This window comes from Arvicanthis niloticus, chromosome 5, assembly GCF_011762505.2.
Source record: "Arvicanthis niloticus isolate mArvNil1 chromosome 5, mArvNil1.pat.X, whole genome shotgun sequence".
Lineage (NCBI taxonomy): Eukaryota > Metazoa > Chordata > Mammalia > Rodentia > Muridae > Arvicanthis > Arvicanthis niloticus.
In genome coordinates this window covers 11,248,303-11,320,391 of record NC_047662.1, presented here as the reverse complement: position 1 = coordinate 11,320,391, position 72,089 = coordinate 11,248,303, and the positions used below count along the sequence as shown (strand labels likewise).

The window sequence follows — 72,089 nt, the reverse complement described above, 5'->3', positions numbered from 1 at the left end:
AGAAATCTCAATGGGTTTGACACCAGTCTGTATAAGATATTTTTCATTACCTAGATTGAAAGAGTTTATTTTGGAAAAGCCAAAAATCTGAGACTGGCTTGATAGCCAAGAGTTCATTATCTAAACCAGTGTGATTTGCTTAGTTTTATTTGTTCCTTAATTTAGTAGTTCTTTATATGCTGCTTTTTAAATTAATTCTTGAGGAAGAGACTTTCACTCTAGCTGGAGTGATCTGAAACTCCAATTAGCAAAAAATCCTCCTGCCTCCACATTCTACTCAGTGAGTTAGCTGTTGTGAGCCAACACACCTGGTTGAGTTTTCTTCACATGTGATGTGCATGGTTCCAAGTGTGTACCACATTGGCTTTACTCTGTTCCTGACATTAGACATGCACACAAAACCTCCTAAAATATGCTCTGAAAATTTGTGACAACCAGATTGTCACAAATGCACATTATCTTCTAGTATATATAGGTGAGTTGGATGCTCCGTCTGCTCAGCTTCTTATCTACTTAGAGGACTGAGGAAGGAGGGTGGCTTGCATCTTTTTTCACTAGGCAGTACTTCTCCAGATGCAATCAATTGGAAATTATTACTTAAAATCAGGACACCTTAATTTCGCTCTACAGCTCTTTGGTTTCTGTTTTCTCAAAAGCATTTAATGAAAGACATGCTGGATTCTCTCTCTCTCTCTCTCCCCCCCTCTCTCTGCATATTTGTGTGTATGCGAATGTATGTGCACGTGTGTGAGACTGAGTGTTTTTGTATCATTCTGTGTGTTTAGACAGTGCCACTAGGAATTTCTGGAAAACCTTTAGCTGGTGGCAATTCTGGCTGGAATGACAGGTATTGAACTTTAATTTTTCAAAAGCTGACATTTAATGATGGTTCTTGAATACTTTAACCTCTATTTTATACCACCACCTACCAGAGATAGTAACAAAGAAACGGTAAGAGGGAAAGTGGACCTGTTTAGAAAGGCTTTCTGGAACAACTCCAGTCTCTGTTCACAGGTAAAAAGTGTCAAGTGAATCTACTCACAAACACTCCATGGATACACCAACAGTCCAGTTCAGTAGAGTCTGGTTAGCAAACATGAAACAGCAGTGATGATACTACCTAGCAGAAACAGCCAGGCCTCAGCATGGGCTGGAATCAGCAAGAGGAACCAAGAGGAATTCATGGAGATTTTCCTTGCGGTTCCTCTCTCAGGGAAGCAAAGATCAACAAACACTTGAGATTTACAAGCATTGCAGAGGTACATTTAAAAACAAGCAAGCTCAGCCTCCATCACTGTCTGTGGAATCCTCTTTATACTCTTTCCAAACATCATGTGTCCTTCATAGGTCTTGCTTTATCACATTCACCTGTCTCAGTTGACATCACTGCCAAACAGCTCAAAACGTCAGCAGTTTCGAGAAACTGCTGTATACAACAAGAATTTTTTTCCATGCATTACTCTCAATGGAATCCGGACCAATGCAACTCAACTATGCAATGTAAAGCATACCAATACATGCATATTATTAGCATAGAACTTTTCATCAAGTCCCTGCAGTCCTGAATGTGCCAAGAGTCTTAAATTTCCTCATCTCAGCATTTTCAGGATCTTTCTGTGTAGGTCTGGCTTCATTCCTTTTTATCCTTTGCCATTAATTATGAATAAAATAATTTAAGATTCCAGACACATGATGAACTAGGTCAATTGTCTTCCTGTAACTCTGGCCATTTATATTAGCTCCATTCTCATGAGCTGTATTTTGTTTTAAAATTATTCTCACACAATAAAGTCAAAGGCAGGCAGCCCCCTTCATCCCCTTAATATTTGGGCAAAGGTAATCATAAAGGGGATGGCCATTATCAGAAATGTAAACAGTCAAAATACTCTGAAGAATTTCAAATTGAGAAGTAAATATAAAATGATAAGAACCTGAGTGGGTGAGGAAATCCTGTCAACTGCTTTTCTGCACACATTCAGAGGTAACCTCACCTCTTTATTAATGTGGCTAATTGTATCAGCTGAATACAGTGTGTGTGTGTGTGTGTGTGTGTGTGTGTGTGTGTGATTTGTTTATTCATTTTACATATGTAAGTACACCGTTGCTCTCTCTAGACAAACCAGAAGAGTACTTGGGCTCCCATTATTGATGGTTGTGAGCCACCATGTTGTTGCTGGTAATTGAACTCAGGACCTTTGGAAAACCAGTCAGTGCTCTCATCTGTTGAGCCTCCAGCCATTTGTTGTGTATATTTTAAGGTAGATTCTTACTCTATTTCCCATGGCTAGTTTGTCTGGTTTGTCAAGGGCTTCAATTATCATTACCTATTCCATCACTAGCATGCATTAATTTTGCATTCACACATTTTGTTGTTGTTGTGGTTGATGGACCTAGACTCTGAGGTATGCCAGGCAGGCACTGTAGCTCTGAGCTATATTCCCACTTGATTTTTTTCTTTATATTAAGGCTAGGTTCTCTGGTCCACATTTGGCTATGAGTTCTTTAAACTCCTCCTGCCTTGCCTTCAGGAGTTGTGTAATTACAGGTATTGTCTCCCAAGCCTGGCTGGCTAACTTTTCATGGTCCTATGTTAAACCAATCTTTCATACCTGGAGGATTTTTAACTCTCAACCAAATCTTGATGCTTCTTGATTGTTTTTGTAACTCGTTAGAGAAAGTTAGGGATCAATTGTTAGAGCATAATGGGGACACCTGTGCCTTAAGTAGTGGAGAGGGTCCACATAGGATTATGTTCATCTATTCTTCCAATTATATAAATAGCACACACACCAATATGTGTGCTCTACATGTAACCTTTGCTTCGAAAGTGTATTTCCCAATAAATAGATTATTTTAACATTTTCTTTGAGAAGCCCCAAGATGGATTCTGGGGACTCAGGCTTTCTAGACATGCCTACCTGCACAAGGGCACACCCCATTCCTGTTCCTGATTTATTCTATAATGTTAAGGTCACCCAGTAAATAAAAACCGTAAGTTTGGAAGGATCAAATTTTGAAAGAAACTTAGCTTGTGGGCTGGGCTGTGCACATCTGACACTCTGTAGCTCCTAAGGTATTTAAGACTGCAACTCCATGTCTGCCTGCAGGAACAATAAGAGGTTGCAGTTGTTTTGGAGGCAGAAAAACATAGACAATAGTTTTAGTCAAGCCCCAATTGTATAAGTTGTACACACTCCTTGTTTATATGAATGTAGTTAGCATCCCAGCATCTTGATATGCATGTCCAAGACACACACACACCCTTTTACAAATAATTCATCAACAGCATGCAAATCTTGTCAGCCCTGTTTATACAGAGCTACCAATCTCAGAAGAATAGATTACATTTCTCTGCCCCTAGTAATAAGAAATTATAGGGAATTTTTGTTCAAGTGTCTGAGTAAACATATCTGGGTATGATTACTTTAGGGTCAAATCAGCCTGAACTGGCTTGGGTATTGCAAATGAAATTATTTCCATTATTTTGGAAATCTACATGAAAGCATAAGTTTGCTTCTGGACATATCTGTCCCAGAGGCATACAACCTGTAACCCTTGCAGTAGCCAGTCATCCTTTCATTCTGGAACCCACCCAGGACAGTCTTCCTCTCTGTAAATGTACCTGCCCAGAAAACCCATGTTTTTTATTGTCTTCGGCCGTTCACAGTGATTCATGAAGAGCATCCAGGCACAGACATACTCTTTTAAGAAAAAGAGCCAGGCATGGTGGTGCACATTTTTAATCTCAGCACTCCAGATGCTGTAAGGAGAGGGGCCCATGACAAACCTGTAAAGGAGAGGTTCAGGGCATCAGGTCCAGAGCAGCATGACCAGCCTGGATGTGAAGTAGATAAATTAAAGTGAGAAAGGAGATAGAGATCAATCCTAAAACAATATCCTCATTTCTTCAGCCTACTGTGAGACACTCCACTGAAGTGGAAACTTAAGATTGTTTGGAAAGTCAGATGTGATGCATGGTGTTTTGCCGTGGCAAACACATGAAGGAATGTTTCACTGAAGCAGAAATAGGCAGAAGGCTAAGAAAGACTGTTGAAGCAATGTTTAGATGAAGCAGACACAAGTAAAAAGAGCTTCTGCTAAAGAAAGCACAGGGAAAAACCCACATAATGCTGGGGTCTTTGTTAATGCCATCCATATGTTGGTCTTCATTACATTGCCTACTTAAGCTCTGTTTATAGGGACTCCACAGAGAGTTTGTTTGTTTGTTTATTTATTTATTTATTTATTTATTTATTTATTTTGTTTCTCCAGGCAGGAATTCTCAAGTGTGTAGGCCTATTAGTTGTTTTTTCCAGACATGATTTCTCTGTGCCCTTGGATGTCCTGAAACATGTCCTATGGAGCATGATGTCCTTGAATTCAATGATGTGCTTGCCTCTGTCTTCCAAATGCTGGGATTAAAGGCAATGGATCAGCCCTGCCTGGCTGTGTCATCACTACATGGCCTCAATAGTTTTAATGCCAAAATTCTCCACTCTAGGATATGAAACCTCTCCAAAGTCACCTTCTTCCTAGAGACCATATGCAAATCCAACCATAACTTGGTAGAATACATATGGCTGAGAAAGGATCACCAGGGAGATTTAAGTCTCAGCCCATGAGTCAATGATGAATAGCCTGTGGTCAATTCCCCAGGAAGTTTGTAATAAAAATTATTTGGGGTTTTCTACACCAATTTTGATCATTCAGATTCCAAATAAGTGCCATAGACCTTTTATATGTCTAAGAATCCTTAATAACACTGGAGTTTTACAGATATCAACTCTGTATGCTATTTTGACTATGTCACTGTCAATATCCCCAGGAGATAACTTGTCATCATCTGTCTGCTCTGCTCCTACTTTAACAGGCCAACCCTCATGTTTTCATGATTCATTTACCCTATGTTATCTTCTTTTCTTCACTTCTCCTCATTTTCTCTCCTTAGACCACAAGTCTGAGTGCCAAAGTCCATCACATCTCTCGTCTGTCCAGCTATTTGCTGTAGGCACCTTTAGTCAGGCCACAGTCTTATATTAAGAAGAAAGGTCATATAGAATAATTTGGTTTAAGTGAGGATTTCCTCATCCCTTATGGCAACCAGACATTTGAGGCAGTATTAGCATTACAATATACAACAACATATAAAAACCTCAACACAGGACCTCAGAGAAATAAAGTACTAAGTTCCCAACCTTTCCTCAGTCTCCATTCATCTGGTTGATTTTTGGCAAGAAGAAATGAGGGAATCTATGAAATGCCATCACCAGTCACTAAGGACAATTGTTTGTGGTCACTTGTATTTGTATATTAGGAGTAGGCTGTAAAACAGTAAAGCTTCAGCAGCCATTGCCAAAGCATGTAGGTACTGGGAAACATATGGAAGAGAGATTACAATCCACATGCTGAAGGCAGGAAGCTCACTAGTTTAGGGACATATTTGGTTATTTCTATAGCACCAGGAGAGCCTGCCTGCAGCCTGCAGAAATGAATGGAAGACAAAAAAGGAAAGAAAAAAAAATAACACCAATAAAACGAAGCAAAAAGAAACCCAGAAAAAATTAAATTAAATATCAAGGAATGGTTCAGACTTTTTATTTGAGAATTGAGATCAAGAAATCCTGCTGCATCCTGCAAGTTTTAAGATATTCTGGTCTCCTGAAGAGAACACACCATTTATCATTCAGCAGATAGAAAAATATGTTTGTTTTTTGTTTTCTTTTCTAGACAGAGTTTTATCCTAGCCTATTTGAAACTTAGTAGACCAGGACAGCCTAAAAAACAAAATCACAGGGTAATGCAGCAGGTGTCCTCAGATTAAGAAATGTGCTCTTCCCAGAATGTGTCCTGGGGCAGTTAATTTTGAAGTTTATGCCAATTCCTATATTCCCCCCTTTTCTTTGTGGTTGATTCCAATCTTGGAATCACAAGCTATTATCTTGAGGTACAGCATGATATTGTTGTTTAAGCATAAGTACTTGTATAGTATTAACACAGTCTTTAACAAATTTAACCAGGCGATTAAAAATGTAGGGGGCAAGAGGTATATGGGGCTGCTGTCTTTGAAATAGATCAAACAACATCTCCAGTTTTGAGAGAACCTCCCATGTTAGCTTTTGGGGAACATGAAGGTTACCTTCAAGGGCTAGTCCAGGCCTTTTCACCAGGAGTGAGATCAAGGTCTAGATCAGAGTACCTCAGGTGGAATCATTTTGGTCAGCTACAGTCTGTCTGGATTCTTATGTTGAGTGGCTTTTGAATGCACTGTACTGTCCAATTGGGCAATGGTTCCTCTGGAGCTGGTTTCACATGAGAGGCATGGATCTAAACATATTCTATCAACTTTTAGAGCATTGGGAGTGGTCCGCAACACCAGAAATGGTCCCTTCCAGCACGGTTCCAGAGTTTGAGCTTGGTGCCACCAGACTGCATCTCCAACCTGGAAGCTATGAGATGTTTCAGGGACCCAGGTTCATGGGCATGGGCCAACAGGGTCCACACTTTTCTGCACCACCTGAAGTCCTTTTAACCTCACATACAAATCACTGTTACTATGACAAGTAGGTTCAATAACTTCTCTTAAGGTGGTCAGAGGAGCGGGTGCTCCATATATAATCTCAAAAGAAGTTAAGTTAAACTCTGAAGGGGTATTTTTAACTCTAAAAAGAGCCAGAGGAAGGAGCACCACCAAATCTGTACTGTCAGTCTCCATGGATAATTTAGTCAAGGTTTCTTTTAGGCTTCTATTTATTTTTGTACCTGAACTGAGCTTTGGGGTCTATAAATGCAATGAAGTTTCTAATCAAACCCCAGGTACTTGGTCAATTCCTGACTTACCTGGGCAATGAAAGCAGGCCTACTTTTTAAGCAGCTTACCTTAGGTACCCCGAATTGTGGAAAGAAATCTAAGATCTTTTTCACCACCACCACCATTGCCTTTTCCTTGTTGGAAATGCCTCTACCCAGCTGGAGAAGGTGTTCACAAATACTAGGAGGTACTTATTTTCATACCTGACAGGCTTGATCTCTGTGAAATCTACCTCTCAATAAGCTCCCAGTCTATTACCTGGAAGGAATTTGCTAGGTTAGACCTTGGTTCTGCAGGAATTTGTCTTTTTACAGGATATACCTGCATGTACAATATCTTCAACCAGCCGTGTCAGTCCAAGTACATGGAACTTGATGTTTAACATGGTGGCCATAAGTTTCTTGACTCTTAGGCCGGCCCACTGGTGCATCTGTTTCACCATCTCCTTTCTCTTTCTGGGGCAGAATTTTCTTTCTAGCTGGGGTTTTCCACACACTCAAGTCTTTATCAAACTCTTTTTTGACTTTAGTCCTTAAGGCCAGATCTTGGGCTGTATATAGGAATGAAGGTGTGGGTTCCACCAACCAAGAGAACCCCACTGTCCCCAGGAATTCCCTTACTTGTTTGGCATTGGAGGGAGGGGGGATGTGAAACACAGTTTCTTTTCTAGCCTCTGATGGCCATAGCTTTCTATCTCTGAGCAGATACCCCAAGTAACTGACCTGTTTTCTGCAGATCTGGACCTTCTTAGCAGAGGCCCTGTAACCTAGTTTTTCCAGTTCAGCTAGTAACCGGTGGGTTCCATCAAGGCATGTGTTTCTTTTAGGGGCAACCAGGAGAATGTCATCTATGAACTGAAGAAGTGTTACCTAGGGGTTTTCTGCTCTGAATGGGGTGAGATCCTGGTGTAGAGCTTCATCAAAGATGGTAGGGGAGTTCTTAAGCCCCCGTGGAAGTCAAGTCCATGTTAGTTGTCTAGATATTTCTGATCCTGGGTCCTTTCATTTAAAAGCAAAGATTGGTTGGCTTCTCGGGCTCAATGGGAGACAGAAGAAGGCAACTTTAAGATCAAGTACAGTATACCAAGTTCTTTCTGGGGGAAGAAAGCTCAACAAATTACCTGCTTGTTTACTTCACATAGGTCTTGTACTGGTTGGTAGTCATTGGTACTTGGCTTCTGAACTGGGAGCAGGGGTGTGTTCCATGTTGACTGACACCTTTTAAGTATTTTCAGATCTAGCAATCTGAGGATATGAGGTCAGGCTTCTTTACTCATGGGATACTGATGGACTGTTACTGGGGTGGCTAAGGCTTTCAGCTCTACATGGACCTCCAGCTGGTTCTTAGCCTCAGCCAAGCCTGCGGTTTCCACCCATGCCAGAGGGAATGGTTTCAGCCACCAGTTTATATCTCTGGAATCCTCTTTTGGGTGGTCAAAGAAGTGATATTTATCCTCAAGTTTTACTGTCAACACATTTAACACATTTCCTTGTCTGTCTTTTGCTTGGGGGGCCTCCTGAAGGAAATGAATCTGGGCTTCAATCTTTGCATGCAGGTCCCTGCCCAGGAAAGGTTAGGGGCATTCTGGAATGAGTAAGAACGAGTGGGAGGTCCACTGTCTTTCCGGTGGTCCATGAATATTGTTTATTACTAGTAGCTCTCTGGACCCATGACCTCTTGCCAAACAATGGGCCTGTGGTACATGAAAGGACTGAATGTTGGGCCCCAGTGTCCACCAGGAATTCAGTGGGCTTCCCCTCTACTCTCAGGGTTACCCTGGACTTGGAGAGGGGATCCAAGCCCCATACTCCTTAGTCACTGTCTTTACCTTGAGTCAGTATTTTGTGGCCTGGGGCTTCTTCTTGGGCTCAGCAGGGTCCATCCCCAATTTTCTTCAGACATTTTCTTGTTTAGTGTCTTTTTTTCTTTGCAATAGGTGTACTGATCTTTATCTAAAGGCCTCCTTTGGTTTCCTGATACTCTCTCGCCTGGCTCTCAACTCCCTCTAACTACTGTGGTCAAGATTCTACTCAAGTTTTCTTCTTGTCTTTTTTTCAGTTCCCTAGCTTTCTGTTCTTTCTGCTTTTTCTCTTCTTTTTCTTCCTCAGTCTCTCTGTTATAAAACACCGTTTCAGCTATCTGCACCAGATTTCTCAAAGACTTGTCTTGTAATCCATCTAACTTCTGTAGCTTTTCTTAGCACCACTGGTAGATTGGTCAATAAAGGCTATCATCACTGTTGCTTTATGCTTATCAGACATAGGGTCAAAGGGCGTGAACAGGTGAAACGCCTCCATCAGCCATCCTAGGAAGACTGATGAGAATTCGATAGGCCCTTGGACGGTTTCTCTTGCCTTAGGCAAATTAGTGGGGCTCCCTGCAGCTCCCTGGAGACCTTTAATTAGAGTCAATGTTCAAGTGTTCCCTACCATCAGACATGTTGAAGTCCCAATTGGGTCTGGTCAGCGGGATCCCAGCATCTATCTCAATGGCGAGTTTGGAAGCAGTGGGAGAAGGGTCTGCCCTGCCATGTAGCAGCTGTTCCACCATGTAGTGACTGGGTATTCCAGCAGAGAGGTTCCCTGTATTCCCTCTTTTTTCCTTTTTTTTTTTTTTTTTTTTTTAAACTGCAAATCTTACATGTAGAGAAGGAGAGGAAAGGCCAACTTTGAGGAAAAGCTTAGAGGAAGAAACATAGAGGCTTCATAGAAGAGTCAGAGTCAGGAGTGAGATTTTGGGTTATGGGAGAAAGACACATGGAGTTTGGCTTGGAGCCAGCAGCTCTTGGGAGCTGTTTCTCCAGGCCCAGCTTGGAGTCCTCAGCTTTGAGAAAGTAAAGTGTCTCAAAACGAACAGGAAATTTTTTACCAAAGGGGAGAAGTCCTAGAATGAGAGTCTAAGGAACACAGGGGTGACAGTAGCAAGCAGGGTCCCAGACCTGCTGCCTTAGGCAAGCCAGCTGGACTGTAGCTGGCCGCAAATGACCAAGGAGGAGGGGAAGAATATGCTAGCAGGCAGCAAGTGAAAGGCTGACCCCTGGTGGACACCCTACCTTAAAATTAGCAAGGATCAAAGAAAACAGAGAACCCAGTGTTTACATTTCACACTTTAACCACATCACACCACAGGAAGAAGCAGGGAGATCTCAATGGGTTTGACATCAGTCTGTATAAGATGTTTTCATTACCCAGATTGAAATAGTACCTTTTAGAAAAGTCAAAAAACTGAGTGTGGTTTTATAGTCAAGAGCCCACTAACTAATACAGTCTGGTTCACTGAGTTTTATTCGTTTCTCGATTTAGTAGTTCTTTATATACTGATTTTTAAAACTTTTTTTTTTTTTTTTTTTTTTTTTTTTTTTGAGGAAGAGCCTTTCATTGTAGCTGAGGTGATCTGAAACTCCAAGTAGCAAAAAATCCTCCTGCCTCCACATTGTACTCAGTGAGCTGGCTGTTGTGAGCCAACATACCTGGTTGATTTTTCTTCACATGTGATGTGCATGGTTCTGAGTGAGTACCGCATTGGCTTTACTCTGTTCCTGACATTAGACATGCACACAAAACCTCCTAAAATATGCTCTGAAAATTTGTGACAACCATTTTGTCTAAATTTGTGACAACCATTTTGTCTACCTTTAATGCTAATCTTTATTTCAATTTAGGCCTGACAATCTTGGATGTTTAATTTCCAGCAACAGGGAAGCAGAGGCCAGGTTATTCCTGTGATTTCTTGTTTTAAGCTGTCCTGGTCTACTCAGTTCCAAATACTCTAGGTTAAAACTCTGTCTAGAAAACAAAGCAACAAACAAACAATCATTCTGTCTGCTGAATGATGCATTGTTCTCTTCATGGAGACCAGAATGTCTTAAAACTTGAAGGATGCTGCAGGATTTCTTAATCTCAAATCTCAAATAAAAAGTCTGAACCATTGCTTGATATTTTAAATTTTTTTGGGTTTCTTTTTGCATTATTTTATTGGCATTATTGTTTTTCTTCTCTCTTTCTTTTTTTGTCTTCCATTCATTTCTGCAGGCTGAAGGCAGGCTGGCCTGGTGCTCTAGAATTAACCAAATTTGTCCCTAAGCTAGTGAGCCTCCTGCCTTCAGCATATGAAGTACAATCTCTCCTCCATATCTTTCCCAGTGCCTTCAGACCTTGGCAATGGCTGCCAAAGTTTTGCTGATGTACAACCTACTCCTAATATACAAACACAAGTGACCACCAACAATTGTCCTTAGTGACTGGAGATGGCATTTCATAGATTACCTTATTTCTTCTAGCCAAAGATCAACCATATGAATGGAGACTGAGGAAAGGTTGGGAACTTGGTTATTTCTTTATTTCTCTGAGATCCTGTGTTGAGGTTTTATATGTTGTTTTATATTGTAATGCTAAGTACTACCCCAAAGTTCTGGTTGCCCTAAGGGATGACTAAATCCTCACTTAAACCAAAGGATGCTATATGAACTTTCTTCTTAATATAAAACTGTTGGCTGAATAAAGATGCGTACAGGAAAGAGCTGGATAGAACAGAGATGTCTGGGACTTTGGCCCAGGCTTGGGGTCTGAGGAGAGTAAAGTGGAGTAAAAAAAGAATAATGACAGCATGAGGGTTGGCCTGATAAAGTAAGAACAGAGCAGATAGACCATGATAAGTTATCTCCTGGGGATATTGACAGTGACATAATCAAAATAGCATAGACAGTTGATATCTGCCAAGCTCCAGTGTTATTAAGGCTCCCTAAAAATATAAAGGTTGTATGTCACTTTTTTGGGATCTGAATGATCAAAAATAGTGTAGAAATTTCCAAATCCTTTTTATTACAAAGGTCATGGAGAGTTGAGCACAAGCTATTCATCATCGAATCATGGGCTGAAATTTAAATCTTTCTGGTGATCCTTTCCCAGCCAAATGTATTCTCCCAAGTTATGGTTGGATTTGCATATGGTCTCTGGGAAGAAGTGGACTTTGGAGAGGTTTCATATCCTAGAGTGGAGAATTTTAGCATTAAAATTGAGGCCAATTACTGGTGATACAGCCAGGCATGGTTGATCCATGCCTTTAATCCCAGTATTTGGGAGACAGAGGCAAGCAGATCATTTAGTTGAAGGACATTGTGATCCATAGGGCATGTTTCAGGACATCCAAGGGCACAGAGAAATCCTGTCTGGAAAAATAAATAATAGACCTAAACACTTGAGAAAAAAAAATAAACAAACCCTCTGTGGAGGCCAGATAAATGGAGCTCAAGTAGACAGTGTAATGAAGACCAACATATAGATGGCATTAACATGTGGGGTTTTCCCTATGCTTTCTTTAGCAGAAGCTCTTTTTTTTTTTACCTGTGTCTGTTTCTGAAAGGGTTAAAAATTTTTAAAATTTTTAACTGCTAAGAAGCAGGCTGGGCAGAAGCAAGAGTGCAGGTCAGCTTGGTCATAAGGTCTGTGTTTCAGGAACTTGGCTGACCACAAGATAAATGGTTGATTATGAATAGGCTCTTAGAGAATAGCCTATACAAAATGTTCCCCATGACTGTTCCTTGGACCCTGTCACAAAGTGAATAATGGGCTGAGACTTTCCACAGGTACTCTCCAATAACCCTCCTTTACTCCCCCTGGGTTGTGCTTTTCCCCCTGAGTTGAGGTTTTTGCCTTTAAATTTTCTCTGTCTCCAAAGCACCAGGATCAGACCACACTGCCCCTGTGTGGGTCATAGATCTTGACCTCAACATGTTGATCAAAATATACCTCTTGCTGATTGCATCAAGTTCAGTGTTTTGTGAGTTAATGGGTGGCCTCAAATTCCTGAGGCTTGGGTGAGGTCCTCCCTTTAAGGGGTCCTTACACTTCAGCTAAACACTCCTTCACCAGTCTTTCTTAGCATTTTACCTGTTTCTGCTTCAGTGAAACATTCCTTCATGTGTTTGCCACAGCAAAACACCATGCATCACATCTGACTTTCCAAACAATTTTAAGTTTCCACTTCATTGGTGTGTCTCACCATAGGCTGAAGAAATGAGAATATTGTCTTAGCAAAGATCTCCATCTCCTTCCTCACTTTAATTTATGTACTTCACACCCAGGCTGGTCATGTTTCTCTGGATCTGATGCCCTGAGCCTCTCCTTTACAGGTTTGTCATGGGTCCCTCTCCTCTACAGCATCTGGAATGCTGAGATTAAAAACGTGCACCATCATGCCTGGCTCTTTTTCTTAAAAGAGAATGTTTGTGCCTGGATGCTATTCATGAAGCACTATGAATGACCCAAGACAATCAAAAACATGGCTTTTCTTGGCAAATCCTTTTACAGAGAGGATGACTGTCCTGGATGGTTTCGGGAATGGAAGGATGACTGGCTATGCAAGGGTTACAGGTTGTATGCCTCTGGGACAGAAATGTTCAGAAGTGAACCTATGGGTTCTTATAGATTTCCAAATAATGAAAATAATTTCATTTATAGTACCCAAGCCAGTTCAGGCTGATTTGACCCTAAAGTGAATCATACCAGATATACTTACTCAGACACTTGAACAGAACTTTCTTATAATTTATTATTACTGGGAGCAGAGAAATGTAAACTATTCTTTAGAGATTGAAGTATGTGCAGCTTTGTATAGGCAGGGCTGACAAGTTCGTGCAAGCTGTTGATGAATTATTTGTAAAAGGGTGTGTGTGTCTTGGACATGCATATCAAGGTGCTGGGATGCTAACTCTAACTACATTCATGTAAACAGGGAGTGTGTACAACTCATACAATTGGGGCTTGACTGAAACTATTGTCTATGTTTTTCTGCCTCCAAACCACTTCAACCTCTTATTGTCCCTGCAGGCAGACATAGAGATCCAGTCTTAGATACCTTAGGTGCTCAGCCCACAAGCTAAGTTTCTTATAAAATTTGATCCTTTCAAACTTATGGTTTTTATTTACTGGGTGACCTTAACATTATAGAATGAATCAGGAACAGGAATGTGGTGTGCCCTTGTGAGGGAACACATGTCTAGAAAGCCTGAGTCCCCAGAATCAATCTTGAGCCTTCTCAAGGAAAATGTTAAAATAATGTATTTATTGGGAAATGCACTTTCAAAGCAAAGGTTACATGTAGAACACATGTTTCAATGTGTGTGCTATTTATATAATTGGAAGAATAGATTAACATAGTCCTATGTGGACCCATAATGGGTGTCAACATTATGCTCTTTCTAACAATTGATCCCTAAGTTTCTCTAACCAGTTACAAAAACAATCAAGAAGCACCAAGATTTGGTTGAGAGTTAAAAATCCTCCAGGTACAAAAGATTGGTTTAACATAGGACCATGAAAAGTTAGCCAGCCAGGCTTGGGAGACAATACCTGTAATTACTCAACTCCTGAAGGCAAGGCAGGAGGAGTTTAAAGAACTCATAGCCAAATGTGGACCAGAGAACCTAGCCTTAATATAAAGAAAAAAATCAAGTGGGAATATAGCTGAGAGCTACACTGCCTGCCTGGCATACGTCAGAGTCTAGGTCCATCAACCACAACAACAACAAAATGTGTGGATGCAAAATTAATGCATGCTGGTGATAGGTAATGATAATTCAAGTACCTGACAAACCAAACAGAAGAACTAGCCATGGGAAATAGAGTAAGAATCTACCTTAAAATATACACAACAAATGGCTGGGGGCTCAACAGATGAGAGCACTGACTGGTTTTCCAAAGGTCCCGAGTTCAATTACCAGCAACAGCATGGTGGCAAACAACCATCAATAATGGGAGCCCAAGTACTCTTCTGGTTTGTCTAGAGAGAGCAACGGTGTACTTACACATGTAAAATGAATAAACAAATCACACATACATAGTGTATTCAGCTGATACAATTAGCCATAGTAATAAAGAGGTGAGGTTACCTCTGAATGTGTGCAGAACAGTTGACAGGATTTCCTCACCCACTCAGGTTCTTATCATTTTATATTTACTTCTCAATTTGAAATTCTTCAGAGTATATTTGACTGCTTACATTTCTGATAATGGCCATCCCCTTTATGATTACCTTTGCCCAAATATTAAGGGGGCTGCCTGCCTTTGACTTTATTGTGTGAGAATAATTTTAAAACAAAATACAGCTCATGAGAATGGAGCTAATATAACTGGCCAGAGTTACAGGAAGATGAGTGTCCTATTTCATCATGTGTCTGGAATCTTAAATTATTTTATTCATAATTAATGGCAAAGGACAAAAAGGAATGAAGCCAGAAATACAGAGAAATATCCTGAAAATACTGAGATGAGGAAATTTAAGACTCTTGGCACATTCAGGACTGCAGGGACTTGAAAGCCTGTTGTAGGCACAATGATGTTATCTCTCAAAAAGCAAGGAATTGTAGTCTATATCAAAAGCTACCTCAAAGCAGGTACTGGTGGGTCAGAACTTTGATTGTAGCACCTGGAACACAGAGGCATGTGGATTTCTGTAAGTTCTAAGCTACCTTGGATTACACCGTCTTCCTGGCCAGCCTGCTCTATGTAGTAAGCTCTAGTCCATCATTTTCTACAATAGAGAGAAATAGGCATTCATGGGCTACTTAGTGAGTCCCTGACTCAAACAAAATTTCAGGATTGTTTTGCTGTATTTTGAGATTGTTTGTTTCAAATTAACCTTGAGTGAAAACCATAGCCTCACATAAGCTCCAACAGCTGTCTACTGCCAAGCTGCATCAATCAAATTCAGAACATCAGAGAGTATCTAGACTAGAAAGCCTTCTTTACTGATAAAGGAGTTACTCCAACTAGAAGGTCCAGATGCTTGATACAGCTTACCCAGGAACAGCAGGAAGCTTAAGCAGCTGTGATGGAGTATCCAGAATAGAGTATAGAATATTCTGGATGAACTGCTTCAGGAGTACTGGCATCCCAGTTATTCCCAGCATACCTGTCATGCTTGGTTTCCTGAGAAAGGGCCTCCCAGCTAGTTCACTATACTCCACACTAAACATGAGCTTGAAAGAGAGCTCAAACGTCCTTACCTGCTGGTAAGGTAGAGTTCTTAATTATGGGCACAAGGCTCTCCATTGTCTCCACTGAGTACTTTTGTTGTTCTAGATTCTCTTGTGTCCCGGTCTAGACATGAACATTCTATGGAGCAAAACTACAAAAGGAGTTCAGAGGTCACCTTGGGGGAGTGTCACCAAAATAAAAACAGCCATCTCAAAAGAATAGTGACAACTCGGGTTTGCACACAGTAAAGGCTGAAGACAATGAGAGAGGCATTAGTCTTACAATAGTGTCCTTTGTACACAAGATGAGTCTAAAAGAACATGTACCAATTTACCTGTTCTGTGCGAGCTGGGCACGGTAGGACTGAACTCTATGAGAGAAAGTAGGTGAATGAGGAGCTCAAGGACTATCGGGGATTCAGAAGAGAATTTTTTGAAAACTAAATTAAAATGTAAAAGAAGCAGGAAAACTCTCTTCTTTGCTCTATTGATTCTTTCCCTGTTACTGTTGAGTCTACCCTTTTGTTTGTCCCATAAAAATTTGGGGTTGTCTTGGATAGAAATCCCCATAATTACACAAAATTCCATTCATAGGAGGAAAATTGGCTTCAAACACATCAGTTTCACAATCCTGTAGATACAAACCATTCAAGATCCATACAAGAAGAATATGACTAGTGAATGAGCAAGGGAAACATATAGGAAATAATGTCAAAATATCTTTATTTGTATTGATGCCAATTGGTTATGCTTTTCAGTGTGACTCAGACAACAGAGTGAATCTCCTCTACTCTGTATACTGGAACTGATTCAGGCTGCCGCAAAGCCCTCAGGATATCCATGAAGTTAGAACAAAGTTGTACAAAACTGTCTTCTACAATATAACTCATGTCATCACAACCCTACAGAGAAAGATACTGCTCCATGATCCACTGGATCACACTGGAATATCTGCAATGACAGTCTTTCTCTCTTTCTCTCTCACCAGAGACTATAAAAGCCAGAAGATCCTGGACTGATATTATACAGACCCTAAGAGATCACAAATGCCAGCCCAGACTACTATAACCAGCAAAACTCTCAATCAGTATTGATGGAGAAACCAAGATATTCCATGACAAAACCAAATTTACACAATATCTTCCTACAAATCCAGCACTTCAAAGGATAATGGATGGAAAACTGCAACACAAGGAGGGAAACTATAATCAAGAAGAAGCACGAAAGTATTCTTCTAAAAACCCCAAAAGAAGATAGGTACACAAACATAATTCCACATCTAATAATAAAAATAACAGGAAGCAACAATCATTTTTCCTTAATATCTCTTAATATCAATGGACTCAATTCTCCAATAAAAAGTAGTAGACTATCAGACTGGATACATAAACAGGACCCAGAATTTTGCTGCATACAGGAAACGCACCTCTGTGACAAAGACAGACACTACCTCAGAGTAAAAGAATGGAAAGTAATCTTCCAAGCAAATGGTCCCAAGAAACAAGCTACAGTAGCCATTCTAATATCAAATAAAATTGATGTTCAACTGTGGGGAGCCGACAGAAAGCAGCTGTCATCCTTGCAGCCATCTTGAGCCATATACCCTGGCAAGAAACTTGACTACAATAGCCTACAAAAGCTGAGCACAGTCTGATAACATCTTGTTTTAGATACTCAGGATCTTCCCTTCGGTGTGTGAGACTTAAAGGTGTGATTTATAGCCAAGATTTAAGGGTGTGACTTAAGGTGTGATTTAGAAATAAGACATAAGGGCATGACTTAAGGGCGTGGCTTAGAGGTGTGGCTTAGAAGTGAGATATCGAAAAGGTGAGAGGCAGACAGAAGAGATTATTAAGTATTAGGCACTTGGAGTAGGCACTAGAGACTGAAGACAGGCAACTATTATTAGGTATTAGGCACTTGGCACTTGCAGGAAGAACTTGGGATTCGATAGTAGGCACTTGAGACTCGAGCCAGGCAACTAGGAATTAGACACTTGTACTTGAGTCTAGGAACTTGAAAGAAGAACTTGGAACTAGGGACTAGGAACTAGGGACTAGGAACTCAAGACTTGGGACCTGGACTAGGAAGAGAGACTGAAGAATAAACAGGATTGAATCGCACTCTGTCTGGTCTCCATTCCTTGCATCTGTCTTCACTCTCTCTCTTGCTGAACCCGACCTGCAGACTGGAGCTGCTTGGGGCAGTGTGGGGTAACAAGTTAGTCCCCAAGGCTTTTGGCAGTGCAGGTTTCAATGGAGCCTTGTACTTGAAGGAGTGGTCTGCAACATTTTGGCCCACAAGCATGGGGTAGGTCGGGCCATGACATTTTTGGTGCCCAAGGTTGGGCAGCTCAGGCCTCAACACTCAACCAAAAGTAATCAAAAAAGATAAGGAAGGAAACAACATACTCATCAAAGGAAAAATGTACCAAGAAGAACTCTCAATTCTGAACATCTATGCTCCAAATGCAAGGGCACCCACATACATAAATAAACCTTACTAAAGCTCAAAGCATACATTGCATCTCACACAATAATAGTGGGGGATTTCAACACCCCACTCTCAGCAATGGACAGATCATGGAAACAAAAACTAAACTGAGACACAATGAAACTAAGAGAAGTTATGAACCAAATGGATTTAACTGATATCTATAGAACATTTCGTCCTAAAACAAAAGAACATACTTTTTTCTCAGCACCTCATGGTACCTTCTCCAAAATAGACAATATAATTGGTCATGAAACAGGCCTCAATAGATACAAAAAGATTGAAATAATTCCTTGTACCCTATCAGACCACCATGGACAAAGGCTGGTCTTAAATAATGAAAAAAAACAACAACAGAAAGCCCATATACACATGGAAACTAAACAATGCTTTACTCAGTGATGACTTGGTCAAGGAAGAAGTAAAGAAAGAAATTAAAGACTTTTTAGAATTTAATGAAAATGAGGACACATCATACCAAAACTTGTGGGACTCCATGAAAGCAGTACTAAGAGGAAAATTCATAGCTCTAAGTGCTTACAAAAAAAAAAAAAAAAAAAAACCTGGAGAGAGCATACACTAACAACTTGACAGCACACTTGAAAGTGTTAGAACAAAAAGAAGCTAATATACCCAAGAGGAGTAGATGGCAGGAAATAATCAAACTCAGAGCTGAAATCAACCAAATAGAAACAGAAAGAACTATACAAAATATCAACAAAACCAGGAACTGGTTCTTTGAGAAAATCAACAAGATAGATAAACCCTTAGCCAGACTATTCAAAGGTCACAGAGACAGTATCTTGGGGAGCTCTGGTTAATTGGTATTGTTGCTCTCCTCATGGGGTCACAAACCCTTTCTGTTCCTTCAGTCTTCTCTCTAACTTCTCCATTGGGAAACCCTTGATCATATCAGTGGTTAGCTGTGAGCATCCTCCTCTGAATGTGTCAGTCTCTGGCAGACCTCTAAGGAGACAGCTATACCATGTTCTTGTCAGTCTGCACTTCCAGCCATCCACATCAGTGTCTAGATTAGGTGACTGTACATGGGATGAATACCAGGTGAAATGGTCTCCACATGGCCCCTCCTTGAGTTTCTGTCCCATGTTTTGTTTCCATATTTGCTCCCTTGAGTATTTTTGTTACTTCTCCTAAGGAGGACTGAGGCATCCCCCTTGTTCTTCCTTCTTCATGAGCTTCATGTGGTCTGTGAGTTGAGTCTTTGCTATTCTAAGCTTTTGGGCTAACATCTGCTTATCAGTGAGTAAATACCATGTGTGTTCTTTTGTGATTGGGTTAACTCACTCAGGATGATAATTTCTAGTTTCATCCATTTACCTAAGAATTTCTCAAATTCATTATTTTTAATAGCTGAGTAATATTCCATTGTGTAAATGTACCAAATTTTTGTTTCCATTCCTCTGTTGAGGGACATCTGGGTGGAAACATTATCCTATCAGGTGCAGCTTTGGCCTGAGAGTTGTCAATACAAAAGGAGGGTGTGAGGGGAAAGGAGTATATAAGGACTCAAATGCCCTCACAAATCTATCTGAGCCTTGGAGTCTGGCGTGACTGCCTGATCAAGCTGAGATTGGAGCTTCTGAGAGCAGTGTCCAAAGCAGGTAAGTCATTTATGCCCATCAGGACACCCCATCTGACTTGGCCTGACAGTGTCCATATCCTCTTAATGTTTTTGTGTGCTTGTTTCATTGTATGCTTGCTTGCATTCTTCGTTTGGTTATTTTGAAGCAGCTGATGTCATTTAGAGCAGGATAGCCTCAAGTCCATATGTAGCCAAGTGTCATGAAACACTAAATGACCATCCTCTACCTCCTGAGACCTGAGGCCTCCCTGCCCTGCTTTTGTATAGTGGGCTAAGGAGGCAATATTCGAGGTCACAGGCATACTGGACAAATACCACATATCCTGATCTACTCTAATCTACCTTACAAAATTTTAATTCAAAGTGAATATAGATTTATAAAATGACAAGGAAGAAACTTCTTATATGGAAGAACATCAGGGCATGAGTTCTTGGAAATCATCAACTTGGCAATTTTATGCATTCAATTTGTTTTTTGATTAATCGAGTGATCGATTTTTACTTTCTGACTCCCACTCAACCCTCCTCCCACTCCTCTATCTTTCTGCTCTGAGTGGGTAGGCCTGTGGTAAGTATCTTCCCAAGGTGACACATCAAGTCTGTGAGATTAGGTGCTTCCTCCCCTGCTGTGGTCCCACAAGGCAGGGCAGCATGATGAGTAAATCACACATACAGTTTACTGCCTTTGAGATAGATGGCTTAACCAATTGTTTGGGGCTATGTGAAACAAGCTGCATTAAAGCTACATATGTGTGGAGAGCCCTAGGTTTTTTCTTTGTATATTGTTTCAATGGTGGTTCAGTCTCTGAGAGCCCCAGGGGTCTATATTATTTGGCAGTGCTGATCTTCCTGTGGCTATTCTATCCCTTTTGAGGCCTGCAGGCCTACCCACTATTCTTCCAAAGAGTCCCCAAGCTCCATTCCCTGTTTGTCTGTGGGTCTCTGAGTCAACTGCTGGGTTGAGCCTCTCAGAGAATAGGAATTCTAGCTTCATGTCTTCAAGCATAACAGAGTATCATTAATAATGTCAGGAATTGGTGGTTGTCCATGGGAATGGTCTCTGGTTGGGGGGCATTGTTATTTTGCTATTCAGTCTCTGTTCCATGTAGCATCCTGGCATTTCTTGTACACAGGATACATTTGTAGCCATGTTTTTGTAGTTGGGTTATTGTTCCCATTACTGGAGTTTCTGCCTGGCTAATGTAGATGGTCACTTCATGTTCAATTTCTCCTATGCTGAGAGTAACAGCTAAGGTCAACCCCATATATGATTGGGCACCTGCCTTATGTAAGTTTACTGTCTGATCCTGAAGATATCCCCAATTTTCCATCCCAGTCAGCCGAGATTTCCATTCATTCTCATTGACATTTTGTATCTTTCCTGTCTCTGCCCACACCTGATCCTGACCCCAAGCATTATCTTCCCCACCTTCACTCCCACCCCATTTCCTCCTTCATCTGAGTATGATTATTTTATCCTCCTTCTATGTGAGATTCAAGCATCCTCACTTGTTCCTGCCTTCTTGTTGAGCTTCTTTGTGTTTGTGGAGTATAGAATGGACATCCTGTATATTGTATAACATCCAATTTTTAGTGAGTATATACAATGCATTTCGTTTTCCAACTGGGTCATCTTACTCAGCATGATGTTCTCCAATTCCATTCATTTTCCTGCACAATTTATGCTGTCTTTGATTTAATAGCTGAATAATATTTTATTGTGCAGATGTACCACATTGTCTTTGTCAGTCTTCAGCTATGACCATCTCTGTTTTTTTTCTACTTTGTGGCTATTAACAGAAAGCTGCTACAAACATAGTTGAACAAGTATCCTTGTGACATGGGGGAGCTTGTTTGAGGTCATCTGAGAATGTACATACCATTGGGATATCACTCTGCTCAGGACGGCTTAACTTGCTCCAGACTACCCATCCTGTGGAGAAAATAATGTGGCTTCTCTGTATAGATTAGGAAACCCAAGTCCGTTTAAGTGGGAGGAGAGGTAGCAAGAGAACAGAGGGTCCCCTGAGATAGAAGGACGCTCCAGGTAGCTTGACATGCCACAGAGGTCTTAGTGAGCAGGGAAGATGTGAGAAGGAATGGATGCTTACCTGTATGGTTTCTGATCCACAGGTCTGCTGAAGATGACAGGAGATTGCATATCCAGAGGGAACACAGGGTGCTTAGGGCGATTAGGAGGCCTGAGAGGACTCAATGAGCAGGGAAGATGATTAGGAAGGGAAGGTTACCTGAATGGTTCAGGTTCCCCAGGTCTGATGAAGATGGGAAGAAAGGTTGTGGGAAGAATGAAGGAAGCCTTTGATAGAAGGCTGCTCAGGGCCTCAGTGCATTTAATCTCTTAAAGAACAGGTTAGCATTTAGCATAGCTCCTGCTTCTAAATATCATGGAAGTAAAATTTTATCCATTTTATATAATATATTGTTCCACTGATTATAGTAAAACTTTAATTGTTTCCCACAAAAGTGTCAGATTCATGTGTGAGTCTCCTGTTACATCTTAGAGCAGGACTCACAGGAACACTGCATTAGATTGTGTAGAATATCAGGGAAGATCTGTTGAAATGGGTGCTTACATATTACCAGGAGGACCTTGAAGGAACTGTGACAATGAGAAAGACAGATATCTAGTGATCTGAATCACAGGGTTTGCAATGTGACCAGATCAGAGATTCTTTCCAGTTCCTCATTCATAAATTAGCAGGGGTGGAGTGTGAAAGTCTTGCTAAAAGAGTTTTAAACAAAATATTTTCTTTCTTTGGATATTTCCATAGCATCTGCATACTTCCATAGCCGTGTTTTATTCTTGTTCTTTCTCCCTTTATTTTGTTATCATTACTTCTCTGTCTCTGACTCTCTGTCTTCTCTCTCTGTCTGTCTCACATGATATTCACTCAGTGACAATTGCATAGTAGCCCAGAAGCTTGCAATACACAAGACTCAACTCACAGACCACATGAAGCTCATGAAGAAGGAAGACCAAGTGTGGGTGCTTCAGTCCTTCTTAAAAGGTGTAAGAAAATACTCAGGGGAGCAAATATGGAGACAAAGTGAGGGCCAGAAACTGATAGAGGGGCAGTCTGGAGACCATTCTACCTGGGTATCCATCCCATGTGCAGTCACCAAAGGTAGACACTGATGTGGATGTCAGGAACAGCATGCTTAGAGGAGCCTCATGTAGCTGCCTCCTTAGAGGTCTGCCAGAGTCTGACATATACAGAGGTGGATGCTCACAGCTAACCATTGTTCTGATCTTGGGGTTCCCAATGCAGAAGTCAGAGAGAAGACTGAAAAAGCTGAAAGAGTTTGTGGCCCCATGAAGAGAGCAACAATACCAACCAACCAGAGCTCCCCAGAGTCTAAACCACCAGCCTGTGAGCACATAGGAAAGTACCGATGGCTCTAGCTGTGTATGTAAGGGAGGATGGCATTGTCAGGCATGTGTTGGAGAGGAGATCCTCGGTCCAATGAAGGCTGGACTCTGAGTGTGGGGGTATTCGAGGGTGGGGAGGTGGAAGTGGAAGTGGGGCAGTGGGTAAGCGCACATTCTCATAGAAACAGGAGGAGGGGGATGGGATGGGGGTTCCTGGGTGGTGGGGGAGATAGGGTAAGAGGATAACATCTGAAATGTAAATATATTATCCCATAAAAAACAAAAAGTCAAAACAAAACAAACAAACAAACAAAAAAAAACCGGAAGACGATATTAAATCATTTTCTCCAGTGATGGTCCATGTTTTCAAAGATTCCATAACAAACTGGGGCTGGATTTTGACTTATTTCTTTTGTGCGTTTATGTCCAAACACGTAAAGAACCTAAACCAAGAAAGCTGCATAGAACCATTAGCAGAAAGTATCACAGAAGTTCTTGTAAGGATGAGATGGTACTGGCTTGTTAAACAAAAGGGCTGGGATGGGTTTGTAGAGTTCTTCCACATGCAGGACCTAGAAGGCAGCATCAGAAATGTACTGCTGGCTTGTGCCTGTGTTCCTGGAATAGAGACTTTTCTGGCATATCTAATAAGATAGCCTTGTGAGTACAATAGGTGACTTTTAAAACTCCAGCCACCAAACTGCATGCTCCTGTGAAAACAAATGTTATCTATGAATTTGAACTGGAAGCTGCCCAGGATTTTTACAATGTAGTTCTACATTGCAGAAAGAAAGTGGTTACAGGATTGTGACCAATGAAAAAAATACATGAGAAAAGTGCTCCCTCTTGAAAAGTCACTGTCTGAATGAAGCAATGTTCACTGTAGTTTAAAACTTTGTCATGATCAGTTCCAGTGTATATGCAGAACCAGTGGTGTGTGTGAACTGGTTGTAGTAGATCAAATCAGATTTATAACTATGCTGGTTTAACTACACATTATGTTTTGTATTTAAGGATCACAGGCAGATGTAAGACATTTGATCGCCTGTTGACTTACTAAATTGTAAAGTAGTTTGGGAAAGTAGGCCAGAATCTTAACCATGGTGCTGTTCACAGGGGTTACTTGTTTAACACTGGTTTAAGCCTGGTGTCACTAAGATAGATATGTATTTCCTTTTACTAATGATTGTTAGACTTTGTTTTGAATTTCTGTATGGTTTCTGTATTTTTGAATTAACCTTTACTTCCTCTCCTTCCTTTACATGTTGGCTTGTTATGCTTTGTTCCCCTACAGATACAGTCATCTACATTTCCTCCCTGTGCACTTTACTGGCCATTTTAGTTATCTACATTAGAACTCTCACCACCTACCCCCAAAACTTTAGTGAGTGCTGAAGATAAAAGTAGGCATGAATCAAATGAATTAGAATGTAATGGTTCAGAAGTGTATTGTCTGCCCATGTCAGCCATAAGGCCACCTGGCTGGAGCAATTTTACCTATGTATTTATTCTTGATCATAATTTGCTTATTTATGTTTTTCTCTTTGGACATAAGAGCACTTTATGTAGTTGAATAAACCCTATAAGTTGAGGTGACTAAAAGGTTAGCCTCTCATAATCCAGTCATGGAAGTTTTTTAACTAGGAGCCTGACTTCCCAGCTCACAAGGTGTGAAAGCGGAAGTACAGACAGGATCTTAGTAGGTATTTTAGTGCAGGGCCATGGAGATTTGGAGAGCTCAAGTGGTTGAAAATGGGATTGATTTAGAGGAAGAAGAAGCATGTGGTCTGAGTGCTGACTAGATGTATAGTTGAGGCACATCTTCCAAAGAGAAGAGTGAAGGGCTGCTTGGAGAGATGGCTCTCAGCAAATTCTATTTGTCTTACACATCTCTCAGGGAAAAACATGCAATCTTCAAGCATCTTCCATGTGCATTCTGTCTGAAGTGAACACCTTCATTCTGCTTAGAGCACCTAATATTTTTAACAGTTATTTTCAAAAGGGTTGGAACCAACTGCAAGTTGATGTGGGTAATAAATGTTTCCCTAAGTTCTGTTTTTTTCTGAGAAAAATATAAACCTTTTTTTTGCCCTGCAAAAAAATAAATAGTATGAGGCTTGCCTGGACTACATGGAGAGTTCTAGAACAGATACAGCTATATAGAGATTCTTAGCCTCAAAGCAAACAAACAAACAAACAAATCCCCATGTCTACATTTCACTCATAAAATTGTTATCACTCCAGAGTAAGAAACAGGCAGATCTCAATGCATTGATAGGATAGTGTCTAGACTGAATGATTTCCTTTTGGGAAAACCACAAAACTAAAACTAGAGTGGAACTCAAGAGCCTATTAACTAAACCACTCCCCAATATAAGGTTTTTGTTCATCAATTTAGTAGCTATTTATCTACTCATTTTTAATTTTTGTTTAGGCAAGATCTTGATCTGTAGCGTTGATGGAAAACCCCAATTCCCAGCACTCCTGCCTCAGCATTCCATGTGATAGGATGACTGTTGTAAACAAACACACATGTCTGAGTTTTCTTTGCATGTGATGCACATGGTCCTGAGTGTGTGTCCCATTGGCAATGCTCTGTTCCTGACTCTAGATATGCACACAGATTCTCCTAAAATTATCCTCTGAGGACTTTGTGACAAACACATTGTCACAACTGTGCATTCATTCCTGTAATATATAGCTGAGTTGGATGCTCTGTCATTCTTCAGTTGTACTAGCTAGCTACTCAAGAGGGCTGAATCAGGAGGATGGCTTGCAACTACTGTTCTGAGGCAGCAGTTCTGGACATGCAGTCTTTAGATGGTCTTGAGTGATACTGGTCATAGGTGCAAGAGTAGAAAGAGGGAAACTCACTAAGATGCTAAACCTTCATTACAGAAGGAACAGAGGGCTACAGCCTCTCAGGGAAGACTGACACCTAGCTAGCTCACACTAGTTAGTTTATTCAAACATCATACAAAGTTAATTTGGGATGGGTAAGATTCCAGCTACCAAGGTTATCTTGCCCTTACTGCTCACCAGAACAAACAACCCACACCAATCTCAGTCCCTTTTGACTTTGGCTAGCCATAATCAAAAGAAAGAACTTCAGGTTTGCCAGAAGTGTCTCAGTACCAAGATGAGTGCAGCTGCATGCTCTCACATAGCACCACGTGCAGACATTCTAAAGAGACAATATTTCTTAAAGGGTCATACATTCCCATGGCAATTTCTCAGCTTCTCCTGATTGACCCAAACATACCAAAGGATTATGGGTCATTTAAAACAGTTTCAAATTTACATCATTTATACAGATGTTGTCCTCATCTCTTAGTAAAAAGAGCATGTCTCAGAAGAATCCATCCAGGAAACTCAGTGGTAGATATCTATAATTTGCGCTAAACCAGGCATGGAAAAAAACACACATGTTTAGAGCACAGGCTAGTCCTTCAAAGGACCCAAATAAAATTCCCAGCACACATATTAGGTAGCTCACAACACCTAAAATTCCAGATCCAGAGAGATCCTACTCCTTTGGCCTCTGGGATCTTTAATTCATGTTAACATTTCTCATTAAAGATACACATACACATAATTAAAAATAAGAAAAAATTAAAGTGTTATAAATGAGATTATTATTCAAGCAATGTAATGAATGAATGAATCAATGAATAAAATTAAAAAATGTACATATACAGATGTATACAGTAAAATTGAAGATGATTTCTAAGCAGTATTTTATTTATGCACAGCAGGCTGGAAAAATCTTGTAATTAAATATTTACAAGTGCTTTTCATTTAAAAAGTATATTTTTTATTTTGGCTCTTTTTGGTCTTCCCCCTTTCTTTGCTCCTTTCTTTTTTTTTTGACAGTTTATTTGTATAGTGCTGTCTGTAAAGGAAATTGCTATATAGAAAAGGCTGGCCTTCAACTGTGAGATATCCCTGCATCTACCTCCCTAGTGAAGTGGAAACTTCCAGTTTCTCTGGAAAGTTAGTTATATGAAATGATGATTTGCTGGGGCACACAGGTGAAAGGATATCTTGGTAAAGCAGACACATGAAGAATATTATCCTGAAGCAGGCACAAGTGAAAGGATGCTTTAATAAAGCAGACGTGTAAAGGTTGCTTGATAAAGGAGTAACTATGGCCCTACAGACAGTAGGAGACCAGCACTGAGCTTTGGTTTGGATTGCTCTTCCCACTCTTTTCCACTAACAGCACCCATGTATTGGTTTGCTTTACATAGCAATGTTGAGCTCAGCTTGTAATAAGGCTGCTATTGAGAGAAACTTGCCAAGAACTGCTTGTGAGATTCCTGTGCCAGCTCCTGCTTCTGTGGCATCTCCTGAAGCCAATTGCCAAGCCTGGTGGTTTCTTCAGAATTGAGGTACAGCTGCAGGCTCCTGCCTAGTATCTGCCTGCTGAGAGGATTTGATTGAAGCCACTGGTTTCTGCATCTTGGGCTGCCTTGGGCTGCCTTTAGGCTCTGTGCATCCAGGATCTCAGGAAATCATTCAGCACACCTGTCCACAGGGACATGTCTGAGTCAGAGGGGTCTGGTAAAGCACTCAGGTGCCATATATTCATGCTATGCCTTAGGAAGTATAAGTCTCCCCCATCCCAGGCACCACCACAAGGCCAGAGTCCCTGCTCTGCAATAATAGAGGACTCAGTGTGCCCTGTTGTACTCTCTAGAGGTCTCAAGTCCAAACACTCATCAGTCTCAGCAAACGGAGGCTCTGCTGACCCAGGTACAATTAACCTTTGTCCCACCAGGTATCAAACCCTGCTCCTTTGAATCTCATTTCCCTTTGGAAACGTTATGCAGGAGAAGGTAATGTGACCAGCCTCTTGTCATGGCAAAAAGACATTGATCACCTATAAAGGCCCTCAAAAGAGACAGTCCTACTGTCATAGGCCCAACAACCCAGGTTCTGCTTTCCACACTTTGAGTCTGCCAAGCACAGACTGAGGAGAATCTCTGAAATGTATGGCATTACTCTTTACTTTTGAAGTTGTTACAAGGTCCTTTGGGACATTGGCCTTTAGGATACTAATTTGGAGAGTGAGGTAGAAGTTCTGTGAAGTAGTGACCACCTGGCTTCACACCCAGACTGTGTCTGAAATTTGAAAGTGAACCAAGACATGTAAGTTTCCCATAAGCAGCTCTGGAGTCATGTGACTACACAAGAGTACTCTGAGAGACTGTGAATCTGAGAAAGACATGCCAGCGAACCCTTCTGCTTACATTACTTTCCCTCCTGTCCTTTCTCATTTCTCTGTCTGTGGGTAGCTATGGACTATGCACACTGAGACAGGATGGTTTTGACTTTAAGACCAGTCTGGGCTATATGGCCAGACAAAGAAGAAGGAATCAAACAAAAATGAATGTTGGGAAAGCCTTACCCAGGAGAGAAGAGTAAGAATTACCAACTTTGTTTTCAATCTCATTTTCCATGAAGTGCTGGAGCACAGAGTACAAATAGGAATCACTGGGTGGGGACTGGGATAAGGATAAGTGCTTATGGAGGATGCAATAGACCTTTCTACATGCACCATGTTGGCCTGATATAGCCATTGCTATGATTTCCAGCCATGTTCTGAATCATGCCCACGCTGATACTCACGGGTCTCAGACTAGCATGCTCTGAATTGTGTGGTCAGAAAACAGAAGGCCATGTCCTGGGAGTTGACCACAATATATAGGCAGAAAGAGATTGGATAAGTGCCCTATGCTTGTAGACTCAGAGATCCATCTGACTCTGCTTTGCAAGTGCTGTGATTAAAGGCATGAGGCACAACCACTTGATTTCAATAGATAAGTTCTTAACTATCTCTCTCCTCTCAGAATCTTCCTGTGTACAGATCTGATCCAATTTACCTATACCATCCAATCTGAAGATAAGGAAGTGGGTGGAGAATCAACATTTAATCAGAGACCTACTTTTGTGGGGAGGGTGTGGCTACAAAGGGAGGATACAGCTGAGAGGTATATAAAGTCAGAGCAGGCAGAGAAACGCTCAGCCTTTTGAAGACTGGAGTTAAAACCTTCCCCTGCCTGAATATGGTGATCTGTTTCCAGTGTCCAGTTAAAGTAAGTCCCTCAGCTCCGTGAGGATACCTCATCTCCTGCAACCTAGTCTAGCCTTGTCCTCACTTGAAATTTTGTTCATATAATTTTCTACTTGGTGATTCTTCTTTTTTAAGATGAGTCTCTCTAAATAAGTTTGCCTGGCCGGTATCCTTGACATTCTGTACTTTTTGGCTAAGATTCACTTACCAGTTAGTACACACCATGCATGGCATTCTGGGTCTTTGTTACCTCACTCAGAATGATATTTTCTAGTTTCAACCATTTTTCTGAAAAATTCTTGCTGTCCTCATTTTTTATTAGCTGGATTTTATTCCATTATGGAAATGAACGATATTTTCTGCATCCATTCTTCAGTTGAGTGCTATCTGGGTTGTTTCCAGCTTCTGGCTATTACATATAAGGCTGCTATGAACATAGAGGAGCAAGTGTCCTTGTGATATGGTGGGGCATCTACTGGGTATATGACCAGGAGTAGTATAGCTGCCTATTCAGGTAGAAGTGTTTCCAATTTTTTTGCCAAATAACCAGATTGGTTTCCAGAGTGCTTGCAAAAGTTTGCAATCCCACCAGAAATGGAAGAGTGTTCTTTTTTCTCCACATCCTCACAAGCAAGTACAGTCATCAGAGGATTTGATTTCAGTGATTCTGATTATGGTATGGTGGAATTTCAAGGTCATTTTGATTTGCATTTCCCTGAAGACTAAGGACTTTGAACATTTCTTTAAGTGCCTCTTGGTCTTTAGAGATTTTTCTACCTTTGAATTAGGGGGAGGATTGAAGAAGCTGAAGGGGAGGGCAAGCATGTAGGATTCCCACTAGTCTCAACTAACCTGAAAGCCTGGGAGCTTCCAGAGCCTGAGCCACACAACCTGGCAACATACAGAGTCTGGTCCAAAGTTCCCAGTACATATATAGCTGAGGACTGCCTGGTATACCTTCAGTGGGAAAGACTTGAGGCCCTAGAGAAGAGAGATACCTGAGGGTTTAGGGGTTGGAGTAGCACCCTCTTGGAGGAAACGATGAAAAAAAAAATTAGATGAGGGCCTAGGGGAGGGGAGCAATGGCTGGAATGTAAATTAATAAAAAAAGATCCTCAGGCCTTAAACTCACAGAAATTTCCCTACCTCAGCCACCTGAGGCCTGTTGAACCAGAATATACAAGTGTGTTCTCAATTATATCTATTTATTAATTGGTTCATTGTGGTTTCTGTAGAATTTTTTTGTTTTATTTAGTTTTATTTTTGTGTTTTGAGACAGTCTCACTAAGAATGTCAGGGTAATCTTCCATTCTAGGCACTCTAGTCTGGAATGTCAGATATGAGTTACTCAGGGGCCTGGAGTGCTGATCTTTCTGTCACTTTAAGCCTGGCATTCGTTGATGTGCTTACAATCTTAGCAACAGGACGCAGACGGAGGCTGTGAGTGTCAAAATAGCTGGATATTACATGTGGTTTTTAAAAAGGCAAAACAAGAGGCTGGAGAGAAGGCTCAGTGGTTAAGAACACTGAGTGCTCTTCCAAGGGTATTATGTAATTCCCAGTAAGTAAATTGTCACTCACCACCATCTATAATGGGATCTGATGCCCTCTTCCTCTTTTGGTGTAACTGAAGACAGAGACAGTGTACTCATATACATTAAATAAATAAATAGATATATAACTAACTAAATAATGTAAAACAAGCAAACAAACACAAAATACCAAAAAAAAAAAATCATATGGTATTTGCATTTGCTCACTGATAAATAGCTTCTTATTATAATGGAATCAGGGTGTCCTCAAACATGCAGGAAGAAATGTATATACACACACACACACACACACACACACACACATGTGTATGTGTATATATGTTTGTGTGTGTGTTTAATATTTATTATATCACAATCACAGTCTTGCTCTCTCCTCTCCACCCATACCTACTCTTGACTGAAACAGGAATGCAGAGGCTGGATACTCACTAAGTTTGATGGCAGCCTAATATATATAGAAAGTTTAAAAACAGCTATAAGATCATGTCTCAAAGAAGAAAAAAATCCAAACCAATAAAATAAACAACATACACACAAAAAAAATATCAGAAAAGAACAACATATTTCTTTCTGCTGATTGATACATGGTCTATTCTTTTCAAGGAAATCAGGATGTCTTCAAAGTTTCAGAATGAATCCAGTTTTTTTGTAATTATTAAATACTCAAACAGAAAAATTTGAATATTACTTAATATCTGCTTTTTTTCTTACTTTTTTTGGTCTCCCTTTAGTTTCTGCAGGTCTCAGGATAGCTGGTCTGGTGCTGTATAAGTAACCAATTATGGCATGGAGCTAGTGAGCCTCCTGCCTTCAGCCTGTGGATTATAATCTCCACCTCATAGTCTCTTCATTCTGGATGATTTATAAAGGGTCACCAACCATGTCAATGGCTACTGAAGGATAAGTGACTTTAGTGTTTCTTTCCCACTCTGTTAGCTCTGTAGTTTGCAGACCTCAAGCTTGGAACTTTACCAACACCTTCTCCAAAAGGCATGTAAGGGTCACAATCAAAGATTGATGTCAATAACTAATGATGGGTATTTCAAAGAGGAGGTGACTCATTCCATGCACTGTAGCTGGATAGATAAAGATTGTAGACAATTTGGAAGCTGATTTTCTTTGCTTTCTCTGAGGGCCTGGAAAGCTAAGCACAATCATCATCCAACAAGTGGCTGAAGCTTCAGAGTTCCTCGTGATGCCTTCCCAGTGGGATGAATTCACCCCATCTCTGGCTGCGATTGGATGTGGCCTTTGGAAACTAGGATACTTTGGAGAAAAATCATAGCACCAGAGAGAATTATGGCTTTAAAACCAGCACAGGCCAGACCAAGCAGTGCTAGATTAGTCATGCTGTGGTGGCCCAGGCCGAGCAGAGATGGAAAACACATATAATGTCAACACTTGGGAGGTACAGTCAGGTATTTCTCTGTGGGTCCAGACCACTGAGATCTATAAAGCAAGTTTCAGGATAGCCAGGGATATTGTTAGTTCTGTAAAGATATTATCTCAAAGAACACATGAAAAAATTGTGGGTATTCAAAGTGACAAACTGGGTTCTCTGTCCTCATTTTTAGTAATCTAGCTCTCACATTTCCTTGTGTGTGCAGAAGGGCTTCCTAAGTTTCTTGTCATTCATTGTATATTTTTCCCGGCTTCCCTAGGATGACTCTTCAGAAGAAGACACAAAGAAAGTCTACTCTCCACTCACCCTTGAGAAGCTGGCAAGACAGAGGCTACTGAGGGAGGAGGCCTTGGCTATTTCTGCTCTTAACGACCTGCCCCATCTTCTGTTCCCAGTGATGTTTGAGGAGGCCTTCATTAATGGGCATACAAAGGTCTTGACAGCCATGATACCTGTGTGGCCTTACCCATACCTTTCTGTAGGAATAATGATAGAAAACCGCAACTTGGAGACTTTGAAGGCTATGCTTGAGGGACTAGATATACTGATTGCACAAAAGGTTCGCTCCAGGTAGGCAAGATTGGCTGGGGTTGGAGGATGGGTCTCTGACTGCTGAGGAGAAACTAGGGACACAGAATATTTGGCCAACTTTGGATCAGAAGCTTCTGATCATCAAGTCTTTCTTCAACCCACAGTCTGGACTGTTACCTTCTGAACATAGAGGCTGAGAAGGTGTAAAGGTTTGGACTTAGTCTCAACTCTCTGGGCAAATAATAAATAATGTAGAAGACAGAAAAGAATAGAGACACCCAAGAGGAGTGGGACTTTTCCTGCATCCCTCTAAGGTACAAAAAAATGACATTAAGATTCAGGAGCTTAGAATGAAGGGAAGTAAGATAGGGCTAAAGATGCCTGTCTTGCAAAGAATGCTATTCATTCACTGAGCATGAGTCTCAGGGTTTGATTCTAGACACAGGAAAACAAAGTTTTGAAAGAAACAGCTTAAATGTAATATGTAGAATAGAATCAGACTATAAAATGTGTCTTCTTTTACCTTCTGAGTATTATACTCATTTCTCCCACAGTAGGTGCAAACTCAGAGGAATCAATTGGAAGAATAAATACCACGATATTAGTGGCATATGGGCTGGATCCCGTGAACTCTTACCAAGATTTATGACACAGAAGCAGCCAGTGCAGAATAGTCCTGGCTGTGGGGTGAAGAAAGAATTGAAGGTGACAACACAACTTGAAATCATGGAGGGCAGACTTGATGAATCTGACAGATACTTGTTTCAGTGGGCCCAGCAGAGAAAAGATTCCATTCATCTATGCAATAGAAATCTAGAGATTCAGGGTTTAACCAAAGCTACAGTCATAGAAATCTTCAAGATTTTACATACAGACTGTGTACAAGATCTGCTGCTATCAGATCTTTGTCTAGAAGATTTGGATTTTCTTAATCCCTACCTGAGACAGATGAACAATCTTCTCAATCTCAAACTAAGTCACATCACAGATACCCGAAGTATGGATGATTCTGAAATGTCGCTACTTCCCACGTTCCACTGTCTCCAGACACTCTCTGTAAATGATTCCCCCTACTTATATAGCAACCTGAAAGGATTCCTCAGGTAAGGAAGGGTCCAGTAGTAGACCAGAAAAAAAAACTAATCTCTTTTCTTTTGCCTTGGTTTTGATGAGGTTTTGTTTTGGTTTTGGTTTTTTTTTTTTTTTTTTGTTTTTTTTTTTTGCAAGCTATAGAAGCTTTTATGGTCTGGCAAACATAAACCTATCACTGTTAGAGACATAGCATATGGAGGCAATGAGCCCTGTGCCAAGGTCTGTATGACCAGGCCAAGCAACCTCTTATTGCTTATGTGTAAATAGTTTTAAGTTCAGAAAAAGATTGAGTGGATGAGTAATATGGGACAATGGGTTTCAAGGTGAAGACAGGATCATGGAACTTGGAGGAACAAAACCTCGTAGAACTCTTAAAAACAGTACCAGGAAGTTGTTGAATTTTGTTTTGGGTAGCTAGTCCTTCTTACATTTACCATGTTGCCCTGATATATCCACTGCTATGGTTTTCTGTCAGGCCCTGAGTCATGACTATGGTGATATCTTAAGGTCTCAGACTAGAATGTTGGGAGGTATGTGAGCAGAAAACAAAAAGCCATGTCCTGAGGGTTATTCTCAATATACATTCAGACTGAGTTTGGGAGAAATGTCATCTGCTTAGCTGTCAATCCTATTAACCCTCTTTAACACCATTTGACAGAAAGCCACAATGTTTTCTCTCCTCAGGTGCCTGAAGAAACCCTTGGAGTCACTTATCATCACTAACTGTAACCTCTCACAGGCAGACTTGGATTGCCTGCCCTATTGCCTAAATATTGTTGAGCTCAAATCTTTAAAGCTTGCTAGTATTAATTTATGTAATTTACTCCTTGAGTCTCTTGTGTTTTTCCTTGAGAAAGTTGGACATACCCTGGAAAACCTGGAATTAAACTCATGTGGTATACAGGACTCTCAGTTGAAAACCCTGCTGCCTGCCCTAAGCCAATGTTCCCAGCTCAGAGTTGTCAGTTTCAATGATAATGAATTTTCTCTGCTTTTCCTGAAAGAACTTTTACACCACACAGCCCAGCTGAACCAGCTGGAAATTGAGATATACCCTGCCCCTCTAGAGTGCTATGACAGGGGTATAGTACTTTCAGATAGATTAGAAAATTTGTGTCCTGAGCTCCTGGAAATACTCATTGCCAAAAGAATGCCCAATGAGGTCACCTTTGAAACAATCCAATGCTCTAAGTGTGGTGGGTTCTACATTTATGATCTGGAGACTGAAAGATGCCATTTTCAAATATAACTACTGTAAGGTTGATTGTGGAAGACAGAAATGGAAACTGAGTATTGGAGATTGAGGAAACCCTAAGTGAATGTCCACTGCTGATTGGAGCATAGATTGGAGCATAGAAATAGGGCTGAAAAACACTGGAAAGGCAAGATCTTCCTCTGAGCTGGTAAATGAATGTAGCATCTACAGAAAATATCAAGCACTCTTTTCTTTTCTAGGATTATTGTAGATTGTGTGTATTATAATAGAGGTAACCTTCCTTGAGGAGATTGCCTCCCCTTTTGATTTATGCAATAAATATTTTGATATTCAATAAATATTTTGGGTTGATGGTATGTCTCTATTAGAGCACAGAACATAATCATCCTTAGCATTTCTGCACCTGTATCTGGTTTCTTCATTCCTCATCACCATAACTAGGTCAATCTCAGATTTGTGCAGTTCCTTGCATCCCAGGAACAGTCTCATAAAAGCACCGAGCTTCATAAAGTGCTCAATGTTTTGGAAAGAAATTAGTATGTAGTACACTCAGATCACAAAAACTGAGTTCATTATAGAGAACAATGAGATGAGGGGAGAGGCATATTTAGCAAGCATGAGAAATGAGGACCAAGGCAGGCACATTTTAGGAAGGATACCCTTGTATTTAACCTTTGCTGAAAGAATATTTGCAACAAATGAACCCTCAGAGACCTCATATCAAAATGAGAAGAACATGATGTTACCTTAATCGTTAATCTAGTTCTTCATAGTTCCAAAACAGTTTTTATGTTGGCTAAGAAAATCTTCACTCCTTAGGCAGAGAAATATGTCCTAACACCATGCCCTTCTTCCCTGTGACAGGTCCTTGTGGGGGACTCCCAGCCTTCATGTGTAGTGCACCTTCTTTCAGATAGTGAGGTGATTCACAGTAGGCTGAGGAGAAGAGGATGTTCTCTATGGAACTTCCCACAGTCTCCTTATACTTTTCAGTTCATTAATATCCAGGCTGGCCACTGTCTCTGGACCTAATGCCCTAGGGCTCTGCCTCACTGGGTTGTTATGGGTCTAATTTTCCACTATAGAGCCCCCTGGAAAGTTGAGATTAAATACATTCATCTCCATGCCAGGCTATTTTCTTTAAAAAAAAAAAAAGTACCATGTTGCTCTTCATGAGATTCTATGAATAGCCTAAGACAATTTAAAGCCATGAATTTTTTTGGAGGGATGCCCATACAGAATGAAAGATGTTTCTGGCTGGAGTCAGGAATGAATCATGTTGGTATCCTCAGAGTGAGCCTAAGATACCCTAAGACCAAGTTCTCAGCACAGAGACCTATGTGCCCCAGAGGGACAAAGGTTAAGGGGAAAAACAGGGATTAAAAATAGAAAGTGAAGGGGACAGGGGAGAGGGTAATGGACTGTTTGTCCCTGGGGGACAGGGCAGGAGCAAAGAACTGCCTCAGGATAAAGAAGAGACAGAATGGCAAGCGTATAAGTAGAAGGCTTGTTATAATGGTAAAAGGTAAACTCCATGTGAGAATGAGGCATTTAATTTTAATTGGGCTTCATAATTATGTAAGGCAAATGACTGGAGAGCTGGGCCCTGGTTGGGAGCCTCAAGAAGAGGAAGCTGCCATAAAAAGAAATGAACTTTGGGGGATACCTTTCAAAATATAAACTAATAGTTTTCAGCCAGGCACAGTGTCGAGGAAAAAGGAAAAGAGTTGCCAAGGCCATTTTTGCTACTGTCAGGCTGGCTACAAGTTCCATAACTGAGGCAGGAGGATTGGTGAGAGTTGAAGTTTCAGAGCAGAGACTGGAGGAAAGTGCATCCAGAGACTGGCCCACTGGGGGATCCACCCCAAATCCCTCCAAATCAAGACACTAATGTGGATGCCAAGAAATCCATGCTGACAAGAGCCTGATATAGTTGTCTCCTGAGAGGCTCTGCCAGAGACTGACAAATACAGAGGTAGATACTAGCAACCATTTGACTGAGCATGAGGTCCCCAGAGGAGGAGTTAGAGACAGTATTAAAGGAGATGAAGGGGTTTGCAACCCCATAGGAATAACAACCAAATGAAAACCAAAAAAGCCACCCAGAGCTCCCTGGGACTAAACCACCAACCAAGAATTACACATGAAGGTACCCAAGGCTCCAGCCTCATATGTAGCAAAAGATGGGCTTGTCGGACATCAGTGGGAGGAGGCCCTTGGCCATGTGAAGGCTCCATGTCCCAGTGTAGCAGAATGTGAGAGCAGGGGGGCAAGAATTTGTGGGTGGGTGGGGGAACACCTTCATAGAAGGCAGAGGAGGTGGGATAAGATAGGGCATTTTGAGGGTGAAACCAAAAAGTGGATAACATTTGGAATATAAATATACTATCGAAATAAAAACAATCTTTGCGCAAAATAAATACACATCACTTAATTTACTAATAGATGAGTAAATAATCAAATAAGACTTGATATTGAGGAATAGTACATTCAATGGGCTCTGGCCTCTCAGGCTAGTGTCAATTTTTTGCTTTCACAAAGGGAACTCTATCAATAGAGATAATGAAATAATCCCAGGCAACATCAGTTTAGAACAGAAGCAACTAATCAGAAGGCAGGTGTTGGTTGGAAGGTGGAGCAGAGGAGAATGGGGAGAATGTCATCAGCCTTGTTCTCAGTTTTCAGGCACATTGCTCTGTATTAAATCTACAACCTACACAAATGATACTTATGTAAAACTTAGCTTCCTTCATTAAAGAGGTCAATTCAGAATTTATTTGATGCACATTATTCTGAGTAGGAATCAGTTTAGTATTTAATCTGTGCCAGATAAAGGACAAAACAATGAAAAATTAAACTGAAGTTATTTTTTTCACAACTATGAATTGGCCTAGAGTTTGGGGCTGAGCCTGGTGCTGTGACAGGCATCACCTGTGGCAGCTTGAGAAGGCTGAGGTATGAGGGTGCCAACCAGATGAGTTTAAAGTCACCCTCGGCTACAAAGTAAGCTTGAGGACAGCCTGAGCTAATGGACATCATTTCTTCAAATCTTATGTACATCCAAAACAAAATAAAGAAAGGTGGCTCCCATGTAAATGCTTCCCTTGGTTTCCCAGAAGGTAAGAGTGTTGGATAAAGGATCATCCAATGTGCAGTGTGTTGGCTACATTATTTAAGACTGTGGTTCTATATACCTTTTCTTCTGTCTCTCAGTCTCTCTAACTTTCTGTCCTTCTGTCTGTCCCCCCTTCCTGCTGCACATAAATTAAAGGCTGCCATGTGGGTGCTGTTTTGAAACAAACAACAAAAGCAAAAAATAAAATTCAATGGAATGCCATAAAACTTGTGTTAAAGGCAACAAATTCAATTTTTGATCTACCTGAAGTTGCGAAAGTTTGCACAAATGTGCAAATGTTACAGAGAGAGAGAGAGAGAGAGAGAGAGAGAGAGAGAGAGAGAGAGAGAGACTTTGATTGCACCAAAGACCTCATCTGGGTTCCAGAAATTTAACTGGCCCCACCCCATTGGTCAATTTTTCCCAGACTAGTCATGCAAATAGGACTGTGAGTTCTCACCCCAACGGATGTAGAAAAGTCACTGTCTGAGTTGGAATAAAATCCAAGCCAGTGTTTTGTCTCATTCTTAAGCAAATGGATAGAACTAGAAAATGTCATCCTGAGTGAGGTAACCCTATCAGAAAAGAACACACATGGTTTGCACTCACTGATAAGTGGATATTACGCCCAAAAACTCAAAATACACAAGATACAACTCACAGATCACATGAAGCTCATGAAAAAGGAAGACCAAAGTATGGATGCTTCAGTACTTCTTAGAAGGGGGAACCCAATCTTCACTGGAGGAAATATAGCGACAAAATGTGGAGCAGATACTGAAGAAAAGACTATCCAGAAATTGCCCCACTTATATACAGTCATCTAACCCAGACACTATTGTGAATGCCAAAAGAAGTTCTTGCTGATGGGAGCCTGATATAGGTGTCTCCTGGGAGCCTCTGTATGAGCCTGACCAATATAAAGGTTGATGCTGACAGCCAACCATTGGACTGAGCACTGGGTCTCCTGTGGATGAGTTAGGGAAAGGACTGAAGGAGCTGAAGGTGTTTGCAAACCCATAGGAAAAATGATACCAAGCAACCAGACCCCCAGAGCTCCTATGGGCTAAACCACCATCCAAAGAGTACACATGGAGGGCCCCATGGCTCCAGCAGCATATGTAGCAGAGGATAGCCTTGTTTGGCATCAATGGGAGGAGAGGCTCTGGGTCTTGTGAAGGCTCGATGGCCCAGTGTAGTAGAATGCCAGGACTTGGTGGGGAATGGGTGTATGGGTGAGGGAACACCCTAATAGAAGTAGGAGGAGAGGGGATGGGATAGGGGGCCTCAAGGAGGGAGGGGATAACATTTGAAATGTAAGTAAAGAAAATATCTAATACAAAAAAAGAGAGAGTAAAGCTTGTGTTGTGTGCCCAGGCACTGCACATGAAGTGATGATCTCTTTTTTTGTGACCAAAAACTTATTTCAAACAATAGCAAATGCATCTCAGGCTTCTCACAAATATCACTTAATTTATGGGTTTATTGGTTTTGCCAGGGTCCCCTTCTCTTTGTCTCTTGAAGTCTGGGGTTAAGGGTTTGCAACACTGTGCCCACCTCTAGTCCAGGGTCATTTTCTATGGAAATGCCTGTAGGATGAGGTAGAGAGACTCCTCCAATGATTACTGCATGGCCCCTCAGCAGGCTTGCACAGATGAAAGCTGTTTCCCAGATGAACTCATAATGGTCTGTCAGGGCAGCCTTGCTTATACAGTGAAGGCCTAAAATCAGCAATAGGCCTAAGTCAGCCTCCTAACAGAAAGTCTTGGGCTCGGTGGTAAAACACTGAAACACATAGCTATAAGATATTGTAAACGGGCAGCTTTGGTGGAAATTTACCAGCCTGAGTAGTCATAGACCTTGTAGGTAGGTAGCCTTGGTTAATAGTACACAACAAAATGTGTGAATGCAAAACTAATGCATGCCAGTGATGGAATGGGATGATAATCCAATCCCTCGACAAACCAAGGCAGAAGAACTGCCATGAGAAATAGAGTAAAAATTCATCTTACAATATTCACAATAAGTGGCTGGAGAGTTGGCTCAGGAGATGAGAGCACTGACTCCTTTTCCAGAGGTCCTGAGTTCAATTCCCAGCAACAATGTGGTGGCTCACAACCATCAGTAATGGGATCCCAAGTCCTCTTTTGGTGTGTCTGAAGAGAGCAAAAGTCTACTTACATACATAAAATGAATAAAAATCACACACACACACACACACACACACACTATATATATATATATATATATATATATATATATATATATATATTCAGCTGGTACAATTAGCCATATTAATAAAGAGATGAGGTTACACCTGAATGGGTGCAGAAGAGCAGTTGACAGTATTTTCTCACCCACTCAGGTTCTTCTCATTTAAAATTTACTTCTCAATGTGAAGTTCTTCAAAGTATTTTACCTACTTATATTTCTCATATGGGCCATCCACTTTATGAGTACATTTGCCCACATATTAAAGGGGGGAGCAGGCCTGTGTGCCATCGACATTTGTTGTATGTGAATAAATTTAAAACAAAATGCAGTTCATGAGAATGGAGTTAATATAATTAGCCAGAGTTACAGGAAGGAGATTGACCTAGTATATCATGTATCTGGGATCCTAAATCATTTTATTTATTATTAATGTCAAAGGACAAAAAGGAAAGAAGACAGACCTGCACAGAAAGATCCTGAAAATATTGAGAGGAGAATAGTTTAGACTCTTGGGATATTCAGGACTGTAAGGACTTGAGAGCATGTTGTAGTGACAATGATATCATCTCTCAAAAGGAAGGAATTAAAGTCTGTATCAAAAGCTACCTCAAGGCAGGTACTGATGGGTCAGATCTTTGATTGTAACATCTGGAACACAGAGGCAGGCGGATTTCTGTAAGTTCTAGGCTACCCTGGGCTACACTGTGCGCCTGGCCTGCTTGTTCTATGTAGTAAGCTCTAGCCCATCATTTTCTACAACAGAGAGAAATAGGCATTTGTGGGTGACTTAGTGAGTCCCTGACTCAAACAAATCTTCAGGATTCTTTGGTGTGTTTTGAGATTTGTTTATTTGTTTGTTTCTACATTAGCCTGATGGAAACCCCTGGTTTCACCCAGGAGGACCCTTGATGTTTAGAGAGAGTATAAACAGACTGTGAAGGAAACTGAGCTTGGCGTATTGACACAGCTACCTGTGCAATGCTTGTGGTCTCAAGTCTTTCCCAATCTTCTCTTCCATGAGAAGCACAGATGAGAACCCTTCCTTGATTTTTTTTTGGTCCCTCTTGCTGATTTGAGCCAAATCTGAGACCTGGATGTCTCTACTAGGTAGTGTTATCTCTGCCCAAAAAGTGTCTGCACATTGTTTGAGCTACCACTGCTAACCTGTGAGCTAAACTGCTCATTTCCAGACAACACAGACTGGAGTTGCTCTAAATAATCTTTCTAAATAGATGCATTTACCCTTGTATCCTGTCTTTGTCTCTACCTCTAGCAGGTGGTGGCCTAAAAGGAAGACAAAAGAGTTTAAGAACCATCACTAAAAATAGGCATTTAAAAAAAGTTATATACATGTTATTCCAAACAGAATTTCTTGCAGCTCCAGGTCTCCCTGATATCCTTAATGATATGGTCTAAACACACACACACACACACACACACACACACACACACACACACAAAGACACATATAATACACCTCTACACACAGACATACACACAGAGTGAGACAGAGAGAGAAAAGCACGAGAGAGAGAGAGAGAGAGAGAAAGAGAGAGAGAGAGAGAGAGAATTCAGCATGTCTAAATCACTAAATGCTGTAGAGAAAGAAAGGCTTGTGATTCTAAAAAAAAAAAAAAAAATTCCAACTGGCTGCATCTGTGGAATTACTGCCTAGCAACAACAAATGCAAATCATCCTCCTGCCTCAGCCCTCTGAAAAGCTAACAAGTTGAAGGACAGAGCATCCAACTCAGCTATATATTCCACAAGAGAATGCACATTTATGACACTGCAGTTGTCACAAATACTCAGAGGATATTTTCAGGAGGTTTTGTGTGCATGTCTAGTGTTAGGAACAGAGGAAAGCTAATGAAAGCCCTGGATGGAGTTATCAGCACTATGAAACAGGAATCCAAAGAAAAAATGGAAAGAAAGGACACAAGGAACAAGCCAAACTGGTGCCTTGGGTGGTGAATGAGAATAGAGTACATGCATGAGGCTTTTCTATATTATGAGACAATACTAGAATTAGAAACAACCACTTTGGAAATCAATTTGTTTTTCTGAAAATTGGGAATATTTTAAAAGATTTTCAGTTTATGGGTTCTCTCAGAAATATGCACATCACAGCAGAATGTCAAGTCACCATAGATCTACTCCTTTGGCCTTATGCCAGCACCAACATTGATCTTTGAAGTTCCGCTGAACTTCTTCATTCTGTTCTTGAGTTCCTTTTGCTGTTTTCCGGTCTTCTTCTTTTCATAATGTGCATGTCTTGCAAGTCTGTGTTTAGGCTCATTCTTCTTTGTGTAATCTGAAGAATCAAAGATCATGCCAAAGCCAGTTGTCTTGGAACCATCGAAGTGTGTTCTGAATCCAAATACAAAGATGACATGTGGTGTGGTTTTGCATATTTTGGCTAGCTTTTCCCAAATTTCTGTCTTTGGTACCATTGCCTTCCCAGGATGAAGGACATCAATGACCATCTGTTTTCTTTGAAGCAGATGGTATATCATGAACTTCCTGGTCCAGATGGTTATCGAGTCATTCATCATGGCTATGGTGCCAGATCTATAGAGGAGAAGGAGAAAATAGTTTTACCCCAAGACCTAGATAAACCACTCCTGTGCATATACCCAAAAGATGCTCCACTAAACCAGAAACTGGTAATAATGTAGATGTCCCTCAACTGAAGAATGGATAGTGAAAATGTGGCACACCTACACAAAGGACTACTATTCAGATATTAGAAACAAGAACATCATGCAATTTGCATGAAAATGCATTCAACTAGAAAATATCATTATGAGTGAGGTAAGCCAGACCCTGAAAGATATAAAGGCTATGTAGCCACTTATAAATGGACATTAGCCACAATGTACAAGATAACTGGGCTACAATTCATAGATACAATGAAACTAACGTAAAAAGGAGGATCCAAGGTAGGATGTGTAAATCTCACACAGAAGGCGATAAGAATATGGTTATTATAGGTGGATGAAGACATGGAAACTGTGGGAAAGGGGGTAAGAGTGGAAGTGGGAATGTGGATGAGGTGTGGAGAGAAGAGAAATGGAGAAGGCTGGGAGTGAGAATGGAAATCAGCAGGGGCCATATCTGTGTCCAAGTGTAGTCCAGAGAGGGGAGGCTTCAGGGAGTTTATGGGGGTTGGGGGTAGCTGAGATTATTTTACCAGCAGTGGATATTGAGACACAAGTGGCAATCTCTTGTACCCAGGTGAGACTTTCAGTGGATTGTAACAGCCCATTCTGTTTTGCAGGTCAGGGTTTAGCAAGAGACAGAGTGGGGGAAGAAGGGGAAGAGATGCGAAGAATAGAGACAAGCCAGAGGATCTGTAGTCAAGTCTCTTTTACTGTCTCCCACAGACTATATCCACACCTCCTACTGACCACCATCCACACACCACACCACTACAAGGAAATCCTGGGTATTTATAAGCACAAGCAGGAGAACAATGGTGAGAACATTTTACCACGTGCACCATGTAGCTGGGGTCACTAAATAGCAAAACAAGCTATGTGGGATAAACAAGATATCAGAGTGTGCTTCAGCTGTTGTAGGCTTTTGAAAAACAAGTCTCTCATCAGGGTATATGGCTTCATATGGCTGCAAAGTTGATAGCTACTTTCTAGCTGCTTTCTGCTTAAAGTCAGCTCCCAACAGTAGATGTAGGAGGACATCAATGTATCTAGAAAACTTTGATCCCAAAATATGTCTTCCAAACAATATGCAGAAGCATAAAGATGGAGCAGACACTGGGGAATCAGACAACCAATGATTGCCCCAACTTAATACCCCTCCCATGTGATAGAGCCAATCCCTGATACTGTTAATGATACTCTGCTGTTCTTGCAGCCTGAAACTTAGCATAACTTCCTCCAGAGAGACTTCATCAAACACCAGATAAGAGTAGGTGCAGATAACTATTTCCAAACATCAGGCTGAGCTCAGGGAGTTTTTCAAAACAGTATGGGATAGACTTGAGCAAGCTGGAGCTGTCAAGGATAGCAGAAGAAGAACTACAGAGTCAACTAATATGAGCCTATGACAGTTCACCAAGACTGAACCACCAACGAAAGAGCATATATGGGTTCAACCTAGGCCCCTTACAGAGCTACAGTTGTTACTCATGTAGATTTCCTAACAGTCGGAGCAGCTTTGAGTCTGACTCTGTTGCCTGCCATTGAATTCCCATTCCCTAACTAGATTTCCTGGTTGGGTCTTAGGGGAGAAGATATGCTCATTCCTGCTAGGACTGGATATCCCAGAACAGGGTTGTACACATGGTGGACTTTCCCTTCTCTGAAGAGTTAAGGACAGGGTAAGGTGTGAAGAAACATGTAGTGTTGGGCCTTGGAGGAGAGGAGGAAGGGGGCACTGTCATCATGAGTTAAAGGGATTAAAAAATTAAGTAAAAAATTAATCACATGAAATAAAATGAAATCATGTTTTGTTTGGTTTGCTTTCGAAAAAAAAAAAAAACTGTCTTTGTGTAACCCTGGCTGGTTTAATCTTACAATTTAGACTAGACACAACTCCATCTCACAGAGCTTCACCTGCCCCTGGGAACACAAAGGTTTGTGGCACCAGGTCCAGATAAAATAGAACCTTAATAATTATCTTTAAAAGCCAGGAATATTAATCTGAAGTGAGCCATAAAAAAATTCATGTTTGATTAACTCAGGTAGAAATTTAAAGGCTGAGGTGGGGCTTTATGACCCATCTTTGCCAAGCCAGGATTCAGAAATCAGAAGCAAAAGGTTTCCAAATTGCAGCCTAAATATGAGCTATTCGGCCAGTAAAGAGTCAATTTGAGCTATAGAAGAAAAAGCCGTCTGAAGATAACAGATGTGTACATTAACAAACAAACAAACAAACAAAAACCCCAACATTTGAGATGAAATAAAGCAGGCTTGGGGCAGAAACCATGCTCTGTGATGATGAGAATTCTAGAAGGTTCAGGGTTTGATAGAACAATAGCAGGGTAATGATGGGCCACACCTTTAATCTCAGCACTTGAAAGACAGAGGCAGGCAGACCTCTGAGTTCAGTGAGAGCCAGTGCTACAAAGAGAAGACTGTTGAAAACGAAAGGACTATAAAACAAAAATGCCTCAAACCTGTAAGCCCCACTTGCCCTTTCCTGAGCATAGGCAAATTCCCTGAAGACTGAGGTCTGTTTTTATAATTTGTCACTGCTTGTACAAATAGTGTGTTTTCCTTTCTGTAAAAAGTCTTCCTTGACTTTCACTGCACATAAGCAGGATAAGTGCTTGACTGCACAATATGTTCAGACTAATGAATCCCCAGTGATATTGCTCTGCTAGGAAGTGTTTGTGAACCCCAAAAGACCACCATGGATCCCATTCCGATGTAATCACATTAGTCTCTTTATTACAAGCTCAGGCTTGGGCTCTCCCCTAACCTAACCTTGACACAGAAGAACAGGAAGGCAGAGAAGTCTCAAACTCTCAGCAGGTCAAGATTTTAGAGGGAATGATAGTAAGTTGAGGGGGTGTCTAGCCTGGCATGTAAATAATAGGGTAACTATTGTAAAGTAACAGGTGGGTGTTCTGAAGCAAGGCCATGAACAATCACAAACATTCTAAAAGTACATCGAAAACAATCAGACTATCTTTGACTAACTATTGGTAAGAAGTAGCTAGGGAATAACTCTGGCTAAGGATAAGCCCTGGGGTCTTTCCTGGTACTGGGGTGTAGCTTGGGTTCACCTGTGGGTCAATTTCTCAGGCCTTTTTGTTTCTTTTAAGATGGAGGCAGGTCCCAACATGAAGTACTTTGGGCATTCAATATGCTCACGCTGATTCTAAAACTGAGGGGAACAGCTGAGTAGGACACCAGAGGAGCGTGCCTGGGTTCTTACTCTGCCCATACATTTACAACTACCATACAGGGGAAGCTACTGGTGATCCTCTCCTGATCGAGTCACATTTGGAGATTTCTTTCTGATTCCACAAGAAATCTGTCCTCAGTATTCCATCCTTCTTCAAGTCTACCTGCAAGGCCTGATCTACTGAACACTATTGTGGTCTCAATGTATCAAACAGTGTCTGAAAATCACATTTTCTAAGATTCCATGGTGAAAGTCTTAACCCTAGGCAGTCATTTTTCAGTATCCAGGAGTAACCTGCCCATGTTTACTTATGTCCAACAGTGACAAACCTGGTCTTGCCATCAGACTCATACTGCTGACAACATTGAAGGTAGTGGTCACTGCAAAGGGGCTACATGGTCTGCCTTTAGGCTCTGTGTGTCTAGGAATTCAGAAAATCATTCAGCAAATCTGGAGATGTGACATATCCTAGTCAGATAGGGCCTGCACTTGTATTCATTCTATGTTTAAGAATCTATAAATATCACACATCACAAAAATCACCAGGATGCAATAATATTACAGGATGTTTTTCACACTGGGAACCCTGAGATTGTGTTGTTTTCTGAAAAACAAAACAAAACTTGTTTCAGATTTCAGGTTTGACACAGCACTTTAGCAAACACCTTTAATCTCTCTGGCTGGAATACAAGCAAGACTTTAGTATACACCTTTGGTCCTAAACAATGAAGTAAATTTGGTTTCTAGAAGGAACCTCTGAAATTTGAAAATATTATCTAATTGAGTGGGAAACAAAGTGAAGAATCAGAGAAAGATTTAATAGAATAGGTTCTTCCCTCCTCTCACAAGAAGAGAAAAGAAAGTGTACCTAAAGGTAAAGTTCAAAGAAAGAAAGAAGGCAGTTTTAACTGGAGAGTTTTACAGAGACAGGCTGAAGAGAGGACAAACTAGGCACAAGTGAACACAGACAAGAGAGAGAGAGAGAAAAGGAGCCAGCTTAGACCAGATTGTCTGTCGCTACCCACGTCTGACCCGCGGAATAAGGCAATGGCAACAGTGTTCTTCCTCAAGCGGTTTATTCAGCTATCCCTGTACAGCGAGCTTCTTCTCTCTCTCTTTCTCTCCTCTCTCTCTCTTGTCTCTTCTTCTCTTCTTTTTTCTCTCCTCCCCATGCATCCCTTATAAGCATTGCCTTAATCCTATCAGCAGCTGCCACAAAGTCACTGGTGATTGGCCATTCTCAATGATGTGAGGTGGGGGGATTGGGTAACCACACCTCTCAGCACATACAACTCCATATATGGAGTTGTCTTTTCTCTCAAGCAATGCCTATGCCAAGCGCCACCTTGTAATGGCGAGAGCGGAGCTGCTTCCCACAATTGTCAAAGTTAGTATGAGGCCGAGCAGAGCAATTCAGGAGAGGCTTAGAGAGAAGCCAGATTGAATCAGCCAGACAGAGATCACAAAAAAAAGAAGAAAGGGTGAGTTTATTCAGGAGTAAGTCTCGGAGGCTCGAATCATTCTAAGCCTAGATTAGATTGTATGGAGGCTAGAAGCTTGCAGGATTAGGCTGAGGTTAGCAGACTGGAGCAATAGACCACTGAGATTACAATTAGGTCAGGAGAATAAAATATACTTTTACATCTAGCAAGTAAACATTATATTTACACCAGAGTCCCTGCCCTGGAATACTAGAGAACTCAGTGTGCCCTATTGTACTTTCTCATTGCCTCAAATCCAAACGTTCATCCACCTCAGCATGTGGAATCTGACAAGAAGTAATATAGACACAATTAACCTTTGTTCCACCAGGTACTATAACCTGCTCCTTTGAATCTCCTTTCTCTTTGGAAAGGCTACGTGACCAGCCTCTTGTCATGGCAAAAAAAGACTGGTAATCTGTCAAGGCCCTTAAGAGAGACAGTATATCTGTGCCATATGCCTAGGTTACCCAGACTCTTATTTCCATAGATTGAGTTTGCCAAGGAAGGGAAGAGGATAATCTCTAAATATGTCTTGCATTCCTCTTTATTTTGAATTCATTATAGGGTCCTCTGGGACCCTGGACTTTATTACAATAATTTAGAGATGAGGTAGAATCCCTTCTAACTAGTGTTCACATGGCTGTACATCCAGAATTTGTCTGAAATGTAAAAGTGAACCAAGACATGTAAGTTTCCCCCAAAGCAGCTATAGAGCCTTATGGCTGCATGAGAATACCCTGAAAGGCTGTGAATCTGAGATACACAAGCCAATATGTGACATGTCTTATGCATACATCAAAGTTACTCCACTCCTCTCCCCTCTCTCTTTCTTTCTGTGTTTTGCTATGGTTAGGAGAATATGATACTTTGGTTACAGCAACAGGATGCTCTAGACTTCAAGATATGTCTGGGCTTTGTTGTGAGACTCCAATGTCAGAAAAAAAATAAAAGAACAAAATCAAAGGTGCAAAACCACACTGGACACATTAATATTTAGTGTCTGTATGTTGTGATGGGTATTAAAGTCAGTACATGCCAGGTGTATGGTCTACCACAGAGCTATATGCCAGAGCCTTCCAATATCCTTTTGAGAGATGATGAACTATAATGAAACATGACCTGAACCAGTTTCTTTTGCTGTATCAACCAAGCATCATCCCAGATCATTTCTTACTATTTAGACCCAAGTTCTCATGACATGTCCAGACTAAACTGGAATTGATGGGCTTAATCACCCACCATACTCGCTGGGTGGTGGTGGCTCACGCCTTTAATCCCAGCACTTGGGAGGCACAGGCAGGTGGATTTCTGAGTTTGAGGCCAGCCTGGTCTATAGAGTTAGTTCCAGGACAGCCAGGGCTACACAGAGAAACCCTGTCTCGAAAAACCAAAAAAAAAAAAAAAAAAAAAAAAAAATTACCCACCATACTCTACCCATCATTCTCTGAGTCTCCTGGACCCACACACCTGCATGTCATACCTGGATCGCAAACTGACAAAAGATATGGAGCTTCTTTGCAATGGCTCAGCAGGTTGGGACCTGGCTTCAGTCTCTGGAAGAAGGGCATTGAGTCTGTAAAATTTCCTTTTGACCCCTGTGGGAGTGCCATGACATGCTCACATACATTGAGAGACCAAATTTTTAAGTTCAGAGTCTGTTTTAGAGAACTTGAACTCAGGAAAACTAACAGGCCAGTATCTAACACTAGTTTGCAAGTTATCCCCCAACAAAAATTCAAGCCTAGCTCCAGTCTCTAGGGCAAACCCCAGCAAGACCTGCATCTCCAGGTTACCTACCCCCAACAAATCCAACATCTAATCCAATCTCTTGGTTATTCCCTCAAGAAATCTGCACTCCCAGGTTACAAACCTGTCCCTTGACTAATAACCACCAATGCAGAGAGAAACAAAAAATTAAGTTTATGGTTTGACTCCCAGCACCAGCCAAGTATGTTTAAGGATGTAGTAGCTTTCAAAATAGATACTTCCACACTTATCCCTTGCCTGCTGCTTTCTATAAAATCTTGCCCCAAAAGATGTTCTGGATCCTTCTTCATCAAACCTGTCCTGCTGTATCAGGGCTGGCAGGCAGTTGGGGTGCCTAAGCTCTATCCTGTGAATAAAGGCCCTGTTATGATTCTAATCAGATCAGCTCCTGTCTGATTTTGGTGGGTTCAATTACACTTCTCTGATACTAGAGCATCAACACCCAAAAGTGAGAAACAAAACTTTGGGTTTTTTGTTTGTTTGTTTTTGTTTTTTAACTAAAATAATAATCTGAATTTAGGAATTGGTGAGGTGGCTTAGTGGTTAAGAATACTTATTTGTTCTCTCGGAGGACCTGTTGTGGTTACAAGTTTCCAAGCACCTCTGCCTTTATTTCCATGGAATCTAATGCCCTTTTCTAGCTTTCTTCTGCTTCAAGTACTACATGGTGCACAAATGTTAAATAAAGGGAGGTAGAAACTCATACACATAAAGGAAACAACAACAAAAAAGAACATTAGCATCCTTAAAATGAATTTGCATTCAGACATCATGTCACATGTCAGTTTTCTGTGGGGAGGCAGAAGCAGGCAGATCTTCGAGTTTAAAGCCAGCCCATTTTACAAGTTCCAGAACAATACATTCTACACATAGAATGCCTACTTCAAACAAACAAACAAAAACAACAAAAGCAAACAAACAAAAATTTTTAAATCAAAACTAAAACAACAAGAATAACAACCTGGTGGGTTTAATTATGGCCTTTTCATAAATATATGGAATTAAGTAGGACCTTTCCACTTTTCTTCCTGTGCTTGTTTCCCCATTCCCACAATGCTGGGAGCTTCGTGTTGCACCACTCTCAGAACTATGCTGTCCACATAAGAGTAAAACTCAGTTTGTTGTGGCAGCTCACAGCACAAGTTATGTTTATACGGGTTGAGAGACAAAAATTCTGAAAGTTGGAGCCCAGTGCAATCTACACAACATAGTGAGTGCCAGCTGAACTTAGGTTGACAGGGAAACCCATCTCAGAAACTTCAAAAGATAAGTGCATAGATTCCTGAAGAACAACTCAGTGTTTGTTGTTTGAATTAATGAAAAAGTCATTTTGTTTCTTTTTGGTTTTATGAGACAGAGTTTCTCTGTGTATCCCTGACTGTTTAGGAACCTACACTGTATACAGAGGTGCCTTAGAACTCAGAGATCCATCTGACTCTGCCTAACAGTTGCTCAGATTAAAGGCACAACCACCTGACTTGCATAAATAAGGTTTTTAGTATCTGTCAGGTCTAAATTTCTTCCTGGGTAGAGATCTAGTTTAATTAAACTACACCATTAAAATCTGAAAATGAGAAAGTAAGTGGAGACTAAATAATTGAATCAGAGGCAGGCTGTGTGATGAAGCAGTTTGGCTACATATGGAAGGTAAAGAGGAAATGTGTGTAAAGGGTTAAAGCATGGAAAGAATCCCACAGGGCCCTAGAACCTGGAGTATCTCCCCTGCCTGGACTTGGAGACATCTCGCCAGTGTCCTGATTAGGTAAGTCCCTCATTTCTGTCAGGAAACCTCATCCCATATGGCCTAGTCTATCCTTGTTTTCACTTCAAACATTTTATACACACACACACACACACACACACACACACACACACACACACACACACACATCTATATCTCTATATCTATCTCTCTATATCTCTATATCTATCTCTCTATATCTCTATATCTATCTCTCTATATCTCTATATCTATCTCTATATCTCTATATCTATCTCTATATCTCTATATCTATCTCTATATCTCTATATCTATCTCTATATCTCTATATCTATCTCTCTATCTCTCTATATCTCTATATCTATCTCTATATCTCTATATCTCTATATTTATCTCTATATCTCTATATCATCTCTATATCTATCTCTATATCTCATATCTATATACCTCTATACCTATATTCCTATATACCTATATTCCTATATACCTATATACCTATATACCTATATACCTATATACCTATATACCTATATACCTATACCTATACCTATATCTATACCTATATCTATATCTATATCTATATCTATATATCAGATATATATATATATATATATATATATATATATATATATATATATATATATGTTACTGAGTGGTCCATTTTGAGTTAAGATTTTTCTTTTTATACCTTGCCTGGCCTGGAACTCACAGAGGTTCTTATACCTCAGAATCCTGGAGGCATTCTCAGTGTGCATTCTCAGTCATATCTAATTATTTATTGGGTCACTGTGGTTTCCAGGGTTTTTTGTTTTGTTGTTGTTGTTTTTTGACAGTCACACTAAGAATGTAATGATAGCCTTGAATTCAAGTCAATCTGGGCTGGAATGACAGCTGTAAGTTACTCATGTTCCTTGAGTGCTGAACTTTATGTCACTTTAAGCCTAGCACACTTGGATGTGCCTTTACTTGAAGCTACAGGGATGCAGAGGCATGTCAATCTCTGAGTTTGATGCCAAACTGATCTATATAGTTAGTTTCAATACATCCAGGGATATGTGTCTCAGAAAAGCAAAACAAACAAAAAACCAAAACTGTATTTGTAGGTGCTAATTTATACATGTTCCATTCTTGTCACAAGAGCTGGAAGAACTAAGCACAATTTATTTATCATCAAAATATAGACTGAGAGGCTTGAGAGATGGCTCAGTGGTTAAGAGCACTGACTGCTCTTCCAGAGGTTCTGAGTTCAATTCCCAGCAACCACATGGTGGCGCACAATCATCTGTAATGGGACCCAATGCCCTCTTCTGTTGTGTTTGAAGAGAGTGACAGTGTACTCATGTACATAAAATAAATAATTCTTTAAAATATAGACTGAGGTCGCAGGGTTCCTACTGATCCCTTCCCACTGAGATGAATTTACCCAAGGTGTCATGGGAATTAGATGGGGTCTTTGTGAACTAGGATACTTTGGACATGCTTCACAACCCAACAGGAGATTTAAACCAACAAAGGCACGATCAAACACTTCTGAATTGGAATTACAATGTTGGCAATTGCTGAGCAGTTATGGAACATACCTTTAAGGCGGGCAGTGGTGGCACATGCCTTTAATCCCAGCACTTGGTAGGCAGAGGCAGGAGGATTTTTGAGTTTGAGGTCAGCCTGGTCTAGAGAGTGAGTTTCAGGACAGCTGGGCTACACAGAGAAACCCTGTATGGAAACAAAACAAAACAAAACAAAACAAACAAAACAAAAACAAAACAAGCAAACAAACAAACAAACAAACAAAAAAAAAACCCAAACCAATAGAACATACGTTTAATCCAATCACTTGGAATTCACAGGCAAAATAATCTGTGTGAGTTCAAGGACAGTGTAGTGTAGAAAGCCAGTTCCAGGACAGCCAAAAATACAGGTCTTTCAGTAAAGATCCTGTCTCAAAAAACAATGCAAAACAATAATAAAAGGATCACAAATTAATGAATGGGACCTCATGAAACTGAATAATTACTATAAGGCAAAGAACACTGACATTCACAGAAAGAGGCAACCTAAATAAATAGAAAATTTTTGTTACCAATAACCCATCTGATAGAGGACTAATATCCAAAATATATAAAGAACTAATAAAATTAGACATCTAAAATCTAAAGAATCCAGTTGAAAATGGTGCACAGATTGAAAAAGCCGATTCTTCTTCTTTTTTTAAACTATTTATTGGATCTTTGTGAGTTTCGAATCAAGCAGCTCAGTCTCACTCAACTCCTAGACCATTCATGTCCACCCTCTGCAACCTCCCTCCCAAAAAGAAAACAGAAACATGAACAAACAAAAGAAAAACAAAGCATAGAAAACAGCTTGTGGCAGCTGTAATGTGTCACAGTGTGTCCCACAGTATAACACTCTGTCCACAATTCCTCACTTGCAAAGGCTCATTGTAATGAGTCATAGGTCTGTTCCATGCTTCTGGCTTCTGCTATTCCATCAATATTGGATCCTCACCAAGAGTCCTCCTATTTATCCTGATGTTGGTGGTGTCTTGCAGACCCTGCAGTTTTGGATCAGCTGGACACTTTATGTGCTCCTGACCTTCTTGCCTCCACCTGGAAATATATTGCATACAACCATATGCATCTCAAAACAAAAATTAAATGTGTGCTTTTGTTTATTTATTTTTATATCACCCCAAAGAAATTCTTAAGATACCACTGGAGAACAAGCAGGCATCTTCTGAACTATTTCTAACTGTATTTTTTGTGCCAAGAAAATGTTAGTGATCCCCCAAATCACACACAGGAGCCAATCTAATGCAACTCACAGCACGGTCTTTAGTCTAGTCAAACTACTTCAGGACCCCACTGCACCTCCATCATGCAGGATGGTTTTGGTGGAGAGAGGAGCCTGAATGTCTACCAGGGCAAGGTTATATAGTAAGCAGCAGGCAGGGAGTAGGTGTACACATATCTAATTGGAAAGCTACTGTGGCCTTTAACATAACTGTTTGGTCCTGGGAATCATATAATAAACTTAACCCATGTTCCCCTCTGCATTGGTGGTCATCAGGCTAGGGGTGAGCTTGTAACCTGGAATACAGGTTTGTTGGAGAAATAACCTGAAGATGCTGGCCTTGTTGGGGGTGTAACCTGGAGATTCTGGTCTTGTTGGGGGTGCTACCTGTAGATGCTGGTCTTTTGGGGGAGGGGTTAACCTGTAGACTGGAGCTAGGCTCAGGTTTTGTTGGGGGCAAATTGGAAACTGATGCTAAATACCAGCCTGTTAGTTTACCTGAGTTCAACCTTAGGTCAGGTTTTATTAGGTCAGGTCACTTCCTGGTCTTTCTTTCTATCCCTGCTCCATTTTTGTCGCTGCATTTTATATAGATCCAAATAATTCTGAGTTAAAAATTTTGAGATGGATGGGTGACCCCAACCCTCAAATGGTGGCCATGTTTATCTACTAGGGGTGGTCTCTTCCACTTCCATCTCCACACTACAGGGCATTTCAGCTAATGTCATTCCCATTGAGTCCCAGTAGCCTCCCCCAATGCTTCATATTTCACTTCATTCTTCTGGCCTTCTGGACGGCCCTTCTGTTTCTCCTTATACTTGACCCTGCCCTTACTATTGACCTCCTCCCTCCTCTCTCCCAACCAATTTCTGCCCTCCCTCTGTCTCCCATTATTATTTTGTCTTACTTCTAAGTGGGTTTCAGGTATCCATACTTGGAACTTCTTTCTATTTAAGCTTTCTTAAATAGTCTATGACATGTATCATTGGTATTCTGAACTTTTTGGATAATATCCACTTATCAGTGAGTACATATGAGTACATGACATTTTGGGTCTGGGTTACCTCACTCAGCATAATATTTTCTAGTTGCATCCGTTTGCCTACAAATTTCATGATTTTCTCACTTTTAAATACTTGATTAGTATTCCATTGTATAAATGAACCACATTTTCTGTATCTATTCTTCAGTTGAGGGTCTTCTGGGTTGATTTCAGAAAGCATTCACAACAAATGGTGCTGGTCTAACTGGAAGAAGAATGCAAATTGATCCATATTTATTTCCTTGTACAAAGTTCAATTCCCAGTGGATCAATGACTTCCACATAAAACCAGTTACACTGAATCTAATAGAAGAGGAAGTGGGAAATAGCCTCAAATGCATCGAACACAACAGCAGTGGTTCAGGCTCTAAGGTCAGCCATTGACAAATGGGACTTCATGAAACTGGAAAGCTTCTGTAAGTAAAAGGATACTATCAATCAGACCAAACCACAACCTACACATAGGGAAGATTGTCTCTAGCCCAACATACAATGCAGGGCTAATATTGAAAATACACAAAGAACACAAGAAGTTAGACTCCAAGAAAACCAAATAACACAATTTAAAAATGGGGTACAGAGCTAAACAGAGAATTCTCAACAGAGGAATCTCAAATGTCTTAGAAGCAGTTTACAAATGTTTAACATGCTCAGTCATCAAGGAAATACAAATCTAAATGACCATGAGAGTCTACCTTACATTAACCAGAATGGCTAAGATCAAAAACATGGGTGATGCTGGGAAGGATGTGAAGAAAGAGGACTACTCCTCCATGGCGGGTAGAATTGTAAGTTGATACCACCACTTTGGAAACCAATCTGGTGGTTCCTCAAAGAATGGAAAATAATTTTACCTGAAGAGTTAGTTATACCACTCCTGGGAGTATACCCAAACGTTGCTCCACAATATCACAAGGACACATGCTCCATTATGTCCATAAAAGACTTATTTGTAATAGTCAGAGGCTGTGTGCAACCTGCATATTCTACTATGTGGAGATTTATAACTAGTGATGTTTGGTTGGTTTTTGAGCCAAGGCCTCACTCTGTAGACCATGAATCTTTTAATCCATGGCACATCTCTTGATTTGCTTTCTCAAACCTGGGATTCTTGACCAAAGATGCTCAAGTGTCTTGAATAAAGTTTTGCTTAGTGCATATTGATTCTTGTTTCTTTGCTCTTTGAAATATGATTTAGTTTTATAGTACAGGCTAACCTTAAATGTGTAGAAACTTATAAACCTCATCTTCCTAAATGGAAATATTAATATGATGAGTGTATTTTAAAAGTCTTAGTATTTGGTGACATTACACATCATTATGAAATATACTGACCTTGAAATAGTAAAAGTGGGTGACCTTGACCCATTGTCTTGCCTCCACTTCTCAATTATTATGAACCAAATCTTTCTGGCATTGTTTTCCCAATTGTATATCTGCCTTGTCAGGTATATGTAAAAATATTGCAAAGTATCCATGAGATTCAAAGTGAAGTTTTGATGAAGGGCATTTTGGTGAATGATCACCGTATTACTATCTAGGTACTCAGGCTAGGAGTAGCTGTGTGTATATCAAAAATTGCTGAATCAAAACAAAAGAGGAAAAAAAAATTTTTTTTTGTTTTTTTTTTGAAACAGGGTTTCTCTGTGTAGTCCTGGCTGTCCTGGAACTCACTTTGTAGACCAGGCTGGCCTCGAACTCAGAAATTCGCCTGCCTCTGCCGGAAAAAAATTTTTTTAGTAAGCATTATTCTTTTTAAAATTAGTTTATTTATTTACTTTACATCTCAATACCCACTTCCCTTTCCTACCAGACCCCCTCATGCAGCCCCTCCCCATTTTTCCTTCAAGCATCCTTCTTTGTATTCTCTTTTTTTCTTTTTACTGGTGTCAGGTAGTTCAGGCTGGCCTTGAACTCCTCATCTTCTAGACATCACTTTATAAATAATTTCTGGGAGCCTGCCTGACATTTTGTGTTTTCAAGCTAAACTGTGACATAGGTGAAGGGGAAGTGGGGGAGGAACTGTGGGATAGGGGACTGGGAGGGAGCAGTATTTGATATATAAACAAATAAACAAAACCAAAAACTAAAACAAACAAACAAATAAATACCAAAGGGATTACACTACCAAGCAGATCCCCACTTGAATTTCAGGATGAGTTTAGTAGGCACTCATAGCAAGAAAAATCTGGAGTTCAAAGACAGTTTTGATAACCTGTCTCAAAAGTTTTCAAATGAAGTTCAAGGGCTGGCTCAAGCCTTTTATCCCAACACTCTGAATGAAAGACTTTGGCACATGATGTCAGTTCATTGTCTTTTCTGTAAGATCAACTTAATGTGAACACACTATATGTACACCCCAGGCAGTCACTCCATGGAAGCCACATAGGTATGTTCATATTTTCTCCCTATTGGAATACAAGATTTCATATAAATTGCTCAGGCTGGCCTTGAGATCAAGTTGAATCCCATAAAGCACTTAACTTTGTCTCTTCTTTCTCAACCTCCTGAATAATCATCCCACAACAGGTCCCCAGACCTTAGCACAACTGACTCCATGGTGGTAGAACAATTCAGGCCATAAAACCAGCCTGTACCCAACACAGCACCCAAGCATACAAGAAGTCCTGGTTTTCACCAGTACCTCAGTTTATTCTTTCCTGCATCGAGATATCAATATGAACAAACTTTATTTACTTACATATCCACCCATACTAGAAGATTACTGAGGACCAGCTGTACTTTCTACTCACCATGGCAATGATTCCATCAAAATTCAAGCTGGTACAGAAATGAAAAAAAAAAAAGAGGAAAGGAAATAAAAGAATGAGAGGAAGAAAGGAAGGAAACAAAAACAAAAAGGAGAAAGAAAGAAAAATGTCCTTGGTGTTTTCTCAGTGACTTGAGGGATAAATGAGTTTTAGAGAAGCTTGAGTTATAGAGTTTTAATGGAGAAGAAAAAAAAAAAAACATCTGAGATCTCAGAGTTTGAGGAGAAGTGACATGAATAGGCTTGAGATTTTGCCAGAACCTCAGGTTAGCATTTTACCAATGGAGATATAAAGTTTTAGCAAGAATATATGAAGCTGGTTGTGCTCCCTGTATAGAATGCATATCATGATACTCTATGTACCTCTGCTTCAAAATGTGTGCCTGAATACCAAGATTTCTGGAAACAAAAGTCTAATCTAAAATTCACTCTAAAGTATAAATAGCTCCACTTCTCTCCCTCATTAAAATTTGACCAGTGGCTGGGCAGTAGTGGTGCATGCCTTTAATCCCAGCACTTGGGAGGCAGAGGCAGGTGGATTTCTGAGTTTCAGGCCAGCCTGGTCTACAGAGTGAGTTCCAGGACCGCCAAGGCTACACAGAGAAACCATGTCTCAAAAAAATCACCCCCACTACCCCCCCAAAAAGAATAAACCTAAGTCAGAAGTAGAAGCTCACATCATAACAAAGATTTAGTCAGGCTAAGAAACAAGGATTGCTAAAAGTTGGAGCTCAGTCAAGTCTGGTCAATAAAAGGAGTGCCAGCTAAACTTAGGTACTCAGTGAAAAAAAATCTCAAGAACTTAAAAAGAAGAGTACATAGATCCCTAATTAAAAACTGGGTGTCTGAGGATTGAATCAATTTAAAAAGTTTTTATTTCTATTTGTTTGGGGGTTTTTGTTTTGAGGTTATTTTTTGTTGTTTTCTTTTGCTTTGTTTTGTTTATTTCTCTGTGTGACCCTGACTGTCCTGGAGCTTAGACAAGGCTGCTTTGGAACTCAGAGATTCACCTGCATCTGCCTAAGGAGTACTGGGAAGGCACAACCAAATGGCTTCAATAAATCAGTTCTTGATATAAGTCTGGCCCACGTTTCTTCCTGCATATGGATCTGATCCAATCCACTTATACCATCAAAATCTAAAAATGATCAAGTGGGTAGATTCTCAATTATTGAATCAGAGGTTGATTTTGGCTGGGAGGGTTCAATAGAAAGGTATATAAACAGTAAGAGCATCCAGTTGAAAAGTATACAAAAAGTCACAGCATCCAAAGAATACCTAAGAGTCTTAGTGCCTGGAGTCAGAGCCTTCCCCTGCCTGGATTCAGAGACCTTTCACCAGAGTCCAGATCAGGTAAGTCCCTTAACATCATCAGGATACATCATCTCATGCAAGCTAGTCTAGCCCTGTTCTCACTTCGAAGAGTGTGTGTGTGTGTGTGTGTGTGTGTGTGTGTGTGTGTGTGTACACATGGTTACTGACTTGTCTTTTTTGAGATGAGATATTTCTAACCATGACTGGCCTGGAACTCACAGAGATTCTCCCACTTCAGAAACCTAAGGTCTGCCTAACCATAATATGACTTGGGACAGTATGGTCTCTGTGTTTTTTTTTTTTTTTTAAACAGTCACATTAAGAATGTCAGTATGACTTGAATTCAAGGCAATCCATGCTGGAGTGACAACTATGAGTTACTCAACTGCCTTGACTGATATTCCTTAAATCACTTTAAGCCTGGCATTATGGATTTACCTTTAATCCCAGCAACAGAAAGGCAGAGGCAGGCTGATCTCTGAGTTTGAAGACAATCAGACCTATATAGTGATTTCAAAACATTCAGGGATAAGATGTGTCTCAAAAAAGCAAAATAAGCAAACAAACAAACAAAAACAGTATTTTTTAAGTTTACATAACTTTAATCCCACCATGTGGGAGGCAATGGCAGGAAGGTTTGTGTGAGTTCAAGGCCAGTGCAGTATAGAAAGTGGGTTCCATGGGAGCCAAGAAAACAGGGCTTTCTGTAAAATCCCATCTTTCAAGAAACAAATCAAAAGAATAATAAAATCTTCACCAATTACTAAGTAAAACTGAAAATTATTATAAGACAAAGAATAGTGACATTCAGAGAAAGGAGCAGCTAAAAAAAAAATGGAAATCTTTTTCCATTTGATGGAAAGTCCCCATCTGATGGAGGACTAATATCCAAAGTATATAAAGAACTCAAAAACTAGATATCTAAAATCTAAAGAATCCAATTAAAAATGGTGTATAGGCTGGGTGGTGGTGGCACACACCTTTAATCCCAGCACTTGGGAGGCAGAGGCAGGCGGATTTCTGAGTTCGAGGCCAGCCTGGTCTACAGAATTAGTTCCAGGACAGCCAGGGCTACACAGAGAAACCCTGTCTCGAAAAACCAAAAAAAAAAAAAAAAAAAATGGTGTATAGATCTGAGAAGGTAATCCTCTTCAACTTTTTCTGGGGTCTCTGTGAGTTTCACATTCAGCCCCTCTGTCCCACTCAGCTCCTTCTTACCTCAGTGGGAGGTGCTCTTCCCTTGCAACCTCCCACTCAAAAGAGAAGAAATACAAAAACAAAGAAGATAAGAACACACTATGGAATACAGCTTGTGGCAGCTGTAGTGTGTCAGAGTGTGTCCCACAGTACACCATTCTGTTCACACTTCTTCACTTGCAAAGGCTCATTACAATGAGCCATAGGTCTGGTTCCAGGCTTCTGCTACACCATCAATATTGAATCCTCACCAGGACTCCTCCCAGTTATCTTGGAGATCCTGAAGTTTTGGATCAGCAGGACCTTTTATGTGCTCCTGATCCTTTTGCTTCCACCTGGAAGTATACTCTGCACAATCATATGTATCTCACAACCAAATTTAAATGTGCTCTGTATTTATTTGTATATCACTCCCAAAGAAATTCTTAAGAGATGAATCTGAAGAATAAGCAGGCATCTTCTGAATTATTTCTTACTATATCAACAAGCCTCGGTAAAATAAAATGAAACTTTTGTTTTTCCAAGGCAGTTTTTTTTTTGTATAGCTCTTGCTGTCTAGAGATAGCTCTGTAGACCAGGCTGGAATCAATACCACAGAGATCTGCCTGCCTCTGCCTCTGTGATGCTTGGGTTAAATTCATGTTCCTCTAACATCCTGCTTAATCATAATTAGTTTAGTTATTAACACCAGCATTTTATTTCGTGTATGGTTTAGCTTCATTGATTAATTGCCTGGGAACTCCTTATGTAGACCAGGATGGCCACTAATGAAGCAATCCAGCTGCCTCTGCCTCCTGGGTGCTGGGATGATAAATGTAAGTCAACATGCCTGTTGTTTCTGTTTTGTTTGATTTAAAAACAAGACAAAACCAAACAAAAAGCCCAAAGTACCATATTATCAACCTTATCCAAAAGGCTAGCCATGACCCTGCAGTGGTCCTGTCTGGTAGAACACACAGAATGGATGAACAACAGATGTATACATGCTCATCTGAGGAAAAAGAGGATTTCTTTTAACCCTCTTGACTACTTGCAATTCTGGGAGACTGTCTGAAGGAGAACTGTGTCCTATCTCCCTTTGCCAATGGCTGAAGATGTAGATTAGCTTGGTAGGGCTCTGAGACCCAGAGCTGGTCAGCAATACTTTCACACACCTGTGGACACATCCAGGATTCCAGACTTCACCTTGGCAGCTCCTTTGTGGCTTTTTGTTGCTGTTGCCTGGAAACGTCCTAATGTATCCCACTCTTCTTAGGAACCACTGTATAACCAGACTGCTTTGTACTTCTGCTCAGCCTTGAGTCTCCCTGAGGCAGATCTGCACCACCGGGATAACCCTCTCCTGAAATAGCTAAGTACCATTGGAGTGACATATCTGATTTCAGCAATGTCTTCCAGTCCTAGGGCACAAGGCTAGATTCCTGAATCCAGGCCCAGCTCATAACCTACCTCCCTATCCATCCAGCAGTTTGAAAGGTAGAGGCCAGAGGATCAGGATCCTGTTCATGGCCATTCCTCTCTATATTCTATATGAAACCAGTCTGGATACAGGTCATCCTGTTTAGGAAGATGGACTCTTCCTTTTGAAAATGTTCCTTGAGGATTAGTTTAATTGGTTCATATAACTGCAGTGAAAGAGGCAGAAGCCTAGGGCAACAGATGAGCCCAGCAAATATTCCACCCATGAGCAACCTATACAGAATCCACTCACACTCAGAGAATCACAATATTTGTAACAGAAGTCTCAGGACTTAGCCATCGCAGGAATTAGTAGGGAAAGAAAGGAGCAGGCTCTAGAATCACCTCCCCATGGAAATAGGAGAAGTGCCAGTCAGCAACATATAGCCAGATGCAGTGTTCAAAGCATTTCATAAACTGTGAACTGAGCCAGTGATGGGGACCATCAGAACCCACACCCTTTCAACTCAAATGCCAAGACAAGGTTAAAGGACTATTCTTCATCCATTCCCTTGTGATTGCTTCTCAGGACTGCCTGATATGTAATGCTGTGTGCCTTGATGCCATTTTTGTGTCTCCTAAGGCCCTTTCTGATCAGCACAGTCAGTCTCCCATGATGCAGTGTGGGCAAAAAGGGCTGTAAGTGCTAAGTGATAATAGAATTTTTTTTTGTTCTAATCATGAGGGCTGGGAGAACTAAGCATAGTTGACTTATCATCAAAGTATAGACTTAGGTCTCAGGGTTCCTTGTAATCTCTTCCCACTGGAATGAATTCATCCAAGATTAGTTGGAATTAGATAGAGCCTTTGGGAACTAGGATACTTTAGACAAACTTCACAAGCAGACAGGAGAATTATGGCTTTAAAACTAACAAAGGCTAGAGCAAACAGTTCTGGATTGGAAATGCTGTGGTGGCACTTGCTGAACTGTGATAGAACATAACTTTAATCCCACCATGTGGGAGGCAATGGCAGGGGTCTTGAGGTGTTCTGTTACCCATCATTGACTATCTGGCATAGCAAATAAATTAGGGGTTAATCCTTATCAGTTTCAACGACAACACACCACCTTCTCTGTCAGAGGAGTAAAAAGTATAAGCCTCTTCTATTCTATAGCACTATTTCAACTACAGAGGATAATGAATTTTACAAATGCATTATAGTAGATTCCATTCTTTCTAAATCTAAATCTATAGAAGTATGGAACTGATCATAGCTTTGATCTTAACACAACAAGTAAGGAAATCCCCATCCCTGCCCCAGTCAATCCTAAACCCAAAAAAACAACTACAGTAACTGTGGTAGTGAGTTTTCTCCTGGGTCTAAACAATGTATCCCACTTAATCATAAGTCAGGGAATCAAGAGTCCAATAGAGCCACCCTAGAGGTACAGGTGGTGATGTCTTCTTCTGCATTGAGAACTTCCCAAGTCAGGTATGCTGGTTGATCTGTTCCAGTTTGAAGGATCTTGATGTTTCCTGCAAAGAAAAAAAATACACTTCTCAGGGGTTTTCTCCTTTCTGGATTTGTTATTGTTGTCTATTTGTTTAATCAGTCTCTCTGGCAGTCAGTGTGTGGCATCTGCAGTTTGGGAATATATGCAGACAGAACCTCTTCCCCAGATACGCACTGAATCTTGCCCATTCCAGGTTCCAGCTAATGGGCCTTTCCAGAGGACTGCTGAAAAATTCTTTTTGGTAACAGGATGCCAGAATCTATCAGCAGCAGATTTTCCTTCAGAATCCAAAGTTAAAAAATTTAAAATAAAGAACATGTGATAAAGGATATTTCTGGGGGATCCCTTGGTATGGTACCATTCCCAATTCTTAATTTTTCCTAATTGATTTTTCACTAGCAACAGAGCAGCTTGTAATTTTTCAGTTGTTAGGGACCACTGATCCACCCAGATGGGTGAGTCCCCCTTCCAGGTGATGGGATTGGCACAACACCCTAGGAGTGCAGCTGAATCAATACCTCCCATCAAAAACACCCCAAGCCTCTTCTTCCAGGGTTACCATGGACCTCAATAGGACAAGTAATCCCATCTTCACTTTTTCCTAATTCTTTCCCCAGGAAAATCCAGAGTTTATCATTTGAGCTGTGATTACTTTATTAGGGCTGCACATAATCAATCCCAACTGAGATAACAGATCTCGGCCTCAGAGAGTAATGGCAAGGCCCAGGATGACATAGGGTTATATATTTCTTGTATTTCCTTCTTTATTTTTCCACATCAGCACCTTAGAGCTTTGTTGTGGGTTTTGAATTTGGCCAATACCCCTTAGATTGGTTAAGGTTGGGATCAGAGGCCAGGTGGCCAGCCAATCACTTTGTTTGATAATAGTCACATCAGCCCTTATATCAACCAAGCCATGGAATGCCTTTCCATCAAGCCATAGTGTCATCATAGGTTTTTGTTTAACTATAGGTTGTACACTGTATGCATCAGGGGAACCAAAGCCTTGATCCCCTCTCTTAGGACGCTTATATTTGTGATTAGTAGGAAACAATGGAAGTAACAATAGTTGAGCCATTCTCCTTCCTGTAGGAATGGTGACTATATTCTGTATTGCCTTGGCCATTACCTTAATCTCACCTTGATAATCATTGTCTATAACTCCAGGAAATATTAGTAGCCCCTGCCTAATAGCACTGCCTCTTCCCACTATCAGGCCAAAGACATTTGGATAGAATGGTCCAAACACTCCGGTGGGTAAGGCCTAAGGTTCTATTTCTGGGATTAATAAATACTGTGTGGGTGGCAGAACTGAGGTCCAGTCCTGCTCTTTCTGGTGTTGCTCGCCTAAGTTCTGAAGGGGGTTGTTGTTTGCTGGTATGAAAGTGACAGCCCCATAAAACAGTTTTGGCTTCTGTTGGTTCGGGAACTGGGGATGACCCCTGTTACCACTTCCCTGATTATGGGAAAGGGTGTTTCCTTGTGCATCTGTCTTGTACCTACATTCATTAGCCCAATGCCTTCCACATTTGCAATATGGGTGTAGCCCAGGCTGTTTTCCGGGCTGTCTCTGTGTTAACTCATTTTTTGCTTTGCAATATTTTGCAAAGTGTCCAGGCTTACCACACTTAAAACAGGCCTTTTAGTCTCTACTTGCCAAGAAATCTCTTACTGACTGTCCTTGCATGGCAGCCGCCATAGTAGGAGAACCCTATATCAGAACAGAGTCTGATATTCCCTGTAAGGTCTAACTTTTTCCTGTAGGGACTAATGGCCACTTGACAGGCAGGATTGGCATTTTCATATGCAAGCTGTTTTACATAATCTACAACTGCCTCTGCATTACCAAAAATCCTCCCTGCTGTTGTCATTAATCGATGAACAAAATCAGAAAATTGTTCATCAGGCCCTTATCTGACTGCTGTCAAAGATGTACCAAGGTCTCCCTTTACTGGGAGTTTATGCCAAGCCTTCATGGTTGCCTTTTGAATTTGAGCTAATAAGCCTGGGTCATATTGCATCTGGTTATCATTAGAAGCAAATTGCCCTCCTCCTACTGTGAGGACAAAATTTGAAAGCAGCATTGTAACAATAACAAAAATTCATGGTCAGCAAAGACCACCAACAATTTGTTAAATATAGTCATAATAAAAATATTAAGCCCCTGCAGGGGCAGGGTGACCCAAATGAAAAGGCATGCTAAGACGTGCCCAGACAAGCCCAAGTGAGTAATGGGCCATCTGGTGTTTCTGAGAAGTCCAAGGTTTCATGGTCAAAATAACTAGTCATCCTGGCAGCTCACCCGTAGCCACTTCTGCAAGTTGCTGTTGTTTGAAATATCCAATCATATGTAAGCGCGCCAAATTTTCCCGCTCTCCCCAACCCCTACCCATAAATATCCCAAATTTCCTGGGTTCTGGGTTGGAACCTCTATCTCTTGTGTGAGATATGTTCCGGCCCGAGGGCCCTCATCATTAAACCTCCTCTGCAATTGCATCAAGAAGGTCTCTCATGTGTCCTTGGGGCATGCAGGTCCGGACTTGGGTGAGGGTCCCCTTGTGAGGGGGTCTTTCACTACTAAGGCATCAAAGGACCAACTATTGCCTGCCTGAATGTTTCTCCTAGCTGTTTCTTTACAATTCTCATGATACTCTGATTTCCAAATAAGATGGTCTTCACCACTAAGACTGTTCTCACTAGAGTATTTTAATCACTAGAAATCAGCCACTCCTCTGTGGTGGACTCTAAGATTGCAAGAGTAAAAGGAGCAGTGGCAGCATATTGTGACACTGCATTTTTTTTCTTCCTTTATATTTGAAAATTAAATCCTGTGTGATGAATCTAAGCAACCCCTTATGTGTATGTGTCTCTGGTCTCTAATACAGGTAAAGCCTCAGCCACTCCCTCCTCTGGCTGATTTGTTGTTTAAGGAGTGAAATTTTGTCCTGTAACTCCTTTCTGAGATCTACAACCACCATCTTCATAGCGGGAGCATCTGGAGGCAGAGGCACATAGGGAGGGTGTCTTTGGGAAGAGGGCCATTCAGGGTCATAATATTTGGCTGCCTCTTCCTCTAGGTTGTCCCAGTCTGACTCTGACAAGTCATCATTTTTTTCTTTTGAACAAGAAACACAGCATTCAAACAATGAATCAAAAGCAGGCAATTGACACATGTAAACACCAAACAACAAAAGAAAAACAGAGTTGAGTTCAGGCTGACTTATTTCTTGCCCCATTTTTATTACTATGACTTACTGGTCTTGACAAGGCAGGTTCCCGTGGTGATCGCTTTTGTTTCACTTCTAAATTTTTGGCAGATCCTTCTTCCAGTAATGTCCCTCACTGGGTCTCTCATTCTTGCTGCCTCATGTTGAGCACCAATATGTCCTGGCCTGAGCTGTTGCTCTGGTCCTAAGGTCAGTCAACAGGGTCTAGCAAAAGAGAGAGTAGGAATGGAGACAAGACAGAGAGTCTTATCAAGTCTACTTTACTGAAAGGAAATCCTGGAGATATATATACTTTTTCACATGCCTTGCAGCCATGGACAGGCAGGGAAACACAGATGAAGGCACTTTGCCACATGCCTTGCAGCCGTGGATACCACATGTGCCTTGCAGCTGGGGGCACTACACAGCAAGACAAGGTATGTGAGAAAAAAAAGATGTTTGTCAGAGTGTAATCAGCTGTTGTGGGCTGTTGAAAAACAAATCTCTTGTCAGGGCATATGGCTCAAGATGGCTGCAAAGATGATAGCCGTTTTCTGCTAGGAGTCAGCTCCCAACACTAAAGAGCAGGCTACAGCTCAGTGTGGCTACTGGATCTAAAACTCAAGGAAGTCAAAGTAACAAGATCCACATCACAGATTCTCCCCAACAGTTCCATTGATTGAATTCAAGTATAGTTTGGGTATGTGACCTTTAACTTTGCTTTTTAGGAATATGAGAGACGTTTGTAGACGGTTTCACACAAAAATGTGGAGTTCAGGTTGAATGTCCTGATACCAGCTTCCCAGCAGGGAAGCTGTAGATGTGATTGGGTGAAAATGGGTGCTTTTGACTCTCCAGGAGGCCCTTAAAGGAAATGTGGCTCTGGGAAAAATAGATAGTCTCTAATGGGAAATACAGGTTTATGACATTACCAGAACAGTGACTGAGGCCAAGTTTGGTTTGTATAATTAGTGGGGAAAGAGGCAAGCTAAAAGTGTGTTCCCTGAAATAATTTCTTTATCTTGCTATTTCTATAGCAACTCCCTACCTGAAAGCCATGATGGGCATCAAGACCCTACCCACGCTCCTGCAGCTGGTGAGAAGAAGCTTGCTAAATGATGAAGCCTTAACCATCTTTGCTCTGCAGAACCTGCCCATGGAGCTCTTCCCACCACTCTTTAAGGATGCATTCAACAGCAAACAAGCTAACATTTTGAGGGAGATGGTGGCAGCCTGGCCCTTTTCTTGCCTTCCTGTGGGAGCTCTGATGACAACTCCAGACTTGGAGATCTTGAAGGCTGTGCTGGGTGGCCTGGATTTGCTGATGACACAAAAGGTTTGACCCAGGTAAGTGACACCAGGGTAGCATGGGGGAAGTGTGTGGATTGAAGGAAGTATTCACCACGTGGTCCAAGTTGAATCAGAAGCTTCTGATGCCACTAACTTTGCAGAGAGAAACAAAGAAAAAGGGCATTGGTTGAGCAGAAGAGCAAAGAACAGATGCAGGCAATAAGCAATGAGTCTGTCCTGGCCTCTTCCCTCAAGGAATAGATTTAAGGGTTTTTGTGTGGTAGGGTCAAAGCTGTTTACACATTGCCTCTTCTGTCATCTAATTTTTTTTCCAATTTTATCCACAGTATGTAGAAACTAGAAGTGCTTCATTTATGAAATGCCAATCATAGTTTCTGGAATGTGTGGGCTGGAATAGAGAATGTCTGCCTTCTAGACAATAGCCAGACACAACCATTTATGCACCATCCTAAACAACTGGGAAAACAGGCTGTGACTGTGTGGATAAACCTTTCTATGAATCTCAGGCACATAAGTAAATACAATGAATATTTTTATCAGTGGGTAAAGGAGATGAAAGATGTAGTACAGGTGAACTTTCAGAAGATGGAGATTTGGACCAGCCCTATCTACCACCCACCTTATCTTCTGGATGTAGTTGACCCAAGTTCTATTCAGAAATTGGAAGTGTATAAACACTGTGACCTAACGGTATATCACCATTGCAATGATAGCCCCTGATTTGGGCCAGATAATTAACCTTCAGAAACTCCTTCTCAATGATATCCACCTATCTTTGAAGTGGCTCAGAAATAAAGAGATGGAAGACTGGTGTGTAAGTATTCTCCAAACTCCACAAGCTCCAGCACCTCTATTTGAATGATGCCTGCTTTGTGAATGAACGCCTGGACCAAGTGCTCAGGTGTGTAAGGAGAAAAGAGAGCTGTATCCAGGGGCCAGATCAAAGCCTTTCTCTGTTACATGAAAGGCCAGTGCACACCTGTGGCTTCCCAGGCACTGTTGAATTTACACTGATGTGACCTTAGAATAATTGATCTTAGGGTTTGTGCTACTCTATATCCTGAGTTGTCACTTCAGTATACTCAGACTGCCATTTATGTGTCCATGATTTAGAAATATTCTTTGCCAAGTACCCAGATGTACTGAAAACAGATCTATAGAGGCTATGAGAGCTTATATCACATTTTGCCCCCATGTCAGTTTTGTCCTGAGAACTGTACAAAGACTTTCCATCTGCCTCTGACTCCCCATGGGTCTGAGGCTATCTGAACACCAGGAGGGGTTGAGTAATAATTGAGAGTCATTATGGCCACAGGAAAGCTCTGTGGACAGGACAAAGTCTATGTCCTGGAGGTGGGGCTTATGATCTCAAGGTTTTCACACCCAGGAGTGGTTCTAGGTCTTTCCAAGACAGTCCTAGTCGGTTTCCCTTTATGATATCATCTGCCCACTGATATGGTTTTATGCTCCCACATGCAGAGGGCACTATAGAGCTCTAGGCATAAGCAATCATAATGATGGTGTGTGTCCTCCGCTTATAATAAACAAGATTTATTTGGTACTCTCTACCAGGGTGCATTCTATTCTTTATTATGAGCACAGAATGTCCTTGGACCTAACTAGAATCTTCTTCCTTGAAACGATTGCCCTCTGTGTACTACTATTGAACTTTAAGGAAATGATCTTCTTTGTCTATCTCTAGGTACTTAGAGAGTCCCTTAGAGACCTTTGCAATCACTCCCCGCAAGCTGTCAGATTCAGATGTTAGTTGTTTGTCCAAATGTCCAAGACTCCATCAGCTCAAACACCTGGATCTGAGTGGCATCAACTTTATAAATTTAAGTCATGAATTTCTAGGAAGACCTCTAGAAAGACGGAAAGCTACACTGCAGATGCTAGAATTGAAGGGCTGTATGATCATGTGTGGGGACAGATGGTGGCTATCATCCTTGCAGCCATCTTGAGCCATATAACCTGACAAGAGATTTGATTACAATATACTATTAATAGCTGAGCACACTCTGATAACATCTTGTTTTAGATACCCAGGATTTTCTTTTGGGTGTGTGAGACTTAAAAGTGTGTGACTTAAGGGCATGATTTAGAGATAAGATTTATAGACAAGACCTAAGGGCATGACTGTCTCTGTCTCTCTCTCCTTCCCTCCCTGCATCCCCATGCCTCTCTGCCCCCCCCTCTCTCTCTGTAACATTTGCACATTTGTGTGAAAGTTTTACAACTTCAGGTAGAAGAAAAATTGAATTTCTTGTCTTAAACACAAGTTTCATGGCATTCTATTAAATTTTATTTTTTGCTTTTGTTGTTTTGTTTCGAAACAGCATCCACATGGCAGCCTTTAATTTATGTGCAGCAGGAAGGGGGGACAGACAGAAGGACAGAAAGTTAGAGAGACTGAGAGACAGAGGAAAAGGTATATAGAACCACAGTTCTAAATGATGTAGCAGAAACACTGCACACTGGATGATTCTTTCTCTAACCCTCTTCCCTTCTGGTAAACCAAGGGAAACTTTTACCTGGAAGCCACCTTTCTTTATTTTGCTTTAAATGTACATATGATTTGAAGGAATGATGTTCATTAGCTCAGGCTGTCCTCAAGCTTACTCTGTAGCTGAGGGTGACTTTAAACTCATCTGGTTGGCACGCTCATACCTCAGCCTTCTCAAGCTGCCGCAGCTGATGCTTGTCAGAGCACCAGGCTCAGCCCTGAACTCTAGGCCAATTTCATAGTTGTGAAAATAATAACTTCAGTTTAATTTTTCATTGTTTTGTCCTTTATCTGGTACTGATTGAATCCTAAACTGATTCCTACTCAGAATAATGTGCATCAAAGATGAATAAAATTATTGAAGCTACATTTATTCAAAATAGTTATCTTCACAGAAGGAAGCATGAGTACTGCACAAAGTCCCAATCAAGATTATGTACAGAGTAAGACTGCCACAGAAGCAAATATCAAGCCAGCTCCAAATATAAATAGAAAACTGAATAAATTAAAGAGGCCTTGGATGAAATGCCCTACAGTGGGCAGAGGAAATTTGTGGTGTCCACCTCTAGTAGAAAGACTGGGCATCAAGTGGAGGGATGAGGTTGTCATTTATATTTGTCAGGGTTCTCTAGAGTTCTCTAGAGTCACAGAACTTATGATTAGTCTCTATATAGTAAGGGAATTTGTTGGTGACTTACAGTCCAACTCCCCAACAATGGTCAGCAGCAGCTGTGAATGGAAGTCCAAGGATCTAGCAGTTGTTCATTCCCACAAGGCAAGCAGGTGAAGAAGAGTGAGCCTTCCTCCTTCCAATGTTCTTATGTAGGTCTCCAGGAGAAGATGTGGCCCAGATTAAAGGTGTGTACCAACATGACTGGATCTGGAATTTGCCTTAGTCTCCTGGGATTAAAATCATGTACTACCTTGTTTGGGCTTAAGTTTTTCATAACCACTATGCCTCAAGATCAGGATCACAGGTGAGCCTTCCAATTCTGGATTGTAGTTCATTTCAGATATAGTCAAGTTGGCAACCAGGAATAGCCATCACACCTTCCCACAGTTAAAAACTCTGACCCAGAATTATTCCAGTCTGCAAGAACTGCAGGGACAAAAATGGAGAAGAGCCTGAGGAAAAGAAGGTCCAGTGACAGCTCAGGGGTAGGCTCCATGGTCTGACAATTCCTATGTAAATACACACACACAAAACCAAAAAAAAAAAAAATACCCAACAACAACAAGAAAACAGTCAGAGAGTTTACTGAGATGGGGATAAAATCTGGATTGTAAAAGGGGTTAAAAATAAATTTTAAAATAGTAAATAAATAGAAACATAACCCAAACTCCATGTTGTAAAATCAAAACTTTGTAGACACCTGATATTCATCCCAGGATTGCAAATTTTTCTGTCCATTTTTCAGTTTTTGTTCTTTTTTCTTCCAGAGATATTCGGATCAAGAAATATTTAGAAAGATGTCCCTATAATATTAAATGTGTGGAACAAAGTCATTTGGTGCTGTACTGCTGAGGGGTAAGGGGAGAAATGTCTATAAAGCTGTCAGTAAAGTTATAGTTGACACTCAGAACCCTGGAGCCTGTCACCAGTGTTGACTTTTAGTCTAGGCTCTGCCCCATAGTTACCTGGCAACAGGCAGGTGTGCCTGACTCACAATAAAAGAAATCGACAGCTTACCTGCTTCTCTCTCTCTTGCACTCTTGCTTTGTCCTTT

General features: G+C 40.9%; 1 protein-coding gene and 1 pseudogene across 1 annotated transcript; one reads left to right on the top strand and one right to left on the bottom strand.

The window, feature by feature from the left end:
• Positions 1-29,304: 29,304 nt before the first annotated feature.
• On the top strand, positions 29,305-35,356 carry LOC117709166 (oogenesin-3-like). Its single transcript, XM_034503321.2, has 4 exons — positions 29,305-29,367; positions 32,560-32,870; positions 33,386-33,934; positions 34,608-35,356. The coding sequence occupies exons 1-4, from the start codon at positions 29,338-29,340 to the stop codon at positions 35,170-35,172; spliced, it is 1,455 nt and encodes a 484-aa protein (XP_034359212.1). The 5' UTR covers positions 29,305-29,337; the 3' UTR covers positions 35,173-35,356.
• Positions 35,357-42,620: 7,264 nt separating this feature from the next.
• Positions 42,621-43,019, bottom strand: LOC117709389 (small ribosomal subunit protein eS24 pseudogene; annotated as a pseudogene).
• Positions 43,020-72,089: the final 29,070 nt, after the last annotated feature.

Coding starts and splice junctions, on each gene's coding strand:
- LOC117709166 (XM_034503321.2), top strand. CDS start 29,338: ATGGTGATCTGTTTCCAGTGTCCAGTTAAA. Junction 29,368..32,559: donor GTTTCCAGTGTCCAGTTAAA/GTAAGTCCCTCA, acceptor CGGCTTCCCTAG/GATGACTCTTCAGAAGAAGA. Junction 32,871..33,385: donor GCACAAAAGGTTCGCTCCAG/GTAGGCAAGATT, acceptor TTTCTCCCACAG/TAGGTGCAAACTCAGAGGAA.